The 72,089-nt window shown below is 39.2% G+C and overlaps 1 protein-coding gene across 1 annotated transcript; it reads right to left on the bottom strand.

Annotated features, from left to right (window-relative positions):
* Window positions 1–16,559: 16,559 nt before the first annotated feature.
* LOC132614444 (uncharacterized protein At5g03900, chloroplastic) lies at window positions 16,560–45,248 on the bottom strand. Its single transcript, XM_060328899.1, has 13 exons — window positions 44,747–45,248; window positions 33,446–33,553; window positions 33,248–33,348; window positions 31,870–31,950; window positions 28,548–28,620; window positions 28,398–28,463; window positions 26,414–26,500; window positions 26,036–26,101; window positions 24,655–24,797; window positions 24,486–24,572; window positions 20,850–20,913; window positions 19,872–20,015; window positions 16,560–17,070 (listed from the first exon to the last, which is right to left on the bottom strand). The coding sequence occupies exons 1-13, from the start codon at window positions 45,086–45,088 to the stop codon at window positions 16,927–16,929; spliced, it is 1,506 nt and encodes a 501-aa protein (XP_060184882.1). The 5' UTR covers window positions 45,089–45,248; the 3' UTR covers window positions 16,560–16,926.
* Window positions 45,249–72,089: the final 26,841 nt, after the last annotated feature.

Here is a 72,089-nt window from a genome sequence, read left to right as displayed (position 1 = left end):
AACATATCGAGAATCATGAGCTTAGTAGCTTTTGAAGATAGAATCATTTGGAGGACATCATAGGCTTATAGAAGATTTAGATATTTGGCCAAAGAACCATGCCTTATGAAAGAAGGGTTAGCCTTACATATCTTTCCGTTCAACTATTCTCTCACTTGCACGTTCTCCTTCAATGCTCACGTTTCTACCTTCATTAGAGTTATACTATCATTAGAAAATCGATAACTTAACATACATGACTAAAGCTAGAGAGAATTGGACAGAATCTCCTTTATTTATACGACTTCCTCCGTTTCATACATCAACTCCCAAACATCAATCATAACATTCACAATATCATAACAATACTCTTTATTCACATACATTATCCTTACTTCTCAATTCACTTCCAATTCATCCATATTCATGGTCATAGCACACTATTATATCCACTCATATACAACGTCTATCCCATGTTCTTAATGGCATACATAACATGATTATAATCATAGCATATCAAGAATCATTACTCAACCCAAGCTACTACTCACAAATATCACTATTCTCACATTCAAGACCTATTTTCTATATCCTTTTACAATCCAAGTGTTTCAACTTTCAAACACCTTAAACAACATGGAAATACCATAAAACGTACCTTAGATGGTGTGGAAATGAATCTTCAGTGGAAATACTTCACTTGAACCAAACCCTAGTTCTCCTCCAATGGAATTTCTTGTGGTCCTCTAACCTTCGAAGCTTTCTAACACATAAACACTTGATTCTAGTCTTTGATCTTTGTTTTCTCTTGGACTTGAGTGGAATATCCTTAGAGAAGGGTTTTTGAGCTCTCACCACTTGTAGAATATGAAAAATGAAGTAAGAGAACCCAAGGCATCTATTTATACAAACATTAAATATCCTCACTTGTTTCCGACACCTACAGGTAACCTAAACCCCCCTTGCTTAATTGTGTAACTTGTCTGATCAATCTATGCTGATAAAGGGAACCCTTCCCAAAACTCTTATAGAACCCGATGGGATAAATTTAACATTCGAGGACGAATGTTCTAAAGGGGGGAAGAATGTGATATCCCGTATTTTTATACATTGGGACATTTTAAACTAAACGCGACAAGTTAAAAACAAGACTATTTTGAGGTACGAAGTAGAGACTTTAACTTCCGGTTTCGTTTCAAGTCACAAGTTGCCTATAAATTTCGTTTGGTATAGTAGTATTAATGGAAAGTTGGGATTAAATTAACCATGATTAGATTATTAAGTGTGATTAAAACTAAATCAGTCCATTAAACAAAGCCAAGTGTGGCCGTGTATGTAATGTGGCGATAGTCAATGATAATTGACTCAAATATTGAGTGGGACACATGTCCAACCCATGAACATCATATATATAGTAAGAATGCTGATTCATTCATCACTAACCAAACCATTTTCATCTTCACAAAGTCAAGAACATTAGAGATAGAGAGAGAGGGTCTCGGCTAGAGCTAGCCGAGAATGGAGTTGTGAAATTGATCCAAAAAAAATCAGTTTCTTAAGCAATTCAACTCCTTTGAAGGTGCATAATAACGTGTAGCATTCATTGGAATAGCAAGAACAAGTGTTAAAATTCAAGAAGTGAATTTGAAGGGCTAGCCGATTGAAGGATTGAGTGACAAGGTAAGAATTGATCACTTCTCATATGTTTTATGGTGAATTGAATGTATATGGTTGTGCATGTTGGTATTGGATTGTTATTGTTGAAGTTTAAGTGGGTCGTGTGCTATAGGTTTATAGGAAATAATGTTTAATCTTCTTGTACATGTATTAGGAATGGAAGGAATGTGTTATAGTATGAATAAACGAATGAAAATCATGAAGTTGTTGTAGTTGTGTTGAAGCCGTGTAGGGGCTGGTTTAGAGGAATTAATGGACTGTCTTATGTGATGCTTTAATTGTTGTTGTTATGGACATTGTGGTGCATTGTATGCCTTATGAATATGTGAGTTGAGGTGTAAAAGAAATGATTTGTGTTGAAGTAGAAAAATAGTCCAAACCGTGGACTGTTTTAATGAAAGGGGTAGATTAGTGTATTTTGAACGTTGATTGTTGTTATGGACGTTTAGTGAAGATGGAGTTAATGATTCAAGTTGAAATTGAAATGGTTTGTGGGCTGTTGTAAGAGTTAAAATGATGCTAAAACAGTTCTAATAATCATATAAGTAATGTTGTTGTTGTTGTTGTTGTTGTTGTTGTTGTTGTTGTTGTTATGGTTGAAGTTGGAAAATTTCGAATTGTAAACGATAATGTTGTGCGTGCTGTTTTGGCCGCGGATAAGGGACTGCTTTGAATAATATACGGGTTGTCCGAAGTTCCCTCGAATCATGTTTAAATAATCTCGGGTTAATACTTGAAAGTATGGCTAGCAATATTAGCTTGGAGTACTAGTTGGGTTGAAAGCGAACGAAACGTCGTCTAAATGTTAGAAGGGGATTATTAACGTTAAAATACGTATTGAATTCCCTCGTGGACTAATCGTAACTCTTGATATCTTGATATAGGATAAGGTACTAATGGGCAGCGAGTACGAGTTATAATACGACTAAACGCTAAAGGTATGTAAAACCTATCCCTTCTTTCTTTTGGCATGTCCTAGAAGTAAGTAAGATATGATATAAGCCTTGGCGAAATTCTACTCTCTAATTCCAAGCATGACTCATGATATTTATTCGTTCTTGATGCTAGAACTTTTAGGATAGTCAAGCTATTATATGATTGACTAATAAATGAGGTATAAAAGTTCCTACTCTTAAAGAATTGCATAACTAGAAGCATACTTGACTTTCATAAGCTATATCATGTTAGATTGATACATGCATATGAATCCTGAAACGTTCCTTGACATAGTTGTAGTAGCATTTAGGAAGAACTTAATGTGATTATTATCCTGATGCTTAAGAGCCGATTAGATTACTTATCTATTGAGTCTCAAAAGATGATTTGTATGTATGTGGTTGCTTATTACTCTGCTCGTGCTTACCGTTACATCCTTCACTGAGTCCCGGGCCAGGACACGTTTTCGTGCGCATATTTACTATATTACTCACCGAGTCCCTCACTAGAGGGCCGGGACACGTTATATATATACATGATGATATGATGACATGATGATATGATGATATGATGTTATGATGATATGGGGACGGCGGCCAGGAGGGCATATGATCATTATTTCACCGAGTCCCTCACTAGAGGGCCGGGACACGTATATGTACATGTTTATGATGCTATGATTTTAATTACCGAGCCCCTCACTAGAGGGCCAGGACACGTTATATATGTTATGTACAGAATGATTATTCAGCTTTGACTACTAAACTCTATATTGATATTGGTATGAGGTTGATAAATATGAATTATGTTCAAAGGTAAGTATTATGAATTTCTATTGGTTGCATTAGATCCTACACTCCTTGTCTCAGTATGATTCTATTTACTATATTTCACGCTTTACATGCTCAGTACATATTCCGTACTGACCCCTCTTTCTTCGGGGGGCTGTGTTCATGCCCGCAGGTACAGACGCTCGTTTTGGAGATCCGCCAGCCTAGGACATCTATCCAGCTACTTTGGGAAGCCCCTTTGTTCCGGAGCCTAGCTTGTGGTATAAATCCCTTTTGTTGTATATATATGTGTTTGTTCGGGGTACGGCGGGGCCCTGTCCCGTCATATGACACTGTCATTACTCTTAGAGGTCTGTGGACATTTGTGTGGGTCTGTATACAGTTGTTGTTTCGTTGTATGGATATGACTTATGTTTAGCGCGTACCCATTCGTAGTGGCGGCCTTGTCGGCTTGCACATATATATATATATATGTTTGGGATGTTGCGTGTAGTGGTAGCCTTGTCGGCTTGCGTAGATATATATATATGTTTGTTGTTGGAAATTGTAACTCCTCAAGAGACAGGTGGCTATGCCATGCATATATATGACAGCTTTAAAATAACGCCTTGCCTTTTTATACAAATAAGTTCTCGATATGCTAGTTGTAGATGATCATAGTTAACAGGTAATATGAGTGTCCAACTCGGGCACTAGTCACGGCCTACGGGGTTGGGTCGTGACAAAAGTGGTATCAAAGCGGTTCATCCTCTGAGTGTCTACAGACCGTGTCTAGTAGAGTCTTGTTTATCGATGTGTTGTGCACCACATTTATAAACAGGAAGCTACAGGGCATTTAGGGTGTCATCTTTCTTTCTTATTCTAGATCGTGCGATAGAGCTGTATTATCAGGATAATTCCTCCCTAACGGATTGTTATGCTTACAGTGATGCCTCCAAAGAAGGCGACGGCCGCCCAGAAGGGCAAGGCCATAGCTGGAGAGACCAGCCAGACCCGGAGGATTACTAGGGCTCATGCCCAATCTGAGCCTGAGATTAGACTCCAGTCAGCGAGCTCCGCTGCCCCGCCATTACCAGCGGAGCCTAGGGCAGCAGCAGCTGCAGATCGGGGGACGGCTCCACCGCCAGCTTCTGAGGTTCCAACAACCGAGCCTCCAGCTCCCCAGCCAGGGGCGGAGGACAGGGCTATGAGAGACACAGTCCAGTTATTGACCAGGTTAGTGTCGGGGCAAGCCCGCAGACACGGATTGGGAGGTGATTATGCGGACAGACATGATAGTTTGAGGGTCCGTGATTTCTTGACTTGTAACCCCCCAGAGTTCTATGGGTCAAAACCAGCAGAGGATCCACAGGATTTTATTCGACAGATGTTGCGTACGTTGCGAATAATTAAATCTTCTGAGACTGAGTCGGTTGAATTGGCTTCATATCGGTTGCGTGATGTAGCGGTTAATTGGTATGAGTCCTGGGAGTTGTCTAGGGGTGAGGATGCCCCTCCAGCAGTATGGGACGAGTTCGTGGAGGCCTTTCTGGGCCATTTTCTGCCTCCGGAGATGAGGCGGGCCAGAGTGGATAGAGTTTTACACAACTGAGACAGGATGGCAGAAGTGTTCGAGATTATAGTCTCGAATTTGATTCGCTGGCTAGGTACGCGCCCACTATTGTAGTTGACATGGCTGATAGGGTACATCGTTACGTGATGGGGCTGGACAATTACTTGATTGATAGCTGTATGGCAATGGCTTCCCAGCCCGGTATGGACATTGTTCGAGTGCAGGCATATGCGCAGGGAGTTGAGGACCGACGTAGAGGGCATCGAACTGATAGAGAGCATGATAGGGGTCAGCACAAGAGAGTTAGATCAGCTGGGTATTTTGGTGAGTTTCGAGGCGGGCAGCCTCAGTAGCAGCATAGCAGATATCCTTCTCAGCCGGCACGGAGTGCACCGCCACGATTCACCGGTAGGAGGTTTGACAGCACGGGGTATTCAGGAGCTGGTCAAAGCTCCATGACTTCAGGTTTCCAGATGCACAGGGATTCAGGCTAGACGAGGCCATCTATACCTCAGTGTCCTCGATGTGGCAGGCGCCATCCGGGGGAATGCCGTCGCATTACTGGTGCTTGTTTCTCTTGTGGCCGTCAAGGCCATACTATGAGGGAGTGTCGATTTGGGGGTAGTGTAGGTGGCGTAGCTCAGCCTACTGGATCAGTTGCGGGTTCATCCTCTTCGGTAGCTATGCGCCCTATGGGGCAAGGTATTCCGACACCAGCAGGCCGTGGCAGAGGCCGTGGTGGAGTTTCCAGTTCTAGCTGTCCTTCGAACCGCATATATGCTTTAGCTAGCAGACAGGATCAGGAGGCCTCGCCAAATGTGGTAACAGGTATACTATCGATTTTTTTCCCGAGATGTATATGCATTGATAGACCCAGACTCCACATTATCATATATTTCTCCCCTTGTTACTAGTAAAATTAGGTTAAAATCTGAATTTATAGAACCATTCGAGGTAGATACACCAGTAGGGGATTTTGTTATAGCAAAACAAGTGTATAGAAACTGTTCGGTGGTCCTATGCGATCGTTGCACCAAGGCAGATTTAATAGAGCTAGATATGACTGAGTTCGATGTTATTATGGGGATGGACTGGTTAGCTTCCTGTTATGCTAATGTTGATTGCAGAGGTAAAGTAGTTCGGTTTCAGTTCCCAGGGGAGCCAATTATAGAATGGAAGGGGAATACAGCATCGCCGAGGGGTAAGTTTATTTCATACCTCAAGGCAAGGAAGATGGTTAGGAAGGGCTATATTTATCATCTGGTTCGTGTGCATGACTTGAAAGCAGAAGTACCGACTCTTCAGTCAGTCCCAGTGGTTAATGAATTTTCAGATGTATTCCCAGATGAACTTCCAGGTCTTCCTCCTGAGCGTGAGATAGAGTTCACTATAGACGTATTGCCAGACACTCAACCCATATCTATTCCTCCTTACAGAATGGCACCTGCAGAATTGAAAGAATTGAAGGAGCAATTAAGAGATTTATTAGAGAAGGGCTTCATTAGGCCCAGCACATCACCGTGGGGAGCGCCGGTATTATTTGTAAGAAAGAAAGATGGGTCGCTGCGGATGTGTATTGATTATAGGCAGCTGAATAAAGTGAAAATAAAGAACAAGTATCCTCTCCCCAAGATCGATGATTTATTTGACTAGCTGCAGGGCGCTAGGTGTTTTTCGAAGATAGACCTACGGTCAGGTTATCATCAGGTGCGGGTAAGAGAGGCGGATATTCCAAAGACTGCATTCAGGACCCGATACGGGCACTATGAGTTTAGGGTGATGTCTTTTGGGCTGACCAATGCTCCAGCAGTGTTCATAGATTTAATGAACCGAGTATTCAAGTCGTTTCTTGATCTGTTTGTGATTGTATTTATTTATGATATTCTGGTTTATTCGCGATCAGAAGGGGAACATACAGATCATTTGAGGACGGTACTTAGAATACTCCAGCACCAGAAGTTATATGCTAAATTTTCTAAATGTGAATTCTAGTTAACGTCAGTAGCATTCTTAGGGCATATTATTGGAGCTGATGGTATTCGAGTAGACACACAGAAAATTGAAGCTGTCAAGACTTGGCCGAGACCTACGACACCTACTGAGGTACGTAGTTTTATGGGGCTAGCAGGATATTACAGGAGATTCGTAGAAAAGTTTGCTTCGATTTCAGCGCCTTTAACAAGGCTGACACAGAAGGCAGCCAAATTCCAATGGACCGATGCTTGTGAACGGAGCTTCCAGTTGCTGAAGGAAAAGTTAACTACAGCTCCAGTTCTAACTCTTCCTGAGGGGCTAGATGGCTATGTTATTTATTGTGACGCTTCAGGTGTTGGGCTAGGTTGTGTATTAATGCAGCATGGCAGAGTTATAGCCTATGCCTCCTGGCAACTCAGGAAGCACGAAAGAAATTATCCTACCCATGATCTGGAGTTGGCAGCGGTGATTCATGCTTTGAAGATATGGAGCCATTATCTATATGGCGTACATGTTGATATTTATACAGATCATAAGAGTCTCCAGTATATCTTTAAGCAGAAGGAGCTGAATTTGCGGCAAAGGATATGGCTAGAGTTGCTAAAAGATTATGATGTTGATATTCTATATCACCCAGGAAAGGCCAATGTGGTAGCAGACGCACTCAGCCGTAAATCTATGGGTAGTTTGGCAGCTGTACCACCAGTGCAGAAAGAGATAGTCCATGAGGTTTGTCAGTTAGCTAGTCGGGGAGTTCGTTTGACTGATTCTGATAATGGTAGCATTTTTGTGCGAGGTGTTGCTGAGTCATCTATTGTAGAAGAGGTAAAGAGACACCAATATGAGGATCCTATTCTTGTACATTATAAAGATACAACACTTCAGAAGGACGAGACCCCATTCAAGATTTCATCTGACGGGGTACTACGATACAGAGGCAGATTATGTGTACCTGAGGTTGCAGGATTACGGCAACAGGTTATGAGGGAGGCACACTATGCCCGTTATTCTGTTCATCCAGGGTCAACAAAGATGTACCATGACCTCAGATGCATGTATTAGTGGGATGGCATGAAGAAAGATATAGCAAAATTTGTTGCCCAGTGTCCGAATTGTCAGCAGGTTAAGGTCGAGCACCAGAAGCCTGGGGGACTATTGCAGGAGATGGAGATTCCGACTTGGAAATGGGAGGTAATCAATATGGACTTCGTCACAGGTCTACCTCGCACTCCACGGAAATATGATTCTGTGTGGGTCATCGTTGATAGACTGACGAAATCATCCCACTTCCTTCCAGTCAGGACTACATATTCAGCTGAAGATTATGCCAGGTTGTATCTTAAGGAGATAGTGAGACTTCATGGAGTTCCCACAGCTATCATCTCTGATAGAGGAGCCCAGTTTACAGCTAACTTCTGGAGATCCTTCCAGGAGGGACTGGGGACACAAGTGAGTCTCAGCACAGCGTTTCATCCTCAGACTGACGGACAGGCCGAGCGAACCATCCAGACATTACAAGACATGTTACAGGCCTGTATTATTGATTTTAGAGATAGCTGGGATGATCACTTGCCGCTTATTGAGTTTGCTTATAATAACAGTTACCGTTCTAGTATCCAGATGGCACCGTACGAGGCTTTATATGGCAGAAAGTGCAGATCACCTATAGGCTGGTTTGACGTTGGTGAGACTAAGTTGATAGGCCCAGATATGGTTCAGCAGGCTGTCGATAAGGTGAAGCTTATTCAGGAAAGATTACTGGCAGCCCAGAGTCGACAGAAATCATATGCAGATAACCGACGGCGACACTTAGAATTTCAGGTTGGTGACTGGGTGTTCTTGAAGGTGTCACCCATGAAGGGGGTCATGAGGTTTGGCAGAAAAGGGAAGTTAAGCCCGAGGTACATTGGGCCTTATCAGGTTGTTCGCAGAATAGGCCAGGTTGCCTACGAATTAGACCTACCATCTGATCTAGAAGCAGTACACCCAGTGTTTCATGTGTCTATGCTTTGCAAATGCATTGGTGACCCTTCCAGGGTATTTCCTGCAGATGAGATCCAGGTAACAGAAAAGTTATCCTACGAAGAGCAGCCTATAGCTATACTTGATCGACAGATCAGGAGATTGCGAACCAAAGACGTGGCTTCGGTTAAAGTGTTGTGGCAAAACAATAACAGAGAGGAGATGACTTGGGAAGCTGAAGAGGAGATGAGGAAGAAATATCCTCACTTGTTTCCGACACCTACAGGTAACCTAAACCCCCCTTGCTTAATTGTGTAACTTGTCTGATCAATCTATGCTGATAAAGGGAACCCTTCCCAAAACTCTACTAGAACCCGATGGGATAAATTTAACATTCGAGGACGAATGTTCTAAAGGGGGGAAGAATGTGATATGCCGTATTTTTATACATTGGGACATTTTAGACTAAACGCGACAAGTTAAAAACAAGACTATTTTAAGGTACGAAGTAGAGACTTTAACTTCCGGTTTCGTTTCAAGTCACAAGTTGCCTATAAATTTCGTTTGGTATAGTAGTATTAATGGATAGTTCGGATTAAATTAACCATGATTAGATTATTAAGTGGGATTAAAAACTAAATCAGTCCATTAAACAAAGCCAAGTGTGGCCGTGTATGTAATGTGGAGATGGTCAATGATAATTGATTCAAATATTGAGTGGGACACATGTCCAACCCATGAACATCATATAAATAGTAAGAATGTTGATTCATTCATCACTAACCAAACCATTTTCATCTTCACAAAGTCAAGAACATTAGAGATAGAGAGAGAGGGTCTCGGCTAGAGCTAGCCGAGAATGGAGTTGTGAAATTGATCCAAAAAAAATCAGTTTCTTAAGCAATTCAACTCCTTTGAAGGTGCATAATAACGTGTAGCATTCATTGGAATAGCAAGAACAAGTGTTAAAATTCAAGAAGTGAATTTGAAGGGCTAGCCGATTGAAGGATTGAGTGACAAGGTAAGAATTGATCACTTCTCATATGTTTTATGGTGAATTGAATGTATATGGTTGTGCATGTTGGTATTGGATTGTTGTTGTTGAAGTTGAAGTGGGCCGTGTGCTATAGGTTTATAGGAAATAATGTTTAATCTTCTTGTACATGTATTAGGAATGGAAGGAATGTGTTATAGTATGAATAAACGAATGAAAATCATGAAGTTGTTGTAGTTGTGTTGAAGCCGTGTAGGGGCTGGTTTAGAGGAATTAATGGACTGTCTTATGTGATGCTTTAATTGTTGTTGTTATGGACATTGTGGTGCATTGTATGCCTTATGAATATGTGATTTGAGGTGTAAAAGAAATGATTTGTGTTGAAGTAGAAAAACAGGCCAAACCGTGGACTGTTTTAATGAAAGGGGTAGATTAGTGTATTTTGAACGTTGATTGTTGTTATGGACGTTTAGTGAAGATGGAGTTAATGATTCAAGTTGAAATTGAAATGGTTTGTGGGCTGTTGTAAGAGTTAAAATGATGCTAAAACAGTTCTAATAATCATATAAGTAATGTTGTTGTTGTTGTTGTTATGGTTGAAGTTGGAAAATTTCGAATTGTAAACGATAATGTTGTGCGTGTTGTTTTGGCCGCGGATAAGGGACTGCTTTGAATAATATACGGGCTGTCCGAAGTTCCCTCGAATCATGTTTAAATAATCTCGGGTTAATACTTGAAAGTATGGCTAGCAATATTAGCTTTGAGTACTAGTTGGGTTGAATGCGAACGAAACGTCGTCTAAATGTTAGAAGGGGATTATTAACGTTAAAATACGTATTGAATTCCCTCGTGGACTAATCGTAACTCTTGATATCTTGATATAGGATAAGGTACTATTGGGCAGCGAGTACGAGTTATAATACGACTAAACGCTAAAGGTATGTAAAACCTATCCCTTCTTTCTTTTGGCATGTCCTAGAAGTAAGTAAGATATGATATAAGCCTTGGCGAAATTCTACTCTCTAATTCCAAGCATGACTCATGATATTTATTCGTTCTTGATGCTAGAACTTTTAGGATAGTCAAGCTATTATATGATTGACTAATAAATGAGGTATAAAAGTTCCTACTCTTAAAGAATTGCATAACTAGAAGCATACTTGACTTTCATAAGCTATATCATGTTAGATTGATACATGCATATGAATCCTGAAACGTTCCTTGATATAGTTGTAGTAGCATTTAGGAAGAACTTAATGTGATTATTATCCTGATGCTTAAGAGCCGATTAGTTTACTTATCTATTGAGTCTCAAAAGATGATTTGTATGTATGTGGTTGCTTATTACTCTGCTCGTGCTTACCGTTACATCCTTCACTGAGTCCCGGGCCAGGACACATTTTCGTGCGCATATTTACTATATTACTCACCGAGTCCCTCACTAGAGGGCCGGGACACGTTATATATATACATGATGATATGATGACATGATGATATGATGATATGATGTTATGATGATATGGGGACGGCGGCCAGGAGGGCATATGATCATTATTTCACCGAGTCCCTCACTAGAGGGCCGGGACACGTATATGTACATGTTTATGATGCTATGATTTTAATTACCGAGCCCCTCACTAGAGGGCCAGGACACGTTATATATGTTATGTACAGAATGATTATTCAGCTTTGTCTACTAAACTCTATATTGATATTGGTATGAGGTTGATAAATATGAATTATGTTCAAAGGTAAGTTTTATGGATTTCTATTTGTTGCATTAGATCCTACACTCCTTGTCTCAGTATGATTCTATTTACTATATTTCACGCTTTACATGCTCAGTACATATTCCGTACTGACCCCTCTTTCTTCGGGGGGCTGCGTTCATGCCCGCAGGTACAGACGCTCGTTTTGGAGATCCGCCAGCCTAGGACATCTATCCAGCTACTTTGGGAAGCCCCTTTGTTCCGGAGCCTAGCTTGTGGTATAAATCCCTTTTGTTGTATATATATGTGTTTGTTCGGGGTACGGCGGGGCCCTGTCCCGTCATATGACACTGTCATTACTCTTAGAGGTCTGTGGACATTTGTGTGGGTCTGTATACAGTTGTTGTTTCGTTGTATGGATATGACTTATGTTTAGCGCGTACCCATTCGTAGTGGCGGCCTTGTCGGCTTGCACATATATATATATATATATATATATATATATATATATATATATATATATATATATATATGTTTGGGATGTTGCTTGTAGTGTCAGCCTTGTCGGCTTGTGTAGATATATATATGTTTGTTGTTGGAAATTGTAACTCCTCAGGAGACAGGTGGCTATGACATGCATATATGTGACAACTTTAAAATAACGCCTTGCCTTTTTATACAAATAAGTTCTCGATATGCTAGCTGTAGATGATCATAGTTAACAGATAATATGAGTGTCCAACTCGGGCACTAGTCACGGCCTACGGGATTGGGTCGTGACATATACTATCATTAGAAAGTCGATAACTTAACATACATGACTAAAGCTAGAAAGAATTGGACAGAATCTCCTTTATTTATACGACTTCCTCCGTATCATACATCAACTCCCAAACATCAATCATAACATTCACAATATCATAACAATACTCTTTATTCACATACATTATCCTTACTTCTCAATTCACTTTCAATTCATCCATATTCATGGTCATAGCACACTATTATATCCACTCATATACAACGTCTATCCCATGTTCTTAATGGCATACATAACATGATTATAATCATAGCATATCAAGAATCATTACTCAACCCAAGCTACTACTCACAAATATCACTATTCTCACATTCAAGACCCATTTTCTATATCCTTTTACAATCCAAGTGTTTCAACTTTCAAACACCTTAAACAACATGGAAATACCATAAAACGTACCTTAGATGGTGTGGAAATGAATCTTGAGTGGAAATACTTCACTTGAACCAAACCCTAGTTCTCCTCCAATGGAATTTCTTGTGGTCCTCTAACCTTGGAAGCTTTCTAACACATAAACACTCTATTCTAGTCTTTGATCTTTGTTTTCTCTTGGACTTGAGTGGAATATGCTTAGAGAAGGGTTTTTGAGCTCTCAACACTTGTAGAATATGAAAAATGAAGTAAGAAAACCCAAGGCATCTATTTATACAAACATTAACAATCAGTCCGTCGGGACTTCCATGGACACTTATACGGTCTGTATAGTATTGTACGGTCCATATAAGTGGTCGTGGTTCACCAACCAGAAAACCATCTCCCTGCTGGTAGTTATACAGACACCTTATACGGACCGTATAAATTTATACAGACCGTATAAGTGGTCGTATAACTCCACTTCCCTGAAATGGTTTCCGTCGTTTCGTTCGATCTCCAATCCTTATGGAACCTTCTTAACACTTGTATAATACTTCATTAACAGTCTAAGGGACGTATAACTCTTCTCCAAAACATCATTAAGTCATCATTAACTTGGTACTCATAAACCTTTTTCGATACATAACATATACCTTGCCTTTCCTCGACAGCTTTCTTCCCTTATCTCGAATGTCTTTGAAATCTTAATTAGGGGCATCAAAGGTCATCTATCACTTATTGAAATACCGTATACTTCGTGCTCTCCGTTATTCTATTCACTGTGCATCAACGGAAAATTTTTCGAGGTGTAACAGATTCATGTCATAGGAGTCATACCTTAGAAAGAAGGGACTAGCCTTACATACCTTTTCGTTTAGCTATTCTATCGCTTGCTTGTTCTCCTTCAACGCTCACGTTTTCACCTTCAAGAGATTTCACATTAACATTAGCTAATCGATCACATGAACATGCTCAACTAAAGCTAGAGAAAATTGGGCAGCATTTTCTTTGTTTATACAACTTTCCCCATATTGTATATCATCTCCCAAACATCTATAATGACATTCACAATATTATAACCAATAATCTTCATTCACAATATTATAACCAATAATCTTCATTCACAATATTATAACCAATAATCTTCATTCACTCTACCTTATCCACATTTCATAATTTCACTTCAATTCATCCATAATCATGGTCGTAGTATACTAGTACGTTTTCTCACATATAATGCTTATCCCATGTCCTTAATATCATTTATAGCATAATCATAATCACAATATATCAAGAATCATGACTCATCCCAAGCTACTACTCAAAAACTCATTATTCTCATCTTTATAACCCATTTTCTATCTCCTTTCATAATCTATGTCTTTCAACCTCTCAATATCTTAAACAACATGGAATGATCATAAAACTTACCTTAGATAGTGTAGGAATAAGCCTTGAGCGGAAATACTCCTCTTACACCAAAACCCTAGTTCACTTCCATTGGAATTTCTTGGTTTGGATGAACTTCAGTGTGTTTCATACACTTGATTTTGTTGGTTTGATGAAGTTGATCACAATCTCTCTTGAGTTCTTGTGGATGAAGAGTGGAGATCTCTCTAGAATGTTCTTGAAGTGTGGAAAGGAGAAATGAAATAAATTGAATGGGGTTGGGTCCTTATATTATTTTTAAAAATCTATCCCGACACCAATCTACGGACCAACATACGGTCCGTATCTTTTCTACTGGCCGTATGTCTGGCCGTAGATTTGGTCTAGTGAAAGAGCCATTCTGGGCAGAACATACGGCCAGACATACGGCCAGTATGTTTTATACGGCCAGTATGTTGGACCGTATGTTGCCAACCTTCTCATTCTCGTCGACTCGTTTGATCTCCAATTCTTATGGAACCTTCTTAACACTTGTTTAACACCTCATTACCAATCTAAGGGACGTTACAACTCTTCTCCAAAACATCCTTAAGCCATCACTAACTCGGTACTCGTAAATCCTTCTCAATACATAACGCATACCTTGTCTTTCTTGGCAAACTTTCTTCTCTTACTTCGAATGTCTTTGAAATCTCAATTAGGATCATCAAATGTTATTTCTTACTTATCAAAACATCGTATACCTCGTGCCCTTCGTTAGTCTATTCACTGTACGTTAACGGGAAATTTTCCAAGGTGTAACATATACCATTACCGTATCAAATTAATTCGGTATGGTTCGGTATTTTAAGGTTCGGTTTCGGTATTTTACGGTACGGTAAATCGGTACCATAGTTTGTCCGACTTCGACTTACATATACTCATATCGTGGAGAATTATGACTTCCGCTACTTAAGAAAGGTTTTAATTATTATGTACTAAACACCTTAAACATGTAAAAATATTCAAAAGAAAGTACAAGCAATCCCCTTCGTAAATCAATTACACAAAAAAGACATTTAAATCAAGATAGTATAGTTAAAGTTCCAACGTATAAACAATTAGTTTTCTAATAATACTAGTTTATATATTTGTTACTATTATAAAATTAAGATATATGAATTGTATATGTAATTATATACTTCGGTATGGTATTCGGTATTTCGGTATTTTCTTTATGAATACCGCATACCGTACCGAATATCAAACTTTTTAAAAATGCATACCAAATACCGTACCAAATACCATAATACCGAAACCGCGGTATAAAAAATTTCAGTTTCGATATGATAATCGGTATCTACCATACCATGCCCACCCCTAGGTAGATATATATAGTGACTGGGGGTGTCTGTGGCTGAGTAGGAATGGTGTTAATGGTTGAGGGTGTTATGAGGATATTTATATTCTTAGTTTGGGTAGAGGAATGATTTGGTAGGTCTTACTGAGGTTGATCTAAGTTTGAGTTTATTTAAAGGTTGCTTTGGTGCCTTGTGCGTTTAGACTTATGAATTTGCTGGTTTTGGTTTTGGTGACCCTCTTGGTTTTTTCCTTTATCTTGAGTTCCTTGATCCATTTTTCTTCTCAGCAGGGTTATATTCCTAGACAATATTGTTCCTACTTCTTCTAACAGTTCGAAAAGGAGTCTCCTCATTATCATTGATAGTATTGGTAATCTCAATTTCCGTGGTATGTTCCTTTTCCTTTTCCTTGTCCTTTCTTGCTTTTGCCCCCAAAGCATCCTTCTTTGTATAACATATTTGTTCTTAATGTCCATTCATGCAACAATATTGACGATACTCTGGAACTTGTTCATATTCTACTTTGAGCCAATAATCATTCGCTCTACTATCCTTTAATCTCTTGTATCCTACCAAATTCCATCTTTTTTTAGTTTGGATAAGCCAATTTCAACTCTGATTTTGGCAACACTCCCCTGGGATTTTCTGTAAGTAGCCTGCCCAGGTGTCAAGGTTTGTCCAAGTGATCTAACCATCTTAGAGTAAGTCACATTGAAACAAATGACAAGGGATTTGGTGTAGCAGAATCCATATAGGGACCAATGGTGTCTCAACTTTGCTCCATTATTGTTACATCAGATTAGTTTTGAGGGCATAAACACTCCATAACCAACTTTCATATGTGAACTGATCCTGTCCACTGCATAATGCACAAGTGTAAAAACATTTCAATTTTCAAAATGACAAGGCTAACGATTAAGAAAATTCTTTCGCAGGTTCCATTGTTAATTACACTAGCTCTTATTCATGGTTTTCCACGGAATAGTCTAAAACAGTGTTCAGTGCTTTTCAGAAAATATTCAAATAATTGTGTTCGAAAGAATGTCTTCAAATTCAACATACAGAGTAACCGCAGGAACAAATTAATGAACTAAATGTGTCATATTGAGGCTAATTTTGTAGCGAAAGCCTGCCATTTGCAGCAGATCAAGTGTCGTTATCAAGTGTCGTACCAATTACACAACTTGTACATTCTTAATGAACTACTCATTGAATGTTGTAGTTCTCAAGCCTAAATTAATGTTGTTGATTACATCAAAATCTACTGTTTGGCATGCTCCGATTCTTCTCAGCAAATTGAGTATACAAAACGGCTAACAGTTGGTGGATTTGCAGCTTTGCCTGCCTCATGTCGTGGCTGGAGGCAATGAAAGGAATAATTTATCCTGAGTCTTTGTGCGTATAGAACTCGAGAATTTACAAAACAAAATAATCTTTAAGTAACACCATCTATTCGGACTTCTCAATTTCTCGGAATCTCTGCTCCCATTGTTGTGCATCATAATCTTGCTCATATAAGTCCTTGTCTGTACTGTAAACAATTTGTTCCTGGCCAATAAAAGTTCTCTGTGCCATATCCCGGGCACTCAGAAGCTGAAAATTATAGATACAGTTAAGCGAGCTGGTACATCTTGAAAGTGGACACTAGATATAAGTAGCAAAAGCTGTGAACATAATATTAGGAATCAAACATCGCCAACATTGACTTGTCTCGGGAAAATTTGCCGAGAAGGGGCATTCAGCTAAGCAATAAATGTTACATGTATCGAGAATGCTCTGAGACAATTAACCATCTTTTCTACACTGTTCTTTGGCAGCTCAAGTTTGGCAAATGTTTTACAATATTTTGTGTCTCAGATAGATGATGGCATGCCAATGCCACTACAGAAGTTTCGAAAAGCTGGAACAGAAAAGGCTTGCCTAAAGCAACAAAGACCATATGGAACACCATTCCAGTATGTATTTGGTGGTGTATATGGAGAGAAAGAAATATAAGAATCCTCACTGAATACGATACTTCATTTAACTCGTCTCAGAACCAAATATTAGACAAAATAAAAATAATAATAATAATAATAAGAAGAAGAAGAAGAAAAATAAAAAAGTATGGTCTTTATATTTTCTTTTTGAGATTACGTTCTTTATATTTTCTGGTGATGTATTTCTGAAAGGATAAACAACTCCTAGAAAAGCATAGAACGTAAAGTAAAAATGACAACATGACTAAGATATATATATATATAGGTATCATCTATATAGATCTTTTTCTTTTGTCCTAACTTTCATTAAGCCTGCATGGATCCCAAGAGGTTGTAGGTCCTTCGACACAACTTCCTTTCAGGTGACTTTAGGTCTACCTAACACCTTTACTCACCACGGTATTACATCTAGGACTGATAAGTCTTGCAGTTGACGCAGGACATGACCATACCATCTCAAGCGAACTTCTCTTATTTTATCCTCGATATGTGCTACTTGACCTTATCACGAATGTGGTCATTTTTAATCTTGTCCAGTCTTGTATGACTGCAAACCATCTTCGCATCCACATTTCTGCGACACTCATCATGTGGATGTGTTGGACTTTAGCAGCCCAACATTCACTCCCATATAACATTGTTGGTCTTAAAATTGTTCTGTAGAACTTACCTTTCACTTTGGTAAGACATCTTTCTATCACATAACACCCCGATAGCACTTCTCTAGTTCTATCCGATTTTTAATTTTGTGTGGCATCTTAATCTATTATTCAGTCCCTTGGAACAACGAGCCTAGAAAACTTAAGTATTTGAATTTAGACACCACAAGCCCATCTAATCTCACCTCGAATTCCCGAAGATAAAACTGATTACAACTTTTTGATTTCTTGTGTAAATTAGAATTTGTAGATGATGCTAAGACCCTGTTATAGTTCATATATTTACTGCATAAACAGTCGGGGATGCTTTGGTTTATTGATGTAATGTACTGCACTATGTTTGTGCCTTTCTGTTTATAACATATACTCCCTCCGTTTCATTTACATGAACCTATTTCCTTGTTAGACCGTGCCAAAAAGAATGACCCCTTTCTGCATTTGGAAACAAATTACCTTTAAGCAAAGATTTATAGCCACACAAAATACATGTGATGACCACAAAGTTTAAAAGTCTTCTCTTCTTTCTTAAACTCCGTGTCCAGTCAAATGGGTTCACGTAAATTGAAACGGAGGGAGTATTTATTATTTCAACAAACAAAACAAAAAAAGCGTTGATGAAATCCTAGGATACCAGATAGAAAACTTACAGAAACTTAAATACAGGAGTGTTTAGCATGGTAGAAGATTGTATGGGTCACAACATCCCCCACAAGACACTGTCCCTTCTTGTTAATATAAAAGGTCCCTCTACTCTTTTTCTGTTCCCTTTGCCTTGTAGCTTATGTGTCACAACTCACAACTAATAAAGTTTCAGAGTATAACCAAATATAAGCAACATAGCCAGCCAAATATATTGGCTATTGCCTTACCTGCATTTTCATCTGTTTTTCTTAATAACATGTAACATTTACTACATATTTTGTGCATGGCACTCCTCCCAAGCAGCACTCTCATATGAGAATTTATAGCTACCAACCTAACGGACATTTCAAGTCCAGATGCATACGCCTCCATGAATATATGGTAGAATAGGACAACATAATCATGCAATCCAAGTTCTAGCGCCGCCCACCCCGCCCACACCCACAAAAAAATAATAAAATATTAACTACATAAAACTACTTTTACAGCCTACGACAAGATTAACTCTACTGGCATAAGCAAAGACAAGTTTAAGTAACCAAAATACACAGCTAAAATGTTGTTAAACATGCCACATAACATTTGTGAGGCTATAAAATCTTGTCATTAAGGGTGTGTTCGGTATGAAGGAAATATTTTTCAAGGAAAATGTTTTATAGGAAAATATATGCTTTTAGATTATATACTAAAAGCATTTGTATATAATCTAGACAAATACTATGAGAGGTGGGGGTGGGGGTGGTGGGGATGGGGCTCCGGGGTGGGGTTGAAGATGAGCTGTTTTGGAGGGTGGGGAGGACACAATCAATGTGGAATGCCACTTGTGGAGCTTGTTTTCCCTACTTCCACTAGGGAAGTCATTTTCCTCATTTTTAAGGAACTTGTTTTTCCTACCGAAAATGTTTTCCAAAACTTTTGACCAACCAAACATGGGAAAATTGAAAAATGTTTTCCTCCACACTGAACACACCCTAAGAGTAAACTCGAAAGTTTTAAGTTAAAATAATTTCCAATTTAGAGATCTGTCATTCTTTTTAGAACGGACTAACAAAGAAATACTAACACATAAATTGGAACGGAGGGAGTAGTAAAGAAAGCAGCAAACTCTTCATACCTTCCGCCGCAGTGAGACATCGGGTCGTTCAAGTGCTCGGGCGTATTGTTCCCTCGCTCGATTTCTTCTTTCAATTTCACCATTTCTCTTGCGAACAAGAAACCATCGGATCAATGGAATGGTGAAAAATGAGCCAGCATAAATCTACAAGTAACATCATGCAGTTAATAAATGAGCAGTTCGCAACACTATTTACTTCCAAATAACAAGTGGAATACATCTGAATTAGATTACTTCTGTATGATATAAGAATCAATCAATACATCAAATTCTCAAAACAATTATTTTTTTTTTATTAAGCACCAGGTGTCCGGGTCTCTTTGAGCCCCGACTAATCCCGGGGGTGCACAGGCCCTCGGCAAGGAGTTTCCCGCAAGTGCACCACGGGTAATTCAGGGTTTTACCCCAGTCCGATGGCCCTCAGAAATTGTTTGCACCCAATGGGTTTCGAACTTGAGACTTGAAAGGGAGAACCCCAAGGCTCAAGCCAATTACCACCAGGCCAACCCCTGAGGGTTAGTTCTCAAAACAATTATTGATAATCAATTAACACTGGAGTTTGCAATAATTTACTTTTAACTGCAGGCCAAAATTCACAAATAGAAACAACAACATACCCAGTGTATGGAAATTCAGGCTCGTCCATGGAAAAGTTTAATTAATTACAATCATTGCAATATTTCAAGATAATGTTTTGCAATTACCAAGTTGTTTCGTAGTTAATCAAGCACATCGTTGTTTCAAAAGAAAATTAAATTCCAGATGCATTAAATAACCTTAAAAGAGAGAGAGCAAAATCATCAAACAAAGTAATCAAGATGTGAAAAACTCTTTGTATACTCTGTGATTGCATACAACATGAATATTCTCAAGTGAGAACTAAATCCAGTTGCAGCATGTGAATGATCTCAATACATGGATGATTGAAGACACTAAAAAAAAAAAAGTTTAGTTCACGAATTATACTACAGTTGATACCTGAAGTAACGGAAATATCTCGGACACAAATGAAATGAAGTTACTCGGACTGACTGTCATGTTCCTTCAAAATACAATTCAAGTGGTAGATGTTAGAGAAACATTGCGATGACCCAAAGTAATGATTTTAATTATAAATGGCTAGGAAATTACTTACATAACTATATAATTTAGGTGGGGGAAATAAATCAAAAAATTGCGTGGATAGCCCTTCATACGGACTGGTCTTTAATTTTTGCCCCTACTTCTCATTTAATGAAAATTTGTGGGCTTAAGTACCCTTTTCGCACCAGAGATTCTGGGTTCGATCCAGAGCAATTTCACAAGTCATAGGTTTCTATAAACCTATGCCTATTCGGGCCAAGTTACATAGAACCTATGCCTTGTCCGGCAAAGGTTCGTGGAAATGAAGTTCTGCCTTAATTTCGTAACTATGCCTACAGGCATAGTTCTATGTAGTTTCATAGAAACCTTTGCCGTGTCCGGCATAGTTTCCATGCAACAACATAGCGAATAGGCATAGTTCCATATGAACTTATGCCTTGCGATTTATTTTTATTTTTTTTAACTTTGTTGGGGTTCGAACCCAGGATCCATATGTCAGGGATATTTTCGGCCACTTTTTTGTTACTTAAAAGTACCGAATGGCAAAAATTAAAGACCAACAATTTGGGGGGGGGGGGGGGGGGGGGGGGGAATTAAAGACCACCCCCGAATAGGGGCATTCATGCGAATGACCCGAAATAAATTACAATTTGGGCCTGAAAAGAATTGGATCACTAACTAAAAAGGTAGTGGGCCAAGCCCAAACTAGCTTTACATGGCAGATTCCAAACAAGAGCTATGATCATTAAAGTGTGGATTATAAGAAATTGTGTGCTGATTTGTTTGGCTTCGTACATCAGCCACTTTTATGGGTATGCGAGACAAACAATGTAGCAAAAGACAGAGACTTCATTGTTAAAGTAGTGGCAGCGGCGGCGGAAAAGGGGCATATAGGAAAGAATACAAGCTGATTTGCTTGGTTGTAATTGTCTATATTAATGTTGAGGAACAATCGGGATTAAAGAAAGCAATGGGTTTGGACAGTAGGTGACATTGAGAGCAAGCTGATCGAATGCTTGCTTTGTCTCAGCAGCACAATGAAGAACTGGCAGCTGTGAAATAGTGAATTCTTGTCAACTGCAATTTGAGCTATCAGTGTATTTTCCTATGTGATTATTATTATTATTATTTTGAACATGAAAACCAATGTGTGTGTATATATATATATATATAATAGTAACATATTCCAGTATATTATATGAATCTTCAGCACAAAGATTGTGCTGGAATACAACAAAAACCAAACTACAGCCCTTGCTCCTTTTTTTTTTTTTTTTTTGATCAAGAAAAGATTACTAGGTAAACAGTCCTTGCTCTTCTTACAACGAATCTAAATCCTGTAAAATAGAATCCATATCATTAATATATTCAGCTTTACACCAAAAACAAAAAAAATCCAGTTCATCTTGATCTTCTGCATATTGCTAGTTGTATCTTCAAAGCATCTTACGTTTCTCTCCTTCCAAACAGTCCACCAAAGAGCTGCCGGGACAATATTCTCCAGCTTTATTGGTAGTAATTTTACCTCCTCCATCCCAACATGACAGAAGTTCAGTTGTTCTTCCTGGAATTGCCAATCTAATACCCTCGAGGTTAATAAACAAGTCCCACAGCTGACTAGTCACTTTGCAATATAAGAATAGATGGTAGATTGTCTCTGCCTCTTGGCTACACAGGTAACACCTTGAACAAATTGATATACCTCTTTTCCCTAGATTATCCTCAGTTAGAACAACTTTTTTAACTACCAGCCAAGTAAAGCATGCCACTTTATATGGTGTCTTTACTCTCCATATATGTTTCCAAAGTCATTAATTGACTTGAGCTCTAGCCTGGTTCGGATTGCTGTAAGATGAGCTGACTATATAGAAGTTAGAACCCCCCCTGCTATGTTTCTTCCAGATTCTTAAAGAATTCTGCTGTACATGGCAGTTCCCAATCATATAAAGGTCTTCTATCTGCGATGTTCCATCCTTGTAAGGACCAAAGCTCCTTCACTATAGCTCCCTGCTGTCGACTCAGCTCATACAAGTCAGGAACGAGTTGCTCAAGGCTACAAAATTATCAACCAGTTGTCCTCCCAAATACAATTTTCCTGCCTTTTTTTTTTTTTTTGGATGACAAGGGAACCCGCAGCCGCTACCCTTCGGGTGCGCACACGGTAAACCCCACTCCTGTGCAATAGCTCGCAAACCACACAGGAGAGATAACCCGCACTAGGCAAGCCCCGTGCGACGAGCTCGACCCAGACAGTGTTATCAAAGGCGCGCTTAAGCCCTGAAGCGAGGCTCAAAACTTGTTGAGCGCTTTGCCTCGCTTTATGTGCGCTTCAATGTCGTCATCAAGGCTCTAAGACATACTTTTCCTTGCCATTGAGCCTCTCTTGAAGAGGTGACACTAGATGATTGATATTTCACTTTATCGTAATGTTTTTACAATTTCTTTGTCCATATATTTGTTATTCATGCTTACTATTATTTGTTGCCCCAAATGATTATCCAAACAAACCCACCTCCTCTTATCCCATAAGAATCCCCCCACTGTTCCCTTGGGCTCCAAGTTCCACCCAGTCTGACCATCTAGAGCCTCCAACTTGAATGATACAAGGTAGATCAATTTTCTTCATTTTTGTCTCCGTTAAGCAAACTATGTTTGCATTCCATCTTCTCAATAAAAGATTAACCATCTTTCTTTTTTCCCCCTCACGTTCCAACAAAAGCATTTCAAATTCATTTATCATTAATTGAAATCCTCCTGCCCCTGCTTCGTCCGCCATTGCTGGATTCGCCTTTAAATCCCATTCCGAATTCTAAGGCTTTCAATTCCCTCTCACCCTTCCTGCCAGGAGATGCCTTGCACACAGAAGAATGCTTCTTGGACCTTCCCTCTTCAATACGTAACAAAAGTTCTAAAAGTTTATCTTCAATATCCGAAGATTTTATCCCCAATAGTTTACTAATCTTCAGCATATTCCTCTTTAACCATATTGATGCTTTCATTTGATTCAACTTTTCATTCATGTTAATCACTCTGTCTTCATACCACTGTAGCCTCAATTATATCATGATTTTCTGTTCATGTTGATAATTGTCTGGTTTACTTGTCATATTCTATTGATGATTTTGGGAAGCCTTGCCACAACCCTTTCAACAGTTCCGAGTGCCAGCAAACTGGAGTGTGTGAGCAGATCAGCATTTGTGATCCACTGGTGAGTCAACCACCCCAGTCCTATGGTTGCGTCCCACTTGACTTTCAGATGCTCCTTTAGGCTTTGACTCTGTTGTTGGATTCAGCTCATGGATTCAGCTATGTACTTTGGAGTTGATTATCTTTTGGGTTATGATATTAAGAACTCCTTCTCATTAAATTGTAGCTTTTATACTTAGAAGTTTTATGAAAATGCTTAAAGGGATTGTTCGCTCGGCTAGGGGTTGTCAGGTGCTGATCACGGATCCTTGTGAAATTTCAGGTCGTGACAAAGTATAGAAGCCAAACTTAAGAATGTCTAAAGCACCACATGGAGATCCTTACTTCAACATGGTACCAAGAACAATGACGCCAAACAGATTGAGCCCACCCAATCCAATGACCAATGCCCTTTCCGATGAGCTTGTTTTGCTGCATTGTAAACACTCATGTTAGAGAACTCAAATCCACAAGTAAGAAATCTAAATTTACCAGCAATCAAGACAAATGATACCTAAATTGCAACTTCTTTTCTTGAAGAAATCTTTCAACCTGTCCAACCCAGTCAGTCCATTTTTTCCCTACATACTCCTTCCTTACACTCCTTTGTGGAGCAGCCGTACGCTGAAGTGATGGAAATCGGTACAGGATATTTCCCTGGAAAAAATAATTTATATAGAAAGAGAATGTTAGAATCTTGCTGTAAAGAGATCTTTGGGCGCACAACGTAGGGAAAGAGACATCAAAATCCCCTCAACAACCATGAAGTTATGCATACAGTCCCCTTTAAACTACCATGTTTGCCTCAGTAGCCCTTTATATCACTTTTATCACAGCACCCCATGCTGTTAGCTCCCATGAGACACTATAAAGATATTTAAATTTTGGCACCAAACTTGTACGCAGATGTCAACGACACCAATAATACACGCAATAGCTCAAATCAACCATTATTTTTTAAATTTTCTGAACCCTTAAAAGTTGAAATTTTAGTCAAGAGGAGAAACTCATTTACACAGTGATCTGTGCTCTTTGTACTAGAATGCAGAAACAACTCTTTAACAGATATTGAGAAATAAAAAAGAAAGCCGAAATGAGACAGAAGTTTACATCATCTTGCATATTATAACACTGACTCTCTTTCATAATCCCTTTCTTGTTTCTTTTAGTTCAACTCCTTATTTCATTTAACTAGTTGATGTCTAAATCCTGATAAAATTGAATAAAAATTTAGAAATGACTTCTTTATCACGTGTGTTGAGCTTTGTTATCCAAATTTATAGATAAGGAGTAAGACTTGGCTCCATTCAAAGCTTGGATGATATATTTGACCATTTAGATATACTCATAGGGTCAAAATATGATAATTAATGCTCTCTCAAACAGCTCGACATTATGAGTTGGCTACAAATATAGCTCAGGTGTGAATTTGAGATTAATATATTAAACTTTTGGCAGATTCTTTAGAATAATTTGAACTATCAATACAATTACAATATCCATATTATAACTAATCAACACAAGTACGACGCATGTTGAAGATTCCAGGAATCAGAGCGAGGAGTCTAAATGAAACGGCTGGCCAAGCAAGAGTGACGGTAATGGGGTTAATTGAAGTAAGGAGATAAAAATTGATGGGCCAACTGACAAATTTATGGAAGTTTAATAACTTCTGATGTCTGTAACCCAGAACCAGGTTTCAGAAAATGACACTAGAGACTTCAGGCAAGAAAATTCAGAAGCTAAAACTGATCCTCAAAATATTCTTGAAGCCAAGGTTGCACTATGGCAGACCCAAATCCTTTTCCAAAGCCATGTGCACAGAAAACATCACCCATACTAATCTGAAGGAAGAATTCAAACAAAAACATATCATGAATAAAGCTTTCACATACTTCCTCATCTACTTCTGGCTGACCATCAAACCGTAAAAGCACCGGAAGGATGTATGACTCATCATCCTGTCAGAGAAAACCCACACGTAATTCAAAAGTCAATTCTCAGATCGGGAGTAAGCTAACGAAGTGCAAATAAGCACAAAACTAAAGCAAGATAGACAGTTAACAAGATATTAAGTAGGACTGAAACGCGAAAACATGGACTCTCAGGATTACGAAATAACCAAATGTTCAATTGATTTAAAAATAATTTTCCTGAAAAGGCCATTGGAACAAAAATTATAGCATTACTTCTGCAGTGGAAGGGAAAAGAAAAAGCAAAAAGATAATGGACAAGAAATCCAACATATAGTTCGTGTAGAACCCAACAAGTACCGTTTTGTTAGGAGTCTCCACATCAAGAAAGGGAGCAAGTTCTTCAGCAGCAACAACGCCACCATTTGATGATATATATTTCCCTATCTGCAAATTGTTTTTAGACAGCGGTAATTATAATATGTTGCTAGAAATATCTGATTATAACATAAAAATGTAAAAGTTAGTGACAGCATATACATTAAACTTCTTTTTTGATGAAGTAGATATCATAAAAAAGCGTCAAGCAGATGCAAAGGTTACAAAAGAGAGATTCAATAACACTAAGGAGCTGACAAACTCCAAAAAAAAAGATCAGGGTTATTTATAGGGGAAAGGTTAACCCAACTAAAAAGATGAACCAAACATCTAGCCTTCAGGGAGCAACTTGCTTTTGAGGAGGCACCAGAACATCTGTGATGGGATTACTCTGTCCAATTACACCAAAAAATACAGCACATACAGAAACTACTAAAGTCACAAAGTAAATAGCTCAAACATTGGGCAGATGAAATCACTTGATGAATTAAGACCGGCTAAAAGAAGAGTTCTTATTTGGTTAGCAGACTAGACACTTTCTAGCCAATATTTCTCCAGTAGCATCTAAGGCAAGAAGTACCAGTGAATATTAAACAGGGTGCTACGACAAGTCAACAAAATTCACTCCAATCTCTTTCTACTTTTTAAACTAGGATTCAAAAATCAGCAGCCATTGGTAACTAAAACTAGCAAAACAATACAACATATAACGTGATTTTATGCAAAAATAATTATACCAAGATTGTTTTATGTTTTTCATCTTCATATCATGTTTTGGCGTGCAATAATAAAAACATTGTAAAGATTTTTCTCTTTATTCTTCTACATATCTAGATCAACAGTTGCACATTCCTTTCTTCGACTTTATACTTCCTTGAGCGGCCTTTTTGTTTAATATCATAAATGATATTTATGTAACCATAAAAACTAAATACAATATTATTATTCCAACGAGGTAGCCTAGAAACAGGCATGAAGGCACTAATTTATTGCATCTAAGAGCCAATGATTGATGAAGTAAGAAGACAATTTTCAGCCATATATTTATTTTGGGAAATTATACACCCAATGGTCACCCAATTTTAATTCATCCCCCGTCCTGAAGAAAGAAAAAGTTAACATTAAGCCTCTCCCAGCATTCTCTTTTTGCTGGTATATCAATAAAAGTTATTCTTTACCTACCAACAAAGTAAAATTAAGCACGGAAAATCCTAACTGGCCACCACGCAAAACTGTACCTCACTCTCTTCGGTTCATTGCTCAAATAACCAAGTAGTAACATGAGAGTATGAGGGCATTGGCAATTACACCTCTCCTCTACCGGAAAAAAAAATCAAACATCCCCTCCATCAAATTATTTCCCACAAAACTTAGACACAAAGGTATGACTACAAGTCTCTTAGTCATCTATATTATAGACACTAAAAGACTGAAGCAACTGTCACTTCATCCAGGACATCTATCCCTTTATCCAAACAACGTAACCCCAGAGACGTCCTGGGGTGTCAATAAGGTATCCAGATAAGGAAAAATTCGTAACTGCAAAAAGAAATTGTAATGAAACAACGAAAATAGAACAACTTATTGTCGACGAAAGACGCTGTAATGCAGAACAATTAAAAGAGAACATCTATCTCATGTCATTTTATGTGGGTAGAGATTAACCGCCGACCAGAAAGCATGAACAAAGATTTACCAGAAGCAGGAAAGAAAAGAGGAAAACATAAAAAGTAGAGAAGTTATACAATGCCAGGAATGAGAAATTGAATTAATAGACCACTTGACTTGGAGTAGTAGCTTAATGGTTGCAATTCTATCCAGAATGTGAAAGATTTTAATCCCACCGAATGCCATCCTCTTCTACTTCACTTTCCCGTTATTCACGTGCCCCAAGCCCATCCCCACCATAGAAAAAAGAAAGAAAAATAAAAGCAACGGACCGCTAAATTCAGTGCTCAATAATTACCAACTTCCACCTCTCCTCTTCAATCTCTTGATTTGGATCACCATCACCAAATACAAAGGAGAAAACCTGCAAATTTAGCAACAACTGTTAGTCATGACAGACTCAGATGCAAATATAAAAGCATCAGCTCCAATGCCTTTTACCACATACAGATTCAATGAAGTTCATCCCACCACTTTCTTCATGAACTCGTCGTCTCCTATAGTAGTATGGATCCCAGTACCTAGAAGAAAATTAACTAGATTAGAAAGGTGCCCAGGCTTTCATTAAGCTTTTAGCTATGGTACATAATATTTCAAAATGGAAAATGCATAAGGTTCACCCATATATGGGTCATGATAAAGTTAACCCATTGAACATGTATCACAGTTGCTAGGTTAGAACATTAAAATGTGAGATATAAGTATATTTTTTCCAGAAATAGAAGTTCTTGCATGAAATACCTTAGAGCAAAAGATAAAACTTTTATGGTATTAGGCTAGCTGTCATGATCACTAATCAATCAAGAAAAGGAAAGGACGAAATCAACCATCTTAGTGCTACTACCTTTACTTTTTCAAATAAATAAAGTTCCTTTTATTTAGATTAACTCAAAAGACACAACTCAAATAAGTATCTTCTTCCCTTTTTGAGATTCTAATGGTCATATATTTCCGCCACAATCATCTTCACGGGGTCTTGCCAAAACTAAAGGGAAACTCTTATTTTGCAGTACATAAAATCAAGGTTGATTTATTCTAAGCCAGATTCCCCTCAATGTATGAATTGCAATTGGTAGTTTAACTGCTTAGGTTTGAGATTAAAAAAATTACCGGGGAGGTAAAACGCCACTCAAGCAGATACTAAAAAACCAAGAAGGAAATGGCACAAGAACGTGTTGCAATACAACCACTGACAGCTAGTTGTTCCTAGTTCTTCCCTTTGCTTGCCTTGAGAAGGGCAAAGAACAGGGGCTGGACTCAGGACATTCACAACACAGTTACATGCTTTGAAGATCAGTCATTTGATCTTCGCAGTTAAGAAATAAGAAGGAACTCTACCAGAGCACACTGTCAGAGAAGGTTCTGCATGAAAAAGTCGCAGTTGATCTGTATCTGAGGTGCTTCTTTTACATCCATTTGTTGGAGCAAGAAAAACTATATCTTGATATTTTTTGTAAAAATATAGGCCACCAACACCCCTGATAAAAACCGTCGAGAGAAAGTAAAATAATTCCGTTGTAATGCTAGGACAAACCACTAAGCAGAGAACCACATTTTCTCATATCTAAAAGTAAAAAAAAAAAAAAAAAAAAAAAAAAAAAAAAAAAAAAAAAAAAAAAAAAAAACCTAGCCTCAAAATAATGGTAAAAGCTCTAGCTAAACCATGACTGCAGCAAACACCAAAAACTTGCAGCCCCAGACACAGAAGTTGTCTGTCCATAATATATCCTTTTTTTAGAATGTTAACAATTTTATATATTAAAAGGGTGCACTACACAAGTTGTGGAGTCACAAAAAATACAGGGGAACCAGAAAAAAAAAAAAGTTCCTAGATATGAGTCATCTTACAAATAATCTAGGACATCAAAGATAGATTATGCTTCTTCTAAATATTCTTATTTACACCAAAAATAGTAAAGGACTAATCAGTTCATCTTTATCTTTCGAATGTTGTTGTTTTTGTCTTCAACGGATCTCAGATTTTTCTCTCCAAACTGTCCACCAAAAGCATGCAGGGACAATCCTCCATCTCTCCTTCTGACGGGATAGGTTGCCATCCCTGCTCTAACTTTTTAAAACATCAACTATTCTTCCAGGCTTCACCCACCTAATTTCCCTTAGGTTAATGAAAAAAATTTCAAAGTTGATCTGTCCATTTGCAGAGTAAAAAGAGATGGTTTATTGTCTCTGCCTTTTCTCACATAAGTAACATTTTGAACATAACTGATAACCCCTCTTTACCAGATTATCATGTTTCAAAACTGACTCCTTAGCCAGAAGCCAAGTGAAACATGCTACTTTGCAAGGGATCTTAACTTTCCATATCATTTTCCATGGCCAACATCTAACCTGATTGTTGGATATGTTGTACTATTCCCTATAAGCTGACTTAGCAGAGAATATAACTTTACTACCCCTTTGCCAAATCATGCAATCCTCAGTTGTGGTAGTACCTCTGAATTGTGCCAATAGACTGTAGAACTCTAAGAATCTACCAATCTTCCAGTCATTTAATAGTCTTCTGAAGCTAGGATTCCACCTTTGTTGTGACCAATCAATAGACCTGCCGGCTGCCACAGTTGCCTCTTGTTGACAGAGATTGTAGATATCTGGAAATAGCTGCTTCAAAGAGTCTTGGACTAACCAATTGTCTACCCAAAATGAGATCTTCATCCCATTACCTGGTTTGTATCTTGCTTTGTTTCTGATTAATGGCCAAAGGTTCCTTATGGATCTCCACACACTGACCTCATAAGAAGAGTTCACAGGATTTGTTGTCCAATTACCTCCAATCCCATACTTGGTTTTAATTACCTGTTTCCACAGTGAGTTCTCATCTGGAGCAAACCTCCACAACCACTTCACCATCAGGCTTTGATTCTGGATCTTCAGGTCTCTAATTCCCAAACCCCATTTCTTTTTGCTAACTGTTAAAGTGCTCCAGTTAACCAAATGTATTTCTTTTTATCTTTCCTTCCCAAAGGAAATTTTCTTCTTAGTGCATCAATTCTTTTTCTCACATTTGCAGGCATTGGAAATATAGGCATCATGTAGGTCGACAAAGCATCAAGCACACTATTGATCAACGTTAATCTTCCCTCCAATAATAAATATCGACTCCTCCAGCCAGTGTGGTCAAAGCCGCGCTTAAGCCCTAAAGCGAGGCGCAAAACGTGTTGAGCGCTTCGCCTCGCTTTATGAGCGCTTCACCTCGCTTTATGAGCGCTTCGCCTCGCTTTATGGGCGCTTCAATGTCGTCATCAAGACTCTAAGGCATACTTTTCCTTGCCAATGAGCGTAATCTTAAAGATAAAGACATTAAAGATTGATATTTCACATTATCGAAAAACAAAAACAAATTCTTTGTCCATATATTTGTCATTTATGCTTATGATTATTAATCTTGGACTATACATAAATATCTTTTCTCCAGTTGCGCCTTTTTTCATTAAAGCCCACACTTTATTTGCACTTTGCGCTTAAAGCCCCAAAGCTGGACAACACCAAGGTTGACTCTGATGGGGCAATAAGTTAATATCGAATCAAGGAAACGAAAAAACTCAATTATCTCTAAATTAATGATCTCATGTTGTTACAACAAATAAACATAATAAGACAACCATGAAATCAGTCGAAATTTAGGACATGAATGCACAAAAGAGGCCATAAGTGAGGCCCTTTATAAACTTCAAGAAACGAAACAAAGATAAGCAAAATTGCACCTAGAGCGACATTGCTTCTTCCACAACAATGGATCAAATTATAATTACCAGAATAAATCGGTTGGACTTAAGTAAAACGAGAAACCGCTGTCATAAGATCTGCCTCGTCTTCCCCGATTGTCTTCTTCACTGTAAAGAAAGCAAATGTCAGAAACAAATGGCCCAAAACTAAGGATATGTTTGGAAAGACACCTTGTAATTGGATTTGGTGTAATTACTAGGGTAGTAATTACAAATCCTAGTAATTACATAGTATAGCTATAGTAATTACGAAGACCTGTTTGTTTGTCATAACATAATTATAGAGTAATTACGAACGCAATGTTTGGTTGCACAAGTGTAATTACACAGTTAGATCTTTTAAATTTTTAAAATAAAATTTAGTTATCAAAAGCTAGATGTTAATGTTTGGCAAATCTGTGTCTATATAAGAAATATTACTAAATTTTATCTATTACTAGGTATTCAAAAAATATATTATTTTTTAAATAAATAATTGTAGATTTGTAACTAATATTGTAAAAAGTAACTGATATTCAGTTTTCAAGACACTGGGTAAGTTGTTGTCGTAGTTGTTGTGTATTTTCAAGCAAACAACATTTTAGTTGAATTAATTAATAAAAAATTTAGCCAAGCACACATTCTGAAAAACATCATGGGGATGCATGTTTGACAAAAAATCAATATTTACAACCATAATTTTATAACATTTTTCGAATGTTTGATAAAAAATAATCTATCAATTCTAACATCACTCAGTATAAGTCAAGTTTGTCTATAACCTCATTCTACAAGGCAATCAAACTTTAATGACATCACTCATTATAAGCCAAGTTTGTAGATGACTCATTCTTTCTATAATTAGGAGGTGTAATTTTAAGAAAATAGAATAATAACACAGCTAAGCAAAATTTATATAAAAGACAACAAATAAGAAAGAAACAAACTATGAGAAATTTCATGGAAGCACATGAAATAAAGGTTGGATATGAGAAGTAAAGAAATAAAAAGTAGATAATGTAAAAAGAACAATATATTAAAAAAAATAAAAAATATTTAAAAGTAAAAAATTAAAAATTAAACTACAAAGAAAAGAGAATGGAAATAAAAAATAAATTAAAAAGAATATAAATTAAACCAAAACAGAAAGAAACTAAAAAAATAAAATTGTAATTACACCATGTAATTACCAGCAATTCTCAATCCCTCGTGAAGAATGTAACTCCCTCTCAATTAAACTCGACTACGTGCTAACCAAGCGATTACTTGGTCACACAGACATGCTAAATTGAATAATTACACCCAATTCCAATTACAAAGTGGCTTTCCAAACAGGCCCTTAGGAAAATATGGATTTGAGAAAAATAGGTATCTCAAGAAAAAGTAGGTACAAAATGATTTCAAGACTTATAATGTCTACAAATACCTTCTACTAGAGAGGATAGCAATTATGGTTGTATAGACAATGACAATCGAAGCAATTAGTGTTGTACCAAAGGAAACCCTCACTAAGTATTCACCTGCAAGCTGCAAAGTATTGACGTTCCCTCGGAAGATAAGTATTATGGATAGACATATTCTAAATTAACACATATTAACATCACCAATAGAATAGGATTAATACCTTTGCTTTCTCCAGCAAAGGCTCAATCTTCATCCTAAATGATTTAGCCGTGAGATTTGAACGATAATCCTTAGGAAATACATAAAGGACATCACCCTCATCTGATACCTACCAAAACCATATTAGCCAAAATCTGATTAAACAACCGAAATGTGGCATAAATGCATGACCCTACAACTCTACAAGTCATCCATTAAAAAGGTGATCAGCTTCCAAAGAAAGAACTAAAAAGTTCAATGATATATTATATTCCACAAATATTTAAGAGGGACTCCAACAGAAAACTCTAATAAAGAGCCTTGAACAAAAATAGTCAACAGATACAGCATATGAACCTTCATATGGATGTTGCAAACTTTTCAGGTACCATTGTCAGTCACTCTTAAGCACATACTCATCATCCTTTGGGTTAACCTTTTCTATTTTTTATAACCGGTTGATTTAATCAAAATAAGAGAACTTCATGTGTTCTGGCAATTTGAGCGTCACAGGCAATATTAGCCAATGCCAAGAGAGGTCCTTCAATATTCTGAAAAACCCAGTGTCATCCTTAAATAAATATATCCAACCATTAGGTCCTCCAAATTTTACTTGCTTGGCATTAGCCTCCAAATATAAATTTCATCAACCTTTGGAAAGTCGAATGTCTAGCTCACACAGTGGAATTTATGATATTTAGCTGAAGATCAATTAAAATCTTCCACAAAATAAAAGGAAGAAGATGTAGAGGAAGGTATGATTTGCATTTATTTCCCTTTTCTTTGTTCACTTTTAATATTTACAGGAAAACATTTAGTAAGCCATTTGAGCTAGAGATTTCAGTTGTGAAGGTTCTTTCGGCTGAAATTCAATGTGATGACCATCGACACCAAACAAGTAGAACTTGGAGGACCTGAGAGCTGGAACTCATATTTTATAATGCACTAACTAAAATAGTTTAAAAACCTTCCATGCCATTTGTTAAATTTACAGTTCAGCTGTATTAGGCGATTCTATTACTACTTTTTCAGATCTACCGTTTATTTGAATCATCCTCAGGAAAAACAAATATAAGGACTATCAGTGCCAAACAAGTAGACGAAAGGATCTCATTTTATAGGGATAGTATTGCACTTAGAATATTTTAAGCTCAACAACAACAACAACAACCCAGTGAAATCCCACATCGTGGGGTCTAGGGAGGGTAGAGTGTAAGCAGACCTTACTCCTACCAAGGTAGGACGACTGTTTCCGAAAGACCCTCGGCTCAATAAAAGCATAAAAAGAAGTCAGATAAGGTTCAGAGAATCAAAGCGATATGAAATGAAATAATGCAAGCGACACAGATAACACAGGATAATGAAAGCACAGGAAATAACAGATAATAGCAGAAATCTGAGCAGAAGAAATTATATTGCGATAATGCGACTACTAATAAGAACGGAAAACGAGACTATCTACTAGCCTTCTACCCTAATTTGGGTCCTCCAAACCCTCCTATCTAAGGTCATGTCCTCGGTAAGCTATAGTTGCGCCATGTCGTGTCTAATTACCTCTCCCCAATACTTCTTCGGTCAACCCCTACCTCGTCTGAAACCATCCATGGCCAACCTCTCACACCTCCGCACTGGGGCATCTGTGTCTCTCCTCTTCACATGCCCAAATCATCTCAATCTCGCTTCTCGCATCTTATCTTCCACCGAGGCCACCCCCACCTTATCCCGAATATGCTCATTCCTAATCTTGTCACTGCTGGTGTGACCACACATCCATCTTAACATTCTCATCTCGGCAACTTTCATCTTTTGAACGTGAGAGATCTTAACCGGCCAACACTCCGCCCCATACAACATAGTCGGTCTAACCACCACTTTGTAGAACTTGCCCTTAAGTTTTGGTGGCACCTTCTTGTCACATAGCACTCCGGAAGCAAGCCTCCATTTCGCCCCAATACGATGTGTGACATCATCGTCAATCTCCCCGCAGCTTTGCAGAATAGACCCAAGGTACTTGAAACTACTTTTCTTCTGGATGGCCTGGGTACCAAGTCTCACTTCCAAGCCAGCCTCCTAAGGTGCTTCACTGAACTTACACTCCAAGTACTCTGTCTTGGTCCTACTCAGCTTAAACCCTTTAGACTCTAGAGTATGTCTCCAACTCTCCAACTTAGCGTTAACTCCGCTACGAGTCTCGTCGATCAGGACTATGTCGTCCGCGAACAACATACACCATGGCACCTCACCTTGAATTTGCCGTGTCAATTCATCCATCACCAAGGCAAATAAAAACGGACTAAGAGCTGATCCTTGATGCAACCCCATCACAACTGGAAAGTGCTCTGAGTCTCCTCCTACTGTCCTTACCCTGGTTTTGGCTCCCTCATACATGTCCTTGATCACCCTAATGTACGCCACAGGTACACTTTTAGCCTCCAAGCATTTCCATCGGATCTGTCTTGGAACTTTGTCATAAGCCTTTTCTAGGTCGATGAATACCATGTGTAAGTCCTTCTTCCTCTCCCTATACTGCTCCACCAACCTTCTCACAAGATGGATGGCTTCTGTAGTTGAGCGTCCGGGCATGAATCCGAACTGGTTCTCTGAAATAGACACACCTCTCCTCACCCTCATCTCCACCACCCTTTCCCACACTTTCATAGTATGGCTTAGCAGCTTGATACCTCTATAGTTGCTGCAACTCTGGATATCTCCCTTATTCTTGTATAGAGGGATCATTACACTCGCCCTCCATTCTTCGGGCATCAATGCCGTCTTAAAGATGACATTAAACAACCTAGTCAGCCACTCCAAACCTGTCGGGCCCACGCTCTTCCAGAATTCCCCAGGAATCTCGTCAGGTCCGGTCGCTCTTCCCCTGCGCATCCTACGAACAGCACCCTTAACCTCGTCAACCTTAATACTCCTGCAATACCCAAAATCGTGACGCCTTCCTGTATGTTCTAATTCTCCCAACACAATGTCTCTGTCCCCTTCTTCATTCAAGAGTTTGCAGAAGTATGACTGCCATCTCTGTCTAATGAGAGTCTCATCTACCAATACTTTGCCATGTTCGTCCTTGATGCACTTTACTTGATCCACATCACGTGCCTTTCTCTCCCTCGCCTTGGCTAGCCTGAACAATTTCTGGTCCCCTCCTTTCTCTTCTAGTTCAGCATACATGCGTTCAAAAGCTGTCGTTTTTGCCGTCGAAACCGCCAACTTCGCCTCCTTCCTCGTCATCTTGATCGCTAAATCCATCACCAAGAGCTTGTGTCGGGTTGTAAGATATTCGCTCGGAATGACCTTACAATCCTTGCACAGACCTTTATCATCCTTCCTAAGGAGTAAAAAGTCTATTTGAGTCTTAGCCACCAAACTACGGAAGGTTACCAAGTGTTCCTCCTTCTTTGGGAAACTCGAATTGGCTATCACCAACCCAGAAGCTCTTGCAAAATCCAAAAGTGAGACTCTTCCTCCATTCCTGTCCCCGAAGCCAAAGCCTCCATGCACATCATCATAACCTCCCGAAATAGGCCCGATGTGTCCATTGAAATCACCTCCCACAAATAGCTTCTCAGTAGGCGGTATGCCTCCCACTAATTCGTCCAAATCCTCCCAAAAGCGCCTCTTCTCCTCGTCGCCTAAACCCGCTTGCGGCGCATATGCACTAATAATGTTCACAGTGAGTCCTTCAACGACCACCTTAATCGACATCATCCTATCAGTGGCTCTCCTAACCTCTACCACCTGATCCCTTAATTCACCATCTACTAAAATGGCCACCCCATTTCTATACTTCGACCTACCAGAGAACCACAGCTTATACCCGTCTACCTCCTTAGCTTTAGGACCTACCCATTTGGTCTCTTGGATACAAGCTATATTAATCTTCCTCTTCTTAAGAATCTTAACTAGCTCTATGGACTTCCCCGTTAACGTCCCAATGTTCCAAGATCCTACTCTCAACCTAGACGCTCCTCTAACCCACTTACCCCTCCTAACCCTCGCCCCCGTCTCCGAACGAGAACATGACCCTAGTCTACCATCACTAAGCAAAGCCACGAAAATGAGTATGAACTAATAAATTATTCAAAAGTCTAAAGTTAGCAAAATGTAACTACAAATGTATGGACAAATAATGGATGTGGCAACCGGAGGTACCAACTCCAGTTGAACTGAACCTGGTCGCCGCCGGAAAACACTGTTCAACGTCCGAGTACTGTTCACACTATTCACTGTTGAGTTACTGTTCACTGCCGGAATTCTACTCACAGAGACCTGAAACGGGAGAAGAGAGGGGGGGGGGGGGGGGGGGGGGAAGAAAAAAAAAGAACAAAAGAAAAGGAAAAAAGGAGAGAGAGAGGGCTGGCCGGAAAAAGTCTCCGGCGATGACGCAGCTGTGTTCTGGCAGCGGCAGAAGCAGCTAAAAAAAGGAAAAAATGAGAAGAGAAGAAGAAAAGGAAAGAGAAAAAGTAGATCTGACCGGAAAAGTGGCCGGCGTTACCTGGTCGCCGGAGTTACCTGAACAGTGGTGCGGTCTGGTCGCCTGACGAGGTGGCGGGTGGGGTGGAGAGTTGGAGGGCAGAGAAGAGAGAAAGTAGAGGAGAGAGAAAGCAGTAACCAATGCTAATTAAATTTATATATATCTAAATTTGGTGACTCTATTAGTGCTCATTTAGAGCATGTTCGGAGAGCCACCTGGGAATTGGATCTGTGTGTAAGTTGGTGTAATTACACAGTTTGGCATGTTTGTCTGACCCAGTAATTACTCGGTCAGCATAAAATTGGGTGTAAGGAATGGTGCAATTACACTCTCCAATTCTTAAGGGCAAGGTGATAATTACTGGTAATTACACTGTGTAATTACAAGCTAAGGTAACATATTTCCCTTCCATTTCTCTTATTCTCATTTTTCAGCCTTCCAACATGTTGCTTATGGCGTGCTTCTATATAGTTTTACAGCTTCTCATATTTTACTTCGTTTGTTGTTGTTATTTTTTTTTTTGTGTGTGTGTGTGTGTGGGGGGGGGGGGGGGGGGGGGGTGTTTGTTCTTAGTTCTTAAACACAATTTCGTATTTTACTAGCCTGTTATGAAAAACTACCTTCTAAACTCATATCTATCTTTTTGTTATTTAAAAAGTGGCACAAATCATAAATTTCATATTATACTCATATGAGTTGGTAAAAAAAAATTAAATTCATTAACTTTTATTAATTATTTTATATTAACATATTATTTATTTGCAAGATAGTCAAGATATAGATTATTTTTTTACAATATTAGTTACAAATTTATAAATATGTAATATTTTTATCAAATAAGAATATGTAGTTTAAACATCAATATCTGATATTTGTTATATACAAGTGTATTTGTCACACATTTAAAGTTTGTTTACTACTTCATCTGAAGAAAAAAAAGTTCATTAATGTTTTTAAAATTAATTTTTATTCTTAAAACTAAATATTTAACAGTGTAATTACACTTGTTCAACCAAACATGACAACAACAACAACAACATACCCAGTGAATCCCACAACGTGGGGTCTGGGGAGGGTAGAGTGTACACAGACCTTACCCCCACCTTAGGTAGGGAGGCTGTTTCCGGAAGACCCTAGGCTCAAGAAAAAGCATAAGAAAGGTCAGATACGGGCAAACAAATTGAAGCAATTATGAAAATGAAAACAATGAAAGTAAAAGTAAATAAGTCATTATAAACCAACAGATACTCGCAGAAATCCAACTAAACATGACAAAGTCAAAATTATACTGTAACTACATTATGGCAACCAAACATGACAAAGTCAAAATTATACTGTAACTACATTATGGCAACCAAACATGTCTTTGATATTACTATGCAGTGTAATAACTACCCTTGCAATTACATTGTAGTTTCCAAACACACCGTTAGTGTTACCATCTCTTCAATCTTGCATACTGTCCAATAACCACTTATATTAACACATGTCTGATGTCCCCGCTAAGTAGTAAGATATTAGGTCTCAATCTGGAGAAGTTCATTTATTTTCAACAGAATGAAGTTGAGATTTGACAAAAGAAAGTTGCATAGTTAAAACTCAAGGGACTGAAACGCTCTCAAGTTACAAGTTCCTCTGGAAGCCAACCAAAATGCAACACTAGCAGATTATTAATCCGAACATCATTTTTAGAAGGCATTGCAACGATAGAGAAGTTGACAATACCTGCAGTTTGCTCAACAACTTGAGACTAACTCCTTATGTAAGACAGAAAGGATGACATTTGTTGGAAGGGCAAGAAAGATGGTCTATTTATAGTTACATCATGCTAATTGCTACACAAATACAATGGATGCAGCAGGACCCAAGTGGCCTTGGAAACAGATTTGGAGAAGTTATGCCCTTTACAAGGTCCATTTGCCTATATAAGAGAAAAAGTTCCTCACTTGACCTCAAGCTGGGGAAGGCTAGTTCAAGAACTAGAAATATCTCAAGGTTAGCAAGCAAGAACACATGCCTAACAAAGTCTAATCTACAAAGAAGAGGTATGAGCATTTCTAGCAGATGTGAAGAGCATTCAGTGGCCACAAACCACCTGCCTCTGCAGTCTGGACTGAAAAACTACTGTAGAATTGTGGGATTTGCTTTTTTAATGGCCTTAAATGGACTATGCCGTGGAATCGCTACAAGGTTGGCAGAAAAGAGAAATAAGGGTATCCATACAAGTATCTATAATGCAACCATTTGGTGAATTATATGAAGAGAGAAATCAAAAAAGAAAACTAAGACAAAAGGAGAATGTTACTAGTCTTAAATTTCATTGTATTTGTTTGCTTTCTTTTGAAGCAACATGGTAAGTGTAGATGATACTGATGTAGAAGCCATGGTTGACTTTATTAGTTCTCTACAACAACAACAACAACCCAGTGAAATCCCACATCGTGGGGTCTGGGGAGGGTAGAGTGTACGCAGACCTTACTCCTACCAAGGTAGGACGACTGTTTCCGAAAGACCCTCGGCTCAATAAAAGCATAAAAAGAAGTCAGATAAGGTTAAGAGATTCAAAGCGATATGGAAATGAAATAATGCAAGCGACACAGATAACACAGGATAATCAAAGCACAGGAAATAACCGATAATAGCAGAAATCGGAGCAGATAACACAGGATAATCAAAGCACAGGAAATAACAGATAATAACAGAAATCGGAGCACAAGAAATTATATTGCAATAATGCGACTACTAATAAGAACGGATAACGAGACTATCTACTAGCCTTCTACCCTAATTTGGGTCCTCCAAACCCTCCTATCTAAGGTCATGTCCTCGGTAAGCTGTAGTTGTGTCATGTCGTGTCTAATTACCTCTCCCCAATACTTCTTCGGCCTACCCCTACCTCGTCTGAAACCATCCATGGCCAACCTCTCACACCTCCGCACTGGGGCATCTGTGTCTCTCCTCTTCACATGCCCAAATCATCTCAATCTCGCTTCTCGCATCTTATCTTCCACCGAGGCCACCCCCACCTTATCCCGAATATGCTCATTCCTAATCTTGTCACTGCTGGTGTGACCACACATCCATCTTAACATTCTCATCTCGGCAACTTTCATCTTTTGAACGTGAGAGATCTTAACCGGCCAACACTCCGCCCCATACAACATAGTCGGTCTAACCACCACTTTGTAGAACTTGCCCTTAAGTTTTGGTGGCACCTTCTTGTCACATAGCACTCCGGAAGCAAGCCTCCATTTCGCCCTAATACGATGTGTGACATCATCGTCAATCTCCCCGCAGCTTTGCAGAATAGACCCAAGGTACTTGAAACTACTTTTCTTCTGGATGGCCTGGGTACCAAGTCTCACTTCCAAGCCAGCCTCCTAAGGTGCTTCACTGAACTTACACTCCAAGTACTCTGTCTTGGTCCTACTCAGCTTAAACCCTTTAGACTCTAGAGTATGTCTCCAACTCTCCAGCTTAGCGTTAACTCCGCTACGAGTCTCGTCGATCAGGACTATGTCGTCCGCGAACAACATACACCATGGCACCTCACCTTGAATTTGCCGTGTCAATCCATCCATCACCAAGGCAAATAAAAACGGACTAAGAGCTGATCCTTGATGCAACCCCATCACAACTGGAAAGTGCTCTGAGTCTTCTCCTACTGTCCTCACCCTAGTTTTGGCTCCCTCATACATGTCCTTGATCACCCTAATGTACGCCACAGGTACACTTTTAGCCTCCAAGCATTTCCATAGGATCTGTCTTGGAACTTTGTCATAACCTTTTCTAGGTCGATGAATACCATGTGTAAGTCCCTCTTCCTCTCCCTATACTGCTCCACCAACCTTCTCATAAGATGGATGGCTTCTGTAGTTGAACGTCCTGGCATGAATCCGAACTGGTTTTCTGAAATAGACACACCTCTCCTCACCCTCATCTCCACCACCCTTTCCCACACTTTCATAGTATGGCTTAGCAGCTTGATACCTCTATAGTTGTTGCAACTCTGGATATCTCCCTTATTCTTGTATAGAGGGATCATTACACTCGCCCTTCATTCTTCGGGCATCAATGCCGTCTTAAAGATGACATTAAAGAACCTAGTCAACCACTCCAAACCTGTCGGGCCCGCGCTCTTCCAGAATTCCCCAGGAATCTCGTCAGGTCCGGTCGCTCTTCCCCTGCGCATCCTACGAACAGCACCCTTAACCTCGTCAAGCCTTAATACTCCTGCAATAGCCAAAATCGCGACGCCTTCCTGTATGTTCTAAATCACCCAACACAATGTCTCTGTCCCCTTCTTCATTCAAGAGTTTGGAGAAGTATGACTGTCATCTCCGTCTAATGAGAGTCGTCTCTACCAATACTTTGCCATGCTCGTCCTTGATGCATTTTACTTGATCCACATCACGTGCCTTTCTCTCCCTCGCCTCGGCTAGCCTGAACAATTTCTGGTCCCCTCCTTTCTCTTCTAGTTCAGCATACATGCGTTCAAAAGCTGCCGTTTTTGCCGTCGAAACCGCCAACTTTGCCTCCTTCCTCGCCATCTTATAAAGTTCTGTATTCGTCCACTTCTCCACCTCATCCTTGCTTTCTATCAACTTCGCATACGCCACCTTCTTTGCTTCCACCTTCCCTTGAACTTCTCCATCCCACCACCACTCCCCTCGATGCTGACCACGACTACCTGTCGAGACCCCCAACACTTCCCTTGCTACCACCCTAATGCAACTAGTCGTCTTATCCCACATACTGGTCGCATCCCCACTACTATCCCAGGCCCCCATATCCTTCAATTTCTCTCCCATCTCCAGGGCACTAATAGTGGTCAAACTCCCCCATCTGATCCTAGGTCGGTCCTCCACGACCCTCTTCTTCCTCGTCATCTTGATCGCTAAATCCATCACCAAGAGCTTATGTCGGGTTGTAAGATATTCGCTCAGAATGACCTTACAATCCTTGCACAGACCTTTATCATCCTTCCTAAGGAGTAAAAAGTCTATTTGAGTCTTAGCCACCGAACTACGGAAGGTTACCAAGTGCTCCTCCTTCTTTGAAAAACTCGAATTGGCTATCACCAACCCAAAAGCTCTGGCAAAATCCAAAAGTGAGACTCCTCCTCCATTCTTGTCCCCGAAGCCAAAGCCTCCATGCACATCATCATAACCTCCCGAAATAGGTCCGATGTGTCCATTGAAATCACCTCCCACGAATAGCTAATCAGTAGGCGGTATGCCTCCCACTAATTCGTCTAAATCCTCCCAAAAGAGCCTCTTCTCCTCGACGCCTAAGCCCGCTTGCGGCGCATATACACTAATAATGTTCAAAGTGAGTCCTTCAACGACCACCTTAATCGACATCATCCTATCAGTGACTCTCCTAACCTCTACCACCTGATCCCTTAATTCACTATCTACTAAAATGCCCACCCCATTTCTATACTTCGACCTACCAGAAAACCACAGCTTATACCCGTCTACCTCCTTAGCTTTAGGACCTACCCATTTGGTCTCTTGCATACAAGCTATATTAATCTTCCTCTTCTTAAGAATCTTACCTAGCTCTATGGACTTCCCCGTTAACGTTCCAATGTTCCAAGATCCTACTCTCAACCTAGACGCTCCTTTAACCCACTTACCCCTCCTAACTCTCGCCCCGTCCCCGAACGAGAACATGACCCTAGTCTACCATCACTAAGCAAAGCCACGAAAATGAGTATGAACTAATAAACTATTCAAAAGTCTAAAGTTAGCAAAAAATGTAACTACAAGTGTATGGACAAATAATGGATATGGAAACCGGAGGTACCAACTCCAGTTGAAATGAACCTGATCGCCGCCGGAAAACTCTGTTCAACGTCCGAGTACTGTTCACTGTTCACTGCCGGAATTATTCTCACAGAGACCTGAAACAGTAGCAGAGAAGAGGGGGGCAAGAAAAGAAAAAGAAAAAGAAAAAAAAGGAGAGAAAGAGAGGGCTAGCCGGAAAATGGTGCCGGAAAAAGTCTTCGGCGATGACGCAGCTGTGTTCTGGCAGCGCCAGGAGCAGCTAAAAAAGGGGAAAAGGAGAAGAGAAGAAGAAGAGGAGAAGAAGAAAAGGAAAGAGAGAAAAAAATAGATCTGGCCGGAAAAGTGGTCGGCGTTACCTGGTCGCCGGAGTTACCAGGGCAGTGGTGCGGTCTGGTCGCCTGACGGGGTGACGGGTGGGGTGGGAGGAGGGAGGGAGAGAGGAGATGTTACCGTTGGAGAGTTGGAGATCAGAGGAGAGAGAAAGCAATTTTCAACATGTAGTCAGGCTAAACAATCCTACCAGCATTATCTTGATGCTTATACATTTACAAAAAATTACCTTACCAAGAAAAAGATAAAAAAAAAAAAAAAGAGAGAACTCAAGGGACAGATAGTGGAAAAGGAAGCAATTGAAGTAGTTGTCACTTTGCATAACATGATATAATTACATGGAAACAAATGAATTGACAAAAAGCCAATAATTTTTCACAAACCAAGTAATTGATTTAACAACACAACAACAACATAGCCACTATAATCCCACAAAGTGGGGTCCGGGAATGGGTAGAGTGTACGCAGACCTTACCTCTACCTTGGAGGTAGAGAGGTTGTTTCCGATAGACCCTTGGCTCGAGGAAACACAGTTCAAACCAGTTCGGAAAAGGAAATGAAGAAGCTATGGTAGAATCCGATGGAATGCATGACAAAGCATTCTGAACAGTAACAACAACAAAAACTCCAATAATCGGGAGTACAAGATAGTAACAGAAATCGAAGATAGTAACAGAAATTTAAGGACAATAAACTACTGGAGCAATGGAATACTAACCTCTAAGAAGCCATTAGTATCAGAAGCAAGAGCTTGCAAAGCTTTCTGAGCTTGAGTCAACTGAAGGCCAGCTTTACTGGCAACATCTCCAACTGTAACCCTTTTCCCCAATGCATCAACAGCTTCCATAGCCCTCTTCCTTACATCAGAAGGCACGTTATCGCTCTCCACAAGACCACTCGCCCTAACAAAATTAACTGAACTCCTCCTCTTACTCCTATACCTCAAACCCTGAGAGTGTATTCGTGAAGGTTTTAGGACAAACGATTTTCGAGAGAATACAATGGATTGAGTGTTGGTGGGTCTCACTGTGAAGAAGAAGCATGTTGAAATGGCTGCCATTGACTATACAATTTCTTCTTCTTCCTAATCAAGATGTTCCCATGGAGGTTTTTCAGTTTGTTTCTGCTTTTGGAATTTGGAATTTTGCCTTGGTGAAGAAGAAGCCACTGGTTGGATTGGCGTGAAAGATAACTTTGGGATAATTTGATACAGAAAAAATAAACTAAAGTGACAAAAAAAGTTATCTTTAAAATGTGATTAAATTAAAATGGGATTAAATTATAATTTTTAAATTTTATTAATCTTTTACAAAATACACAAAAGCCCACACACATTATACAATATCTTCCAACCAACCCCTACGCCCCCAACTTCATTATTTCAAAAAAAAAATCAGTTCTTCCTCTAGGTGGCAAAACCACCACCCCTACCGGCGCCACTACCTTCATCTCATTTCTCCTCTTCAAAATCAAGAGATTTGTTCTTCCTCGTCGCTACTGCTCGTTTCTCTCTCTCCATTGCTATTGCTTCTCTATTCATTCTCAGGTAAAGTTTTTCTTTCACTTCGTTCAAAAGTTAGGGTTTTGAAATCAAAGTGTGAAAATGATAATTTTGGTTAGAGAAGATAAAGAAGAACATGGATTTGTCTTGAATGTTGTTTGTTTTGTTGTTCTGTTTTTGAGAAGTTGTAGTTTGGGGTATTTGTTGCACTTGTTAGGGTTTGTGAGTTTGTAAATAGTGGTTGTGGTTGTGAAATTATATAGTTTGGGGAATTTGTTGCACTTGTTGGGGTTTGTGAGTTCGAAAAAAAGGCTTGCAATTTTGTTGATGTTTTCCAACAACTGAGATTACCTGTTGTAGCAAATTTAGCACTTGTTTGACAGTTGCAAACATCTACTGAGGTTGCATGATTAAAAAACCACATTTGGTGTATTTTGTTTAAGTTGTGAGTGAGATTTGTGATGGTTGTGTGTTTATAGTGAAATATAAATGTTTTGTAGTTAAAATTAGATGTTTTTGTTGTTGTTGTTGCTGTTATGGTATGGTTTTGGAAAAGTTTTGATTTTATCCAACAGTTGTTGGATAAAATCAAAACAATTACTTAGGTTTTTGCAGCAACTGAAGCAATTGTTGCAGCATATTAACAAGCTGTTGTAAAAAATCAAAATAGTTGCTAAGGTGTTGCTACTGTTTTTTTATTTCCAATAGTGTAGAATCTACTGCAACAAGTAATAAGTTGTTGCAACAAGTAATCAGTTGTTGCAACAACTTCATATTTTGTTGCAACAGATTAAGAATTGCAACAAAAGATGAAGTTGTTGCAACAACTGATTACTTGTTGCAACAGATTCCTTTTCTCTTTTTACTTTAAATGTTGCACTGATCAATTAAAACTGATTTTTTATCTCTTGTGTGTAGATAAAATGGCTCCTGTTAAAAGAAAATGAGAGAAACCAACTGAGGGAGAAAGTAAAAGAGTCAAGGTGCAAACACCATTAGATGAACTTGTGAGTGCTATTTGTGAATCAACAAATGTAGATGAAAGAGTTAGTGAAACTGGGGCTTCAGAAAGAGAGGAAACCGACGAAACCTCTCAGGTAGAAGTTTCCGTTGGGCATGAAGAAGAAAGAGATAAAAATGAACAAAATAAAGAACAACAAAAAGATAAAGAAAACGAAGTAGATGAAGGAGATGATGAAGTAGGCAAAGATGAAGAAACTAGAGAAGAAAGTGAAAAATCTACTGAAGGAGATGAAGAAAATGATGAAGGAGATGAAGAATGAGATGAAGGAGGTGAAGAAGGTGAAGAAACTGAAAAAGGTAATGAAGAAGACGAAGAAGAAACTACAGATCACATGTCGACGACCTTGTCCTAGTTAAGAAAAAAGAGGAAGCATAATATGGATGCCAATATTCTTGAGTCTTCTAGTATTGCCACAGATCCTAATAGACCTTCCATTGACGAGGTCGTCAAGAGTTTCAGCATTGAAAAGTACGGCATGAGGATGCTGCTGAATGAAAATATTGATTTGTCCGGTGATATTGTGGTCAAATCAACATGGGCAAGGGCTTTGACAAATTTAGGGGCATTCTACGGCAGCAGGGGTTGGAGAAGTTCTTTAGGGCTAGCTGCTTTGGGCTCTATTTAAATTTTCTTGAAGAAACCGGTGCGCGGTTTCAAATGACAATGGTGTCTGGGCTTTTGAAGCGTAGGATTATTTGTGATAGAAAGGATGAGGTTTGGATTAATTATTGTGGCATGCCTGTTTGCTTTGGCATGAAGGAGTTTGCCATAGTTACCGGATTGAGATGTCATTCTTGTGAGCCTCTTCCTACTGTTGTATTAACTAAGCCAGCCAAGAAAGCAAAGGGTTCCAACGCTAAGAATGATGTCTCTTAGGTAGACTTAGTGGGAAAGAGCTATAAAGAGAAGAAATTCTTGGAAGATTTAGAGATCAAAACTTTCTCCAAAAAGCACAAGGAGGCACTGGGTTAGTTTGGTTTGTGCACTGTGCTCTTTGGGAAAGAGACATAAACAACAACATACCGCTTGGATTGATTAAACTTGCTGAGGCCTATGATGCCTTCAACAACTATTCCTAGGGTCTTGTAAGCTTTAGGTTGATTGTTGAATATTTGTTGAGAGAATTGAAGCCAACGGGGAAGACGGTAAACCTATATGGCTTCCCTTGGGCTTTCATGGTAAACTTTCTTCAATGTTTTATCTTTTTTTTTTTTTTTTTTTTTTTTTTGTATTTCAATTACTATTTTGATTTTTGATGGCATCTTCTTTTCTAGGCTTGGGCATTTGAAGCCATTCCTCACCTCCGGCATCAAGTCAAGGAATACTCCGAAGAAGTTACTTTTCCAAGAATTCTCAGATGGCTGACTGCCAGGAGCAACACAAAATTGAGTGTTGACCTTTTCAACCCCCCTAAGAAAGCTGTAAGCATTAGAACACATTCAGATAGAATAAACTTAACTTCTATAAGCTTAAATATTTTACAACAGATAACTAGTTGTTGCAATAACTTTTGTAATCTGCTGCAACAAAACATGCATCTGTTGCAACAAGTTATGAATCTGTTGGACATTAACCTGTTGAAACAAGTTACCCAACAAATGAATCTGTTATAACATGCAACTAGTCTTTTACAATAGATGAGTAACCTGATGCAACAAATTACCCATCTATTGGAAAATGTCCAATATATGAGAAACCTGTTGCAACAAGTTACCCATCTGTTGGAAAATTTCCAACAAATGAATCGGTTATAACATGCAGCTAGTTTTTTACAACAGATGAGAAACCTGTTGCAACAAGTTACCCATCTGTTGGAAAATGTCCAACAAGTATCACACCTGTTGCAACAGATCACTTTATTTGCTAATCTGATAACTTCTGAATCTGTTACAGTAAGTTTTTACAATAGGTACAATAATCTGGTGCAACAAGGTACTAATCTGTTGGATAATATCCAACAGATGAGTAACCTGCTGCAACAGGTTACCCATCAGCCTGTTAGACAATGTCCAAAAGATGAGTAACCTGTTGTAACAAGTTAATCATCTGTTGGAAAATGTCCAACAAGTATCATACCTGTTGCAACAAATCACTTTATTTGCTAATTTGATAACTTCTGAATCTATTACAGTAAGTTTTTACAACACGGACAATAATCTGTTGGACAATATCCAACAGATGAGTAACCAGCTGCAACAAGTTACCCATTTGTTGGACAATGTTGCAACAACCTCTGAGCTGAGAACTTCTTTTAAATAGGTTTTTCTTTTCATGATTTAGCAAATTTTTGATATATCTACTTTCTTGTTGTAGGTTGTGCACCCATGACTTGTCCCGACAATAAGAGAGTTGGAGATGCCATGCCTTGTCACCACTGTGCCCATAGAATCTGTGCCTGACAGATTGATTGATGGGTTCAAATGGGAATTGGCTGGAGTGACAGCCATCACAAGGGAATCAACTGGGGTTGATGGTGTTATTGCTGGTGGTGGTGGTCTTGTTGCTGGTGGTGCTGTTGTTGTTGATGCTATTGGTGGTGGTGTTACTGGTGGTGATATTGGTGGTGGTGTTGTTCAACCTGTTGATGTTGTTGGTGGTGGTGGTGTTGTTGGTGTTGGTGATGATATCCCAGCAAGTATTGCTGGGAAAAATTAAAAGATGATGATGTTGATTTTGGTGGATTTATTCCAGTTGCTAGATTTAGTGGTGTTGGAGGATTCGGTGGTAATTTTAGTAGTGGTGGATTGAGTGGTAGAAGATTTGGTGATGTTTCTCTAAGGTGCCCACATGTGCTTGTGAATGCACCACTTGTAAGGAGAAAAGAGATAATTTGGTTAGAAAGGTTGAGGAGTTGTTGCAACAAGTCCTTTATTTTATTGCAATAAGTTACTTCAACAAGTAACTAACTGTTTTACTGCTTTTACTTTAGCATGTAGATGAAGTCCTGCTTCTAATGCGTATGAGGCCAATCAATTTCCCTGAGTACGATGATTCTACTGACATAATCCTGGACCTCAACTTTTACAATAACATTCTCAAGAGGTACACAGATTTGACAAATGAGAGTACAGTTCCGCATGTCATGCCTTTGGAGGTTAGACTTGCTGAATTTCGGTGGGATGATGAAGTGGTCAATTATTGTAGAGGTATTAGATCCTACCCGGGTGGCTGCTCATGGGCTGGTGCAAAGAGGATTTTAATAGTGATGAATATTGATGTCACACATTTTGTTACTCTTGAGTTCAAGATTGAAGAGGGAGTGATAAATGTTTATGACTGCAACGTTCCTGTCTACCCAGATGATGCTTTCTTTTGTTACATGCAGCCCGTATTGGAATTGTGGCCCAAGTTACTGAAACAGAGTGGCATGTTCGCACACTTGCCTGCAAAGTTACTCAATGAACCGTGGGAATTCTATAGGAGCAAAAATCTCCCCCGCAATGACACTAGTAGGGCATGTGGTTCGTAGTCACTTGCTTTTATAGAGGCTTTGCTTACCGGCACAACTGTGACAAAACCCGAAAGTCTAATCAACGACAACTCTGTGGGGAGGATGCAATGGAGATGGGCCTTAGGTGTGATTAAAAAGGTATTGGAGCCCTAAGATGGGCTGATAAACAATTTATTTAATTTGTGTTTTTTGGAGCCCAAATGTGGCTTGTTGAACAATTTATTGAAGCTTTCTAATTTATGTCATTGGACAATTATGGTGGATGTTGATGACATTATATAATCTAAGTATATATTAGGTGTTCAGTACCTTTCTAAGACATTTTCAGCAAGTCTTTAAGTTGTTTCTGTAGTTTCAAACAAGTCACAATTCTGTTACAACAGATACTTAATCTGTTGGTAAAAACAAACAGCTGTTGCAGGACATTATGTTCAGTAGTTTCAAACAAGTCACAAAATCTAACAGTTATTGAAGAAGTTGCAACAAGTTGATAATCTGTTGCAACAAGTTTCTAATCTGTTGCAACAGATGGTTCAGTTGTTTCAACAAACCTAACAGCTGTTGAAGAAGTTACAACAAGTTGATAATCTGTTGCAACAAGTTTATAATCTGCTGCAACAGATGGGTCAGTCGTTGTAACAAATTGATAATCTATTGAAGAAGTTGCAACAAGTTGATAATCTGTTGCAACAAGTTTATACTCTGTTGCAACAGATGGGTCAGTTATTGCAACAAATCTAATAGTTATTGAAGAAGTTGCAACAAGTTGATAATCTGTTGCAACAAGTTTATAATATGTTGCAACAGATGGGCCAGTTGTTGCAACAAGTTGCTTATCTGTTGCAACAAATGGCTCAGCTGTTTAAACAAGTTATTTAGTTGTTACGAAATCATACCTAGATGTTGTAAATGTGTATATATATAGATCGCTAAATATGAGTGAATCAAGTAGTTCTCGTCAAATTACTCCAATGATTACTTGATTTGGAAAAATTACACTTAGTTGGTCATATGTCCTGACTCAGAATACCATTAAATTGATTAGGTACATATACTGAATAATAAATATCATCGGTGTCCTTTGTTTATCACTAAATATGGGTGAATCCAGTAGTTCTCATCAAATTACTCCAAAGATCACTAGATTTGGGAAGAATACACTTAGTTGATCATATGTCCTGACTCAGAATACCATCAAATTGATTAGGTACATATACTGAACAATAGATATCATTGGTTTCCTTTGTTTATCACTAAATATGGGTGAATCAAGTAGTTCTCATCAAATAACTCCAACGATCACTCGATTTGGGAATAATACACTTAGTTGATCATATGTCCTGACTCAGAATACCATCAAATTGATTAGGTACATATACTGAACAATAAATACATTGGTTTCCTTTGTTTATCACTAAATATGGGTGAATCAAGTAGTTCTCATCAAATAACTCCAACGATCGCTCGATTTACGAAGAATAAACTTAGAATTACCCATCTAATTAATGAAATTAAGTCTAATCCATTAAGGATGTTAGTAGATAAATATATTGATCACTAAATATCATTGAATCCCTTTGTTGAACAATAAGTATCATTGATTCCCTTTGTTGATCACTAAATATATGTGACTCATATTATAGTTGTTGCAGCAATTGCAGTATCTGTTGCAACAATTGAAGTATCTGTTGCAGCAATTGCATAATCTGTTGCAGCAGGTAACATAGCTGTTGAACAAGTCATATCACTTGTTGGATAAAACACAACAAGTAATGGAGTTTCTACAACAACTCATTCCATTTGTTGTAAAAACTCAAAACACCAAATAACTTGTTATAACAAGTCGTGTCACTTGTTGGAAAACCAAGTTAAGCAACTTAGTTGCTGCAACAAGTTCGATTACTGGTTGGAAAAATCCCAAAAAGTTACAGAGCTGTTGCAACAAGTCCGATTACAGTTGGGAAAATCCCAACAAGTTATAGTACTTACAGAGTTGTTGCAACATAATTATTACTTGTTGCAAACTGTTCAGAAATTGCAAAACCACAGAACATACATTGGTGATTTGAGTAAGATCAACATATAAACCAAGTTCACAAACACAAACAACAGAATTTTCCATTATAAGAAAGAACAGCATAAAAATGTCATAAAATTCAATTTCACAAACACCAACAATAGTAATTATTATTACAAGACATTGCAAGATTAACAACTGTGGACCAATTCGGTTTGGGCATGTAGTTTTTTTTATGGCCAGCTGTTTTGCATATGGAACATTTATTTTTCCTCGTTGGAAATGATTCCCCAATTCCACGCCTCCTCTTTGTCCGTCTTCTTGCCGGTTTGCTCGGATCAACATGTGGAAGAGGTATTTCTCTCTCTAAAATCTCCATAGGAACTTCCCAAGATTCTTCAGAAGGCACGAGATTCATTTTCTCACAGTATGCAATTATGTCATTCTCCACCTTATAATATGGAGATGAGTAATCATAAATCCGCCTTCCAAAGTCTTTACCATATTGGACTCGAAGCGCTGCCATAGCATGTGGACAAGGTATTTTGTCCAGGTCAAAAACTCTACAAGTACAAGATCTTCTTTGCAGATCGACTGTTGCAATTAAACCATGACCAATGACGCTGAACTTGTAGTTGACAATTTGATGGGCCAATAACTTATTCCCCAAGTTGACAAATTTTGATATTTTTTTTCCGTTGAGGGAACAAAGATGGTTGGTGAGTCGATGAACTCCATACGCCTCTCATGAAATTTCTCAACAAACCTCCTGTTTATGGAATCAAATAGAGCAGTAATGGGAAATTCTCTTTCAACATTGAATATTGAGTTCACCGACTCAGCAGCGTTTGTCGTCATAAAATTATACCTGAGAAAACAAACATATTAGTGTTGGAACAAGTGGCTCAGCTGTTGGAAAAACCACAACAAGTAGAATATCTGTTGCAACAAGTAACATTAGTTACAGCAGATGTGTTACTTGTTGGAAACAGATATGTGCAAATACATATTTCCGGGGCAGAATGCCCTGCTCCATCTGTGAAATCCAGCACGTTCAAGATGTCCGGCGGCCTCAGGAACCATATCTATGATTTGATTAAAATGGTCATTGAAGACATCAATATTGTACGCCTTTGCTGCTTTACAAAATTAAGATACGACCTCCCCATTGTGAAAGATGGTTCTCAGATTTTCCCCAAGGTGCCTCATGTAAAAACCATAATGAGATGTAGGGAAGACAATTGAAACTGCCTTTTTGATACTTGGATGTCTATCGAAAATTATGCACAAATCAAGGGTATCCTCTACAAAGCTTCTCATTTATTCAAAAAAATATTTGTACGAAGCATCACACTCCTTGTCCACTACACAAAATGCCACCAGAAAAATATAATTCTCCGCATTTTGTGCGGCAGCTGACAACAACACTCCTTCGTACTTGCTCCTCAAGAATGTCCCATTGACAGCTATGACTTTTTTCATTTGCGCAAAACCAAGTATCCAAGCCTTATAGGCTGCAAAAAAGTACTTGAACTCCCCATTTTCATCAACCTTCAATGCCGTCTTACTTCCTGGATCTGTAGAAGGAAGCATATAATGATACACATCAAGCACCGCATACTCGTGCTCATGTGTCCCCCTTGTCAAAGCCTTTGCAATCTCCATGCCCTTCCAGACCTTCCAATAACTTACCTTACAACCCAATTCTGTACGGATTGAGTGACTCATATCTTTTGTAGATGGGCCCTTTACCGTCAAGAAACCTATCTTTGAAGTATTTGCCAATGACTTTCGCTGTAGCGTGTGGATTATGGCTTGTAATGTGCTCAGAACCACATGTGTGATGCTTTATGTAGGTTCTGATATAAAATCTGTCAGAACTTAAAAGCTTCACCGCCCTCAGCCACCACTTGCACTCTGGATGTACACATCTGAAGCAATACACAGTATGCGAATTAATCACCATCTTGATTCTAAAATTTTTCTTCAAGCAAGCAAGTTTCAACGAAGTTGCTAGTGCTTCCTTGTTCTTGAATGACATTCCTTCATAAAAACCTATTTCATGATCTTGAACATGGCTAGACTGTGTTGATTGTGTAGTGCCCACTGTATTGCTCGCAACTTCGGGTATAGGAATCTGGTCATCCCCACTTCTATTATCTGGGACATCCACATCCACTCCATCCAATTTATTATTTAACACATCTTGTTGGTCTTGAGATAAATTATGGTTCTCTATCGGGCTTCCAATAACGTATACCCTTAAAATGGGCCTAGCTACATCATTCAAATAAGCACGCAAACGAACCTGATCAGTTATCTTAAATGGCAAGACCCTCTGAATTTCAAAAGAGCTGTGCATGTAAGTGATGGCAAGATCTTTTGGTTCACAAGTTAATTCACAATAGGTGATGATTAGGTTCACAAAATCATCAAACACAACATCTTTTTGGACAGTCATCGCTATCATCTCTAACATGTCACTACCCTTTCATCGCCAAATATATCGATTGTTCTTCTCGATCCATTCACCATGGCAATTAGCCCCTATTGTTATTGAGTCCCCCATTAGTGGTGTTCGAGGTACCTGAAGATATTTTGTTTAACAAAAAATTGGTCATGAGAGTACATACCAAACTATAACAAAATGAAATAGCTATAGTAGTTGTTCCAACAGATTACTGATTTGTTGGAACAAGTGGACTACTTGTTGCAACAGGTACCACCTATTGCAACAAGTCACTAATCTGTTGGAGTCAACTTCAGTTTTTTGGGTATTGTTTCAGACTGTTAAAGATGTCCAATAGATTAGTGAGTTGTTGCAACAGGTGTATGACCTGTTACAACATGTAGTCCACTTGTTGCAGCAAGTCAATAATCTGTTGGAAGCAGCTTCAGTTTTTTGGGTTCTGTTTCAGACTGTTGAAGATGTCCAACAGATTAGTGAGTTGTTGCAACAAGTGTATTACCTGTTGCAACAAATAGTCCACTTGTTGCAGCAAGTAAATAATCTGTTGCAAGCAACTTCAGTTTTTTGGGTTCTGTTTCAGACAAAAACTGAAGCTGACTCCAACAGATCATTGAGTTGTTGTAACAAGTGGACTACCTGTTGCAACAACTCACTCAGCTGTTGCAGGTTATTTATAGAACGTATTTAGCAACGGTTGCAACAATTACAGCAACTACATAATTTGTTGTAGAAGTTGCAACAACCACATTATCTGTTGCAATAACTACAACATCTACTGTAAGTTGTTGGAAAATCAGTAGATTTATACCCTGATGAAACATTGAAATAAAACAACATTGTTTTACTTACCAAATGAACGGAAAACACTTACGAAGTAACTCCCAGTGCTACACGAATGAAATCCAGTTAAAAAATTACAAAATCGGGTGGTCTCATTTTTTTCTTTCTTGAGTAACAATGGCGAACAAAGAAGAAGAAAGTAGAGCAATGGAATGAGCGGAAAACACTTATGAAGTAATTCCCAATGGTACACGAGCAAAATCCAATCAAAAAATTGCAAAATCGAGTGGTCTCATTTTTTTCTTTCTTGAGCAACAATGGCAGACGAAGAAGAAGAAGAAGAAAGAAGAACAATGGACGACGACGAAGAAGAAGAAAGCAGCAGAATAATAAGAAGCAAGAAGAAGAAGAGGCAAAAACGGTGAAAACGGCGCTGGGGGGGAACTGACCAGGAACCTTTGGCGCATTGTTTTTCTTTTCAATTTGGGTATTTTAGGGTTTATATGGGTTGGGTCAAAGTGTTAAAAACAAAACTTGGTGGCAAAGTGTAAAAAATAAAGCTTGGGGTCAAAGTGTTAAAAATATAACTTTGGGGCAAGTTCAAAACTCCCTAATCACTAATCCAAATTTTATCACCCCTACTCAATAAAAAAAACTAGAGTTACCCCAACTCAATTTTCAGACTTTTTTGTCACCCTTAATTAATTAGCCCTTGATACACCTTACTTAGGGGTCGTTTGGCTTGAAAGATAAAGTTACTTTGGGATTAGTCTTGGTATTATTTTTTATTGATCGTTTGGTTTGTCGTTATAAAAGTAACATGCATTACAAAATTTTCAAGAAAAAGTTATTTGTTTACAAAAGTATCCTCTATCTTATTTAGTAGAAAAAATGATTTGAGGGACCTCAGGGCTATTTTATCATTTTCATTATTTTATCCTGGGATAACTAATCTTCGAATTGTTATTCCACCCTTTATCACAAATAACTTATCCCTGTCACACCCCAACCTTGGTGAGGTATGATTGGCACCGACACATGGTTAGGGCCGAGCGAACCAAATTGTAACTCGCATCATCTATGTCCAGAAAGATAAGTAAGGCCAACGAGGCCAACCTGTAAATATGACATCATGCATAAATAAAGACTTGGCCACCTACGTCTCTGTAATAACAACTCATAACACCTATGTCCCTTATATATATACATGTATGTATATATACATATACATGTATACATATGTATACATATGTATATATATATATATATATATATATATATGGGCCTACGAGGCCAACATCACAACTGACAAGACACAACTAGATTGTACACAAGATCTGTCTGCAAAGGCCTCTAAGGACATAACCAAAGTATGTAAATCGGGGCAGGACCCCCGATATACCCCTAATACAAAATATAATATACAACCCTGACTTGGCAATGCTCCAGGAAGAGATGGAGCTCACCAACCAAACACTATACTCCTACGAGGCCAACATCACAACTGACAAGGCATAACTAGATTGTACACAGGATCTGTCTGCAAAGGCCTCTAAGGACATAACCAAAGTATGTAAATCGGGACAGGACCCCTGATATACCCCTAATACAAAATATAATATACAACCCTGACTTGGCAATGCTCTAGGAAGAGATGGAGCTCACCAACCAAACACTATACTCTGAAGGCAGTTTATTGTGGATGGTCCTCACCTAGTCTATCTAAACCTGCGTGGCATGAAACACAATGCCCCCAGGAAAAGGGGCGGTCAGTACAAAGAATGTACTGTGTATGTAAGGGAGAAATATAATACAACAACCGTATATTGTAAAGAGGAAAGGTGAGAGTGTAACCTAACACTCCTGACCTATTAATATAAGTCTTAACACATATACTCATGTACCTCTTTATACTCTCGTAACCTTATGTAGATCTATGTAGAATAACGTGGCATTGATTAGCTTACTAATATAGGGCTATCCAAACTTATGTTGCGGCGTGTAGCCCGACCCAAGTATCAATACATGTGTTGCGGCGCGCAACCCGATCCATACGCAATGCATGTGTTGCGAAATGTGCAACCCGATCCATGTGCAATGCATGTGTTACAGAACGTGCAACCCGATCCATATGCAATGCATGTGTTGCAGAATGTGCAACCCGATCCATATTCAATGCATGTGTTGCGGAATGTGCAACCCGATCCATATTTCAATTCACACAAGTAGCACTACAATTACCATTAGTTCTCCCAATATCGAGTAACTAATAAGTACATAAGAGTTCCCTGGGAAGTGTAACTTAAACATTTAAAAAACTACACCTTGTCAGGAAGTCTACTATCCATATTCATCTCATTAGCTTCATCCTCTTATTAAAAGAAAGTGTCTGGGTTACTGGAATAATATAAGGTAGCTATGTGTTCCACTATCGTCATATACATTACACTATCACGAAGTATACCAACAACTCATCCGGAGTACATGGGATATGAGGAATAACTGTACCATAGATATGAGGAATAACTGTACCATACTTTTAAAAGTTCTATTGTCAAGAAGTGAATAAGAATCAAGGACATTCTCAGCTATCATGAAGGGAATCGTGAGCAAGACGTTCACTATGCTTCATTTACATTAAGGATATGCTAAAAGAAGGAAAAGGGATAGACTTTATATACCTGTCGTTGCTCAACTAGATACAAGCTTGCCTCGGTTTCCTTTTAACCTATTCGAATATAAGAATAACACTATCGTTAATGTACAAATGACTTTTTAAGCGTATAACGGTGTAATGACCCTCCCAGTCATTATGGGAAATCTAGAATCACCCTACCAAATAGAACCCTTCCAATGGTAGAATGACCTAATAGAAACTCAAATGTAGAAGCTTAAGAGTTGGGAAATTGGTTTGTTTGTGATTATTGTTTGATGTTATTGAGTCCATTGGGGGGTGACATAGGAAATTAGACCTCTGTTGGGGATTCTGAGGCCACGGCCCGTATGGTAGTTTTACATTAATGTGCATGTTTTGTTTTTGTTTGTAAGGCTGCTGTAGTGGCGAAATACCACTGCGGTGGGACTGTTATAGCGGCGGTCATATCGCCGCCGCGGTCAATTGGGAAATGGGATGTCCGCTATGGCGGGCACTGGACCGCTATAGCGGGGCCGCTGCAGCGGGGCCAGGCTCCCCACAGTTGAGGGACGGTTTTGGTGTAGTTCTCTACGGCGGGTACTTGCCTGCTATAGTGGGACCGCCGGAGCGGTAGAACGACCGCTGCAGCGGTCGACGAAAAACAGTAGCTGTGTTTTAAACACTTAGTTCGTAATTTTTTATTGATAAAACTCCAAAACAGTTCCCAACAAGCACCTTGGGCAAAATTCTAAGTTAGGGCAAGAATATCCTTGTGAGGTAAGTCTCAACCATTCCTTCTATATTTACGCTCTCGTCTCTATGATTATCATCCCTTTTGTGGGTCTACAATGGTGAATTAGGAATAGTAACCCTAGAACTTAATAGACTTTCAATAGTTGGTGGGTTATGATTGTTATTGTGTGTTTATCATCTAATGGCTTGGGTTATCACTTTCTAATCAAGAATCGAACCTTTAGAGGCATGAACTAAGTGAATTGAGACTTAGGGTTTAATAAAAATGGTAGCTTGACCATAGAAACTGCTTGTAAGTGATAACTTGATTGAATAATCTGATAAATTGATAATTTGTGGTTGCTAAGACCAATGTTAGGATGATTTACAACTAGTAATCATTTACCCATTAGAATGGGGTAAAAGGGAAGGGTGTTCTTTGGATTGATACTGTTGACTAGAGTGATTGTGACTTATTTAGCATCTTAATTGCTAGATCTTAAGCATTCCGAGGCTTTACGGAAGGGAAAGGCTATAGCGGAGTGATCTGTATTGTTCCAGCTCCACAGTTGAGATAGGTTACGGTCTACTTGAGTTAGACTTTGATTAGTATATTGTATGCGTTGTAAAATTGATAGGAGAAAGCATGTCTAGTCTTCAAGCATAATGTGAGTAGTTGAAATTCTTATTTGCTATTGATTGAGTGACTATGTGGGCTTAGTGCCACTATTCGATACGGTGGGACCTAGAGGTTGATGATGTTGTGGTGAGGAGTTAATATGATCTTCTTGGTGAAATTGAGGTACAAAATGATAAATCGATTATTAAAAACAATGTGGCAATAAATATGTATATATATGAAAAGGCTCATTTGACCGGGGGTGAGGATGAGACCTAGATATGAACAGGCACATTTGACCAGGGGTGAGGATGTGGCCTAGTTGTGAGCTCGGGTCTGAGGAGTGAATCCGGAACGAGTGGTACATGGACATCATGGTTCCCCTGCAGGTCATGACTATTGGGCAATGACATCAATTAGCATGTGTGTACACGAGTGGTCAGTGATTGAGTATTGAGAATGTTATAGGTAGACTTATTTCCGTTGTTTGCTTCCGTTGACTTGATTCTTGACATCATTGTGTGACTTGATTTCTAATATCATTGGTTGACTTATTGTTGGGTTATTTGATTATGTGTTGTTGACTGGTCTGTCTATTTTATTGATTTTGCGATTCATGAATAATACAAATCTTAGTCGGCCTATGATATTTACCGGTACATAGTGTTTGTATTGATACTACCTTGCTGCATTCTTTTGAGTGCAAATTATGATCCAGAGACTGCTACCCGACCTCATATTTAGCGTTGAGGCCGTTTGCTGACAGACTGATGGTGAGTTTCTATCCATGCCAGGCCGCCCGAAGATCTTTTTTATCTAATGTCTATTTCCATTCCAGACATTGATAGTTATTTATTTCAGACAGTCTACATTCCTTAGACATGTTTTGCATTAGAGTCCTTGTACGGTGACTTTTCGAATTTTGGGGTTGTAATAGTTAGGACTTCCGCATTTACATTATTATTTTATGGCATGACTATTTATTGATTATTCTTGTGCTTAACTGTTATGAATTGGTTAAACTAAAAATGGACTTGAATAAGTAGATGGTTAGGCGTATTGGTTCGCCTACTATGGATTAGTGTGGGTGCCAGCCATGGCGGGTTGGGTCGTGACAAACGGAAGCTACCCTGTCCAAGAATGCAACAGACAACATTTCCCCTAGTCTTCTTAATCCCTCAAACCTCCAAGACATAATACAACCAATAAACAACAACAACAATACTCAACAACCACCTAATGAATAACAAACTCTATCTTGAATCGATTCCCGACTAGCCTCTTTAATTCTTTCTTTAACAAATTATCTAGAACACTTTTAACAACTTAAATCAACTCTTAATAACAATAATCGACAAGTTCATCTACAATAAAGCTCTAAAAATATTCCACTATGGATGTACCAACAGCAACAACAACAACAATAACCGCGAGACTAGTGATTTCTAGCTTTCTTGATAAGATTACAACTCCTATAACTTAATTAAGGAAGGAAAAGACTTAATCTTAACTTAATACACGTGGGACAGCTTGCTTACAATGTTACTCCACCACGAAGCTTCCTCCAAAAGCCACCGCAAGAAAGGAAATTAAGAACTAACGAGGAACCCAAGAACTTTTATCACTAGAATTATACTTTCTTTCTTTGTTTTAATCAAAGGATCATGTAGATATTAAGGGGACGGTTTGGAGAGGATTTCTAGGGTCTAGATGGGTTGAAAACAATGAGTAAAAAGATCAAAGGATCAAAATTATATAGGATCCAAGGGTGGCACCGCCTTACTTCAACGGTTCACTAGACGGTCCGTCGAGTTTCTGGACGAGCCGTCGAGTTACATGGTCAAAGTGCATATCAAAAATGCCCCTAGGGTGGTTCTACCGTGGTGCAACAACGAGCCATTGTTCTTTGACGGTTTGTCCAAGCAACCGTCAACTTGTCACCTTATGCGATTTTTCCAACGAAATGTATTCTTTCCGATTCGTTTAACTCCTAACCTCTCCAACACCTACTAATAAAAACCTTAAAATTTCACGTACGTAGAATAGGCATGGTTACTATCATGAATCTCGAAAAAAAACCCCCATACCAATACTAAGATGATCAACACTCGACGAATTGTAACGTACGAAAGTACGTGTAACAACATGTTTGGTCGTTATTGTATCGCCAACACTTTTGACCCTTTCCCAAGCTTGGTTAGCTCACTTTTGACATGCTTCCCGAGGTGGTTAGATTTGATACGGGTAACTCTTTGGTGAAAATTGGGCTTAAAGCGAAAAATAGTTGACTCAAAGTTGACTTTTGGGTAAACGAACCTTTTTCAGAAATCTGTCAATTTCGAGGGGTCCGGATAGTCTTTTAGAACTTGTGTGCATATTTGGTTCGGTTCCCAACGTACTCGGGTGCATTTTAAGACTTGGGTTGGAAAGTTAGTTTTGAGGTATCAGGGATTGACTCGGTCAACGAGACCTCCAATGGGAATTCTGAGGCCACAAGTGAGTCCGTAGCATGTTTTTATGTATATCTACATATTTCATTTGTATAATTTGGATTCCGTATGATAGTCGAGTTTCGAGGTTGAAATAGCGAAAACAGCAAACTGGTTTCTAGTGTATCGGTTACTGGTGTCCACTACAGTGGCACCAATACCACTGCAGCGGCACCGTTAGGGCGGTGAAGGTGCCGCTGGAGCGGAGATCCTGCAAAATTTCCTTAGCCGCTGGGGCGGTCAATATGAGCGCTAGAGCGGTGGCGCTGCAGTGGTGACGTGACCGCTGCAGTGGTGCCACTAAACCAGTAGGGTTTTATTTAATAAAACCCTTATTCTTTCTCATAAGTTCTATATTCGTTGAGAGCAATATTGGAGGTGACTTGGAGCTCTAGAAGGCCATTTTCTTCCTAGAGTAAGTGTTACTCCTCGCATTTTCAGAGCATGAGCATGCCAGCCACATACTTCACCGTATTAATGGAGTATCGGAGACGTCCCATGAAGTTTTGGAAGGTACAAGCCATGGGAAGTTCGTAACAATGAAGTAAAGGATAAATTACGATCTCGTAAGTCGTAATCGGGAAGGACAACCTTGAAACCAAAGGACATGACCATTATAAAGTATAATTAATGACAAATATCATGTATGGAGAGTTTCGGAAGATTCTGGGACCAAGCAAATCGAAGAAAATAAGTTTATCGAAAATTTGAAAAAAAGTTGGCAGAATTCTGGACAGAATTTTGGGTCAACTTTGGAAGGGTATAGCTCCAGGTATATTATGTTACACCCCTCGCTTTCGTAGTAGTAGAACCTATGGTTTCCTAGTCGGGTATGCCCTTGGAATTGAGACTCGTGTCTGAGTTTTGGAGATAGAAAGTGTCTTACCCTGTGTACAAAGGTACCAACATATATTCCTGGCAATTTATAGAGTTAGAAGTTGAACGAATCGAATCGACGCGATATGAACTGAATCAGAAAAATTTGCAGACACTAGTCATCGTCAACGGGTTGTCGACATGGTCGTGTACTTTGATTCCTTGGCTAGATGTGCCCCAGCCATGGTGGTTGAGATGGAGGATAGAGTTTCATCGCTTTGCGGCTGGTATAGGGCCACATTTGATAGATTCTTGTACGATTGCTGCATTACAGCCAGGCATGGATATCTCACGTATACAGGTATATGCACAGAATCTGGAAGATCGCAAGCGTCAGAGAAGGACAGATCGTGATTGTGATCGGGGCCATGGCAAGAGAGCCAGGACTTTAGAGATCGAGGGTGAGTCTAGGGGGGCACAGAGACCGTAGTATCCCCGATATCCATTCCATTTGGCAGGGAGTGCACCTCCGCAGTTTTCAGGTCCGAGTTTTGTTCGGCCTTCTTATTCCAGAGCGGGCCAGAGTTCTAGAGCATCAGGCTCTCAGTACAGACCGGATTCAGGCCAGATGAGGCCCCCTTTTCCGCGGTGTACCCAGTGTGGCAAGTTACATGCAGGTCAGTGTCGGTTGGGCTCAGATGGTTTTTATGCTTGTGTTCAGTCAGTCCACAGGATGAGGGAGTGCCTGATGGGGGTTGATACATGTATGGTTCGGCCTACGGGGTTTGTGGTTGGTTCTTCTTCTGCAGTGCGCCCTTCAGGGCAAGTTTTTCAGACGCTAGCAGGGCGAGGTAGAGGGAGGAGTGGAGCATCCAGCTCGAGTGGTCCTCAGCACCACGTGTATGCATTGGCTGGTAGACAGGATCGCGAGACGTCTCCTGATGTTGTTACAAGTATATTATCAGTTTTGTTACACCCCGAATTTTTTTTCCGTTAATGCACAGTGAATAGACTAACGAAGGGCACGACGTATACGGTGTTTTAATAAGTAAGAAATAACAATTGATGATTCTAAATGAGATTTCAAAGACATTTGAGGTAGGAGACGAAAGTTGTTAAGGAAAACAACGTATATGTTGTGTGTCGGGCAGGATTTAGGAGTATCGAATGAATGATGTCTTAATGATGTTTTAGAGAAGAGTTATAACGTCCCTTAGATTGTTAATGAAGTGTTAAACAAGTGAGAAGAAGGTTCCATAAGGATTTGAGATCAAATGAAGTGACGAGAACAAGATCAGAGAAAAGATGGGTTACACGGCCGATTATACGGTCCGTATAATGGTCCGCAGAATCGTCACAGTGAAGGTCCCTCACTGATGGGATTATACGGTCACTTATACGGACCATATAAAATTGACCGTATAATGTGCGGTATAATGGTCACAGAATGAGTTGTTACTGGGATAATTTTACGGTCACTTATACAGACCGTATAAATTTATACGGACCGTATAACTGTCCGTATAATTTAGTCGGGACAGAATTTTAAGTTTTTAAATAAAGGACCCAAGTTCATTATTTTCATTTCCCATCTTCTCATTTTCTCTCCACACCTCAAGAACCCTCTAGAACTCTCTCCACTCTTCATCTACAAGAATCCAAGTGAAACTAAGGATCAACTTCATCAATTCAAGAGAAACATGTGCAAGAAACTCACTAGGGTTCATCTAAGGCAAGAAATCTCGTGGGAAGTGGAACTAGGGTTTTGCTCAAGTGAAGTATTTACACTTAAAGCTCATTCCCACACTATCAAAGTCAAGTTTTATGATCATTCCATGTTGTTTAAAGTATTGAGAGGTTGAAACACTTGAATTGTAGAAGGAGATAGAAAATGGGTTATGAATGTAATAATAGTGTCATTTTTGAGTAGTAGTTTGGAGTGAATCATGAATATTGATATGTTGTGATTGTAAGTATGCTATAAGTGACATTTAGAATATGGGATAAGCATTATATGTGAGAAAACGCAACAGTGAACTATGACCACGATTATGGAGGAATTGAAGTGAAATTGTGAAATGTGGATAATGTAGATGAATGATGATTGTTGTTTATAACATTGTGAATGTTGTTATGGATGTTTGGGAGTTGATATGTAAAATGATAAAAGTTGTATAAACAAAGGAAATGCTGCCCAATTTTCTCTATCTGTAGTCAACACGTTCTTATAATCGTTTAGCTAATGTTAATATGAACTCCCTTGAAGGTAAAGACATCAGCATTGAAGGAGAACGATCAAGCGGTAGAATAGCTAAAGGAAAAGGTATGTGAGGCTAGTCCCTTCTTTCTAAGGCATGAATCTTATGACATGATCTTCCCTCCTTCTCTATGAATTTCCTACATTCCAGAAAACTAAGAGTCTATGTTCATGAATAGCCATATAAGTTAAAAATAAGAGATATTATGAACATGATGATGATGAGCTTAAGTCCAAAGATTCTAGAGTTCACGAATATGCTGTTTCTACAAAGCTAGTGATGTTAACTACGATCCATTGATGTTGTTCATTGTATACACTCACCTTATATGCTAATTCCTTCAAGGTGAGGCAGAATGCTTATGAATGCTCCATAATGGAATCAGGGGTTCACGACCTTATGTCACCCCGATAAAGTATAGCTGTCTTTGAGTTCTATGCATGCATTATGACGAGTACATGATGATGATGATATTACATCGCGCCAATATGGCCGGGCAGACACCGCTAAGGCGGGCAGCGTATACACCATGTTTAGGTGGCACGAGCTGACACCACTAGTGGGCGGTATAAGATGGTACCCCGGACGCGGGAGGACTGGACGCGGGCTAATGATTATTACACCGTACCTATATGCTCGGGCAACTTATACATATATGCATACATGATAAGATGATGATTATGGAGTAAGGCAGCATGCATTATTTCTTTTATAATTGATAGTCAGTCACAGGTTGCTCCTCATTTGATGCTTCCTTATTTCATTGATGTATTGTTATTGTTGATGCCTTACATACTCAGTAGTTAGACTTTGAGAGCACCCCATTATTCCGGAGGTGCCATTGATTTATCCTTTTGTGTGTGTGTATATATATATATATATATATATATATATATATATATATATATATATACATATATGTTTTAGGCTTGACGGAGTCCTGTCCCGTCCATATGTCTAGTACTCTAGTAGAGGCTCGTAGATACGCATGTGTGGGTAGTATGGTCTCACGATTTTTTTCGCATGTGTATGTATATATATTTTGATAGCCGAAGGGCTTATGTATATAAAGGTAACTATGTTTCAATGTGAAAAAAAAATGGTTTTCCTATGATTTGAGTGTAAGATTAATGAATGAACGCTTGATGTGTACGATGGGTAATGGTATGAGCGGTGCTCAGTGGTTAGCCCCGGGTACCCGTCATGGCCCCTTGTCGGGTCGTTACAAAAGTGGTATCAGAGCAGTTCAGTCCTAGAAAGTGTCTACGGGCCGTCTCTAGTAGAGTCTTGTTTATGGTGTGTTGCACGCCACACTAATAAACAGGAGGCTATAGGGAATTTAAGAAAAATGACCATCTTTCATCTTAAGAGATTGTGTGATAGAGATGTGTTATAAGATTTTCTCCTCCTTAATAGTATGCTATGATTTCAGAAATGCCGCGAAAGGGAAAAGCTACAGCCGCCCATGAATGTAGAAGAGGGCGAATCACATAATGAGGCTCCATCTAATACTTCTCCCATTCCGCCTATTATTGAAGAACAAGAAGGGGCTTCAGCTCCAGCTCCTATGCCTCCAGTTCCTCCACCGGCTACTTCGGGTCAACAAGTGACCGAGGCTATTCATCTATTGACGCAGTTAGTTGCCGCCCAGGTACAGTGGCAGAATGCGGGTCCAAGTGATCGGGCAGCTAGTACCAGAGCCCGTAATTTCATGAGTTTGAATCCTCCGGAGTTTTTCGGGTCAAAGTCGGATAAAGATTCGCAAGGCTTTATTGATAAAATGTTGGGACATTAAAGATTATTCATGCCTCCGAAACTGAATCTTTGGAGTTGGCATCTTATAGACTCCGAGATGTGGCGGTATTATGGTACAATAATTGGATATCATCAAGAAAATAGAACGCGCCTCCTCCCGTTTGGCAGGAATTTGTAGATGCCTTCATCCGCCACTATTTTCCACCCGAGGTCCGCCGAGCTAGAGTGGATAGGTTCTTAAATCTAAAACAAGAAAATATGAGTGCCCGGGAGTATAACCTTCAGTTTAATTCATTGGCTAGATATGCCCCGACTATGGTGGCCGACATGGGGGATAGAGTGCACAGATTCGTGAGTGGATTAGGGCCACATTTGTTCAAGGACTGCTTGACGGCTTCGTTGCAAGATGGGATGGATATTTCCCGCATTCAAGCCCATCCCCAGAATTTAGAAGGACAACAACATCCGCATAGGGGTGATCGTGGTATTGATAGAGGGCAAAGAAAGAGGGCCAGATCTATGGGGGCAGGTAGTGATTATAAAGGGGTATCAAGGTAGGCATATTCTAGACACTCAGGCCAGTCGGCGACTAGTGCGCCTCCACGATTTGCAGGTAGGAGATTTGATCGCTCCTTTCCTTCAGGATAGGGTCAGAGTTCGAGGGCCTCAGATTCTCAGTTTGGGGGAGATTATAGCCAGAGGAGATCCCCAGTACCGCGATGCAGCCAGTGCTGTAGATTACATTCTGGACAGTGTCGCCAAGGTTCAGATGCTTGCTATGCCTGTGGCCAGGTTGGGCACATGATGCGAGATTGCCCGTCGATGAGTGGTTGATTTGGGGTCCAGCCCATAAGATCAGCGGCTGGTTCATCTTCAGTGCGCCCGGTAGGGTAGACTCTCCAGATCCCAGCAGGACGAGGCAGAGGTAGAGGGGGAGCATCTACTTCAGGTGCCACTCAGCCCTGTATGTATGCTTTAGCAGGACGACAGGATCTTGAGTCCTCCCCGGATGTGGTTACAGGTATATTATCCGTATTTTCCCATGATGTGTATGCATTGATAGATCCGAGTTCTACCCTATCTTATATTACTCCATATGTTGCTGGTCGTATTGGGGTGAAACCTGAGCCAATAAAACCTTTTGAGGTATCTACTCTGGTTGGTGATCCCGTGATAGCTAGAGAAGTGTATAAAAATTGTGTAATTGTGATATGCGACCGCCAGACTAAAGCTGATTTAGTTGAGCTGGAGATGTTAGATTTCGATGTGATTATGGGCATGGATTGGCTGGCCTCATGTTATTCTAATGTGGATTGCCGAATAAAAGTAGTTCGATTTCAATTTCCGGGAGAGCCCGTGCTTGAATAGAAGGGTAATACAACATCTTCAAGAGGTAGGTTTATTTCCTACCTTAAGGCAAGAAAGATGATAGCAAAAGGCTATATTTATCTTTTAGTCCGAGTTCGTGACACCGAAGCAAAGTCACCAACTTTCCAATCCGTTCCGGTAGTGAATGAATTTCCGGATGTATTTCCAGATGAACTTCCAGGCCTTCCTCTGGAAAGAGAGATTGATTTCGCTATTGATGTGTTGCCGGACACCAAGCCTATTTCTGTTCTTCCTTACCGAATGGCTCCGGCAGAATTGAAAGAGCTAAAGGCACAGTTGAAAGATTTGCTTGAGAAGGGGTTTAGTAGACCCAGTTCATCACCGTGGGGAGCACCAGTCCTATTTGTGAGAAATAAAGATGGTTCCTTACATATATGTATCGATTATAGACAGTTGAATAAGGTGACGATAAAGAACAAATATCCTCTTTCGAGAATTGATGATTTATTTGATCAACTACAGAGTGACAAGTGGTTTTCTAAAATAGACTTGAGGTCAGGTTATCATCAAGTTAGAGTTAGAGAAGAAGATATTCCCAAAACAACTTTCAGAACGAGATATGGCCATTATGAATTCCGGGTGATGTCATTTGGGTTAACTAATGCTCCGGCAATGTTCATGAATTTGGTGAATAATGTATTCAGGCCTCTCTTGGATCTATTCATAATAGTATTCATTGACGATAGTCTAGTATACTCTCTCATAGAATTAGAACATGCAGACCATTTACGTATTGTCCTCGGAATTCTTCGGACTCGACAATTGTATGCAAAATTTTCAAAGTGGGAGTTTTCGCTGAATTCTGTGACATTTTTGGGCCATGTTATTTCAGATGATGGCATTCGAGGTGATACTCACAAAATTGAAGATGTGAAGACTCAGCCAAGGTCTACGATGCCCACAGAAGTCCGTAGTTTTCTGGGATTGGCAGGTTACTATAGAAGGTTCGTAGAAGGATTTTCCTCTATTTCAGCCCCATTGACGAAGTAACCCAAAAGTCAACTAAGTTTCAGTGGAATGATGCTTGTGAACGCAGCTTCCAAGAGTTGAAGGACAGATTAACCTCAGCCCCAGTCTTGACACTCTAGAAGGGCCAGATGGATATGTTGTATAGTGTGATGCTTTCGATGTTGGGTTAGGATGTGTGTTAATGTAGCACGGTAAAGTCATTGCTTATGGCTCAAGACAATTACGGAACCATGAAAAGAACTACCCAACTCATGATCTCGAATTGGCTGCAGTTATTCATGCATTAAAGATGTGGAGACATTACTTGTATGGCGTGCATGTTGATATCTATACAGATCACAAGAGTCTTCAATACATTTTCAAACAGAAGGAGTTGAATCTGCGACAGAGGCAGAGGTTTGAATTATTGAAAGATTATGATGTGAGTATTTTATACCACCCCGGAAAGTCAAATGTAGTAGCTGATGCGCTTAGCCGCCGATCGATGAGCAGCCTATGTGAAGCTCCTCCGGAAAAGAACGAATTAATTCATGAGCTCCACCAACTAGCTAATCTTGGAGTACGTTTAATTGATTCAGGTAGTGCAGGGATTGGTATTAATAATCCCACAGTTTCGTCCCTGGATATGGAAGTAAAAGAGCGTCATTATGAAGATCCTCAGTTGAGCCATTATAGAGACACACTTCATGAAAAAGAGAAGTCTCTATTTAAAGCTTCTATGGATGGAATTCTTATATACCGAGGTAGGGTATGTGTTCCGAATGTTGCAGAATTACGTCATCGAATCCTCGAAGAAGCTCATTATTCTCGATATTCTATTCACCCAGGTGCAACGAAGATGTATCATGATCTCAAGTTAATATATTGGTGGGATGGCATGAAGAAAGACATAGCAAAATTTGTAGCTCAATGTCCAAATTTCTAGCAAGTGAAAATCGAACATCAAAAGCCAGGAGGATTATTGCAGGCAATGGAAATCCCTACTTGGAAATGGGAAGTGATAAATATGGATTTTATTGTGGGATTACCTCGTTCCCGAAGCAAGTATGATTCTATATGGGTGATTGTGGATAGATTGATGAAAGTAGCTCATTTTCTTCCTGTTAGAACCACATACTTAGCAGAAGATTATGCAAGGTTGTATCTCAAGGAGATTGTGCGACTCCATGGTATTCCGATATCCATTATCACAAATAGAGGAGCGCAATTTACAGTCAAGTTCTGGAAATCTTTCCAAGAAGGTCTAGGTACTTAAAGTAAAGCTTAGCACGACATTTTATCTGCAGACTGATGGGCAAGCCGAACTTACCATTCAGACCTAGATTTTGGTGGTAGTTGGGATGACCACTTACCTCTAATCGAGTTTGCATACAACAATAGCTACCTTTCCAGTATCCAAATGGCTCCGTATGAAGCTCTATATGGAAGGAAGTGCAGATCCCCAATTGGATGGTTTGAAATAGGAGAAGTATAACTAATATGCCCTGAGTTAATTCAACAAGCAGTAGAAAAAGTCAAGGTGATTCGAGATCGATTATTTATAGCCCAAAGTCGCCAAAAATCTTATGCGAACAGCCACTGGCGAGACTTAGAATTTCAAGTTGATGATTGGGTATTCTTAAAGGTGTCACCAATGAAAAGAGTGATGAGATTTGGTAAGAAAGGAAAGTTAAGTCCTCGATACATTGGACCCTATAAGATTATCCGCAAGGTGGGTCAAGTAGGATATGAATTGGACTTGCCTCCAGAACTTGAATCAGTCCATCCAGTTTTTCATGTCTCAATGCTCCGCAAGTGTGTTGGAGATTCTACAAGGATTGTCCCAATAGATGATGTTCAAGTGACAGAAAAGCTAGTCTATGAAGAAGTGCCCATTGCCATATTAGACAGGCAAGTACGGAGACTTCGAAATGAGGAAGTGGCCTCAGTTAATGTCTTATGGCGAAATAACAACTGAGAAGAAATGACTTGGGAAGCAGAAGAGAGTATGAAATCTAAATACCAGCACTTATTTCAGCCCCCAGAAGAGATCCACGATAAAACATCGGGATTATGAGGTATGTATGTTTTCTTTTATGCATATGGGTCGTGTGTGGCCAACTTATATTGCTATTGTGTTGTGGCCATGTGAGGAAATATTATTATGGGTTGTTGTGACAGGATGGTAGTGCTATATTACAGGGGCAACTCTGTCGAAATATTCGTAGAATTCCCGAGTGCTTAACATTCGAGGACGAATGTTCCAAAAGGGGGGGAAGAATGTTACACCCCAGAATTTTTTCCATTAATGCACAGTGAATAGACTAACGAAGGGAACGACGTATACGATGTTTTAATAAGTAAGAAATAGCAATTGATGATTCTAAATGAGATTTCAAAGACATTTGAGGTAGGAGACGAAAGTTGTTAAGGAAAGCAAGGTATATGTTATGTGTCGGGCAAGATTTATGAGTATCGAATGAATGATGGCTTAATGATGTTTTGGAGAAGAGTTATAACGTCCCTTAGATTGTTAATGAAGTGTTAAACAAGTGCGAAGAAGGTTCCATAAGGATTTGAGATCAAACGAAGTGACGAGAACAAGATCAGAGAAAAGATGGGTTACACGGCCGATTATACGGTTCGTATAATGTTATACAGTCCGTATAATGGTCCGCAGAATCGTCACAGTGAAGGTCCCTCACTGATGGGATTATACAGTCACTTATATGGACCGTATAAAATTATACGGACCGTATAATGTGCGGTATAATGGTCACAGAATGAGTTATTGCTGGGATAAATTTACGGTCACTTATACGGATCGTATAAATTTATACGGACCGTATAATTTAGTCGGGACAAAATTTTATGTTTTTAAATAAGGGACCCAAGTTCATTATTTTCATTTCCCATCTTCTCATTTTCTCTCCACACCTCAAGAACCCTCTAGAACTCTCTCCACTCTTCATCTACAAGAATCCAAGTGAACCTAAGGATCAAATTCATCAAATCAAGAGAAACAAGTGGAAGAAACTCACTAGGGTTGATCTAAGGCAAGAAATCTCGTGGGAAGTGGAACTAGGGTTTTGCCCAAGTGAAATATTTACACTTAAAGCTCATTCCCACACTATCAAAGGTAAGTTTTATGATCATTCCATGTTGTTTAAAGTATTG

The sequence above is a fragment of the Lycium barbarum genome, chromosome 10 (assembly GCF_019175385.1).
Source record: "Lycium barbarum isolate Lr01 chromosome 10, ASM1917538v2, whole genome shotgun sequence".
In the NCBI taxonomy this organism is placed as follows: Eukaryota; Viridiplantae; Streptophyta; class Magnoliopsida; order Solanales; family Solanaceae; genus Lycium; species Lycium barbarum.
This window is presented reverse-complemented; position numbering and strand designations above follow the sequence as displayed.

Coding starts and splice junctions, on each gene's coding strand:
- LOC132614444 (XM_060328899.1), bottom strand. CDS start 45,088: ATGGCAGCCATTTCAACATGCTTCTTCTTCACAGTGAGACCCACCAAC. Junction 33,349..33,445: donor CTTTGCTGGAGAAAGCAAAG/GTATTAATCCTA, acceptor AATACTTTGCAG/CTTGCAGGTGAATACTTAGT. Junction 24,573..24,654: donor GAAAAGAAGTTGCAATTTAG/GTATCATTTGTC, acceptor TTTACAATGCAG/CAAAACAAGCTCATCGGAAA.